At 39.1% G+C, this 60,948-nt stretch overlaps 1 protein-coding gene across 1 annotated transcript; it reads left to right on the forward strand.

Annotated features, from left to right (window-relative positions):
* Positions 1 to 17,355: 17,355 nt before the first annotated feature.
* On the forward strand, positions 17,356 to 58,590 carry fam20ca (FAM20C golgi associated secretory pathway kinase a). The gene is made up of 10 exons (XM_008416823.3): positions 17,356 to 18,737; positions 19,151 to 19,335; positions 23,600 to 23,678; positions 50,153 to 50,245; positions 53,647 to 53,762; positions 54,831 to 55,011; positions 55,112 to 55,221; positions 55,339 to 55,420; positions 55,697 to 55,756; positions 56,251 to 58,590. Exons 1-10 carry the CDS (start codon positions 18,193 to 18,195, stop codon positions 56,507 to 56,509), a joined length of 1,710 nt encoding a protein of 569 aa, XP_008415045.1. The 5' UTR covers positions 17,356 to 18,192; the 3' UTR covers positions 56,510 to 58,590.
* The last annotated feature ends 2,358 nt before the right edge of the window (positions 58,591 to 60,948 follow it).

The raw sequence follows: 60,948 nt of genomic DNA on the forward strand, positions 1-60,948 counted from the left end.
TTTTTTTTTTTTCCACTGTCCAAAGACATGATCCTGGTTAATTGGTGACTTTGAGTTGGCCTCAGGTACAAGACGAGAGTGCACGGTTGTGCCTGTCCTTCAGTGTCAGCTCTGTGCAACATACCCGCCTCTCATCCAGCGTCTGATAAGAAACAGCCCCCCTGGGCAGAAGGGTAATGACAAAGTTTGCTGAACCACTGCCTCTGTGCTGCTGTCATAGATTGCCTTTTCTAACTACACAAAACTAGACTGTAACGCAGACACTGAGAGAAAAACATCCGATCTGTAATTATTTCAGTCCTCTAAAGTTTCAATGTAATCATTAGTGATATGAAACAAAAATAAAGCTTTGTTATTTGGGTAACTCTTGGAAAATCAAAAAGAGAGAAACTAAAAACTTACTTTATATTTTTAATGATGTACGTTTCGATAAATAGGAAAAGGCATGCATTGAATATCAAAGGCATAATAACAAAAGCTATTACATTTAAGACTTAAACATTGATAAATTACTATTGCTATGAAGAGACAAAACACTTCATCTGATATTATAATTGTATTTATTATATTGTTGTCAGTTTTTCTTGCGTGTGTTTAAATTATGATATTGAACGATGGCAGAAAGTCAAGATAGAACAAATTCATGTAATGGAAAAACCAACTCTAAACAGAAAGATGATGGCAGGGCTTTTTTCTCCAAGGCAAAATGAGCAGCCACATGAAAAATATATATATATAAAAAAAACATTTTAAATAAAAGATGTATAATGTACAAAAGCTTACTACTTGTACACATTTTTAATATTTTAAGCTGAAGAAATTGTCCCCTTCAGGGGCAAAATCACTGAATCCAATTTTTGGTCACTTTTAGTGTTTCTGTAAAATTCAACTTTTTTGCTCACTGTCTATTCAAATAATCATATGATGTGAAAATGATCAACCATTTTTCAATGTGCTTTGCATACATTTATAGAATTTTTTTATTTATTTAATATTCATTTTTAATTGAATCCCTTCAACATTATCATTTTTACAGACTTTTACTTTAAAATACAAACACATATTTCAAAAATCAGGTTTTTGAAATTAAAAAAAACCCCTGCTGCAATCCAAATGCAAGTAATACCAGAGAATGATGCTGCCACCACTTTGTCTCACTGAGTGCATCATGACATGTCGTACCCCTCATTTGGTTTGCCTCATATTTTTCAGTCCACACTCAGTTTATCCTATTTAAATCACACTCTTCAAGTATGACTCCCATTTCTGCAGGTGTACCCCAGAGTTCAGTATAGAGACCCCTTTTATTCAATATTCACATGCTCCTTCTTGGCCACATATTCAGAAAATATAATTTTAATGTTCATTGCTGTGCAGATCACACCCCACTCTACATTTCCTCGAAACCCAGTTCCTCCTTTTCGGATTGCCTCGTGAATATTAGAAATTAAACAGAACTTTTAGTTGTTGGTACAATCTCTTCTGTAACCAAACTTCACAGTTCCTCCATTAATGTTGATACTTCCCCCGTTCATCCTTGCCCTCAGGGTAAAAGTCTGGGAGTCATACTTGATAGTATTCTCTCCTTTTAGTCCCATATTAATTATATTACCACTCTGCATGCTTTCTCTTTAATAACATTAACTGAATTTGTCCCATCTTTACTCTCTATTCTGTTGCCAGCCTTGTCAAAAGCCTTATCACCTTCCAGACCAATTATTGCAACTCTCTTCCTTTTGGTCTCCCAAGTCCGTCCATAGGCTCCGTCTCCCTCAGAACTCTGCAGCAGAGGTAATAACTTGTATTCTTTCAAGAGAACACATTAGCCCAGTTATTCAACACCTTCGCTGGTTACCCAAGGAAGCTCGAAAAAAACTTTCACATTTTAATTCTCACATTAAAGCGCATCTATATCTCCTCATATGTGTGACCTGCTTCACATCGCCACTGCTTCCTGCTCTCTCAGATCTCTGTCTGCCAATCATCTTATTGTTCCTTTTGCCCATCTTATCGCCATGGGGGAACAAAGCTTTCAGTCGCTCTCCTCCTCGCCACTGGAACTCACTTCCTCCAGTAATTAGGAATATAGATTATCTTCCCTTATTTCAGTCACAGCTCAAAAAACACCTGTTCAGACTGGATTACGTTCCTTAAGCACAAACTTTAACTGTTGTCAAATCTTGTTTATTGATTTTCTGTTGCTGATTGTTTATTGATTACGTATTTAGTCTTCTCTGTAAGGTGGCATGGGATTTCAGAAAGGCGCCCTCAACTAAAATGTAAATACTACCACCATAACTACTACTATGGCTACTTTCGTGATGTTCAGTGTTGGAATAGTGAACAAAATTTCCAGTTTGGTTTGATATGATTGAATCACAATCTTCCAGAAATCTTAGCATAGCCTGGATGTATTAGTTCATACATAATGACTGCCTTCATTATAAAACATAAGTATTAACCAGAAATCCCTCCATCATCTCTTGTGTCACTCATCTTTTGTACTTCTGGCAACATTCCTGTCCAGATTCTATTTTTTTTTAAACAGTTATGGATAAACGTGTAGTTTTAATAAGTTTCTCCAATTTATTCATTAGGGTTTCCTCAGTGCCATTGCATATTTATGAAGCTGTGAATTTTTTATACTCCTCTCCTGATAGGTACCTTTGTAGAATTTTTTAAATAATTTTGAGTCTTCATAAGCTCTTTACATACTATGGCCTTGCAAAAGGTTGAAAATCTTGTAAGTGTCCGAAAAAATCATCCCACTTTACTTGTTGTTATGTAACCAAGAGGGTTGGTTTCAAAAAGATTTATAGCTTCATATTTAATGCAACAAAAATCAAGCATTGTAAAAGGAGCGCTTAGACATTTTCAGAAATATCTTAAGTTCTCAAAGTGTAAAAACTTTACACTAACCTCACAAAATAGGGCAGAAGTGAGATAAAAGTTGGTAATTACACATACATTAGCTGTTTAAAACAGGAAATCTTAAGACCACTCACGTTTTACCTGTCATTCCTTGACAAGTTTAATACATTTGACAAAAATCTTCTGCTGAAAAATTCATTAAAACGCGTGGTTCATGGTACATAAATGTCTTAACAAATTTGACATATCTGACACGATATGAAATGATTACATTTTATTTGAGGACACAAATTATGCAAATGAGTCATCATAGAGTAATTCCTGGAGTTGGCAGTGTCATGGCTAAGCTGATTAGATTAAAATCCATCTCTGTCTGTTTGTGTTGCATGTTAATTTGATGATGGGGAGCTCGTGTATGACGACATTGCAAATGAAAGGCATAAATGTCCCCTAGCAGCACTTCAATGTAATATCATCGTCTGAAAGTACTTTCACAGCCTGTGATGAGTTGTGCTATGAAAAAAAAGCAATATTGAAGAAGTTTGAACACACAAGTTGAAAAATATACACCATCACTGTTCTCAGCTGAGACATGAAGCAGTCAACACTTTCTAAAAAAGCTCCGGGAGACAGCAGGTCATGGACAAGTTTGTATTTTTTAGACTCCCTGGCACAAACACAAACGCGCGCATAACACACACGCACGGCCCTGCAAACACACGCCCTTCTGTTGGCCGCCCCGCAGCTTTCCCCGGACTAAAACCACTTGTTTATTCTGTGATCCCGTGTTGGCTTCCAGACCGCGGTGACCTGGGAGCGGGGCAACTTTCTGCACCATGGCCTGCCCCGAAGCCGCTGTCCCTGGCTGAAGATCAAAGCTGTCTGGTTTGCTCAAAACACATCCACTGTGAGACGTGGACAGAAATACAGAGCTAGTGAACAAGACAGGCAAACATGATGCTGCTGACAGCACAATTACCATATCTGTTACTGCAGCCCTGTCATCTAAAAAACTGTTTGTGCTATGATTTCTAATGAACTATGAAGGAAAGCTATTTTTGGGGTATTGGTGTTTTTCGCTCTGGTATGAATTTGCATTCTGCTCCTTTTTACTGTGACACCCTTAAATAAAACCCAGTGCAAGCTGTTGATTTTGCCCTTATTTTAGTAAACAGAGTCTCGAGCGTGATTTAATCTCAGTATAAATCCTGTTATTCTGTGAAGTCCTTCTCTGGTTTTTGTAAACAAAGCTTCATGAAGTCCAAGAATCACACAAGAACGTTTTGGATAACTTTAATTAAGGGTTAGGCTGCAAAGCTATTTCTAAGATCCAACTCAGGGAGTGGAATCTATTGGCATGACTAGCAAAAAGAAAGTAATCCATAACAGGTAGTTTTCCACATGTCGCATTGGGAACACGGCAGACATCTGACAGACTTTAATCTGGTCAGATTGTCCAAAAGACAAACTAGGTCTTTTTGGACTTTCAATGGTAAACGCCATTTGTGGAAACACTAAATACCAGGAACCAAGGCGGTGGTAGAGAGGCTTCCCTAAAGCAGAAACAATCAGAGTTGATGGGATCATGATAAATACAGGGCAAAACTCCTGCAAATACTGTGGCCAGGAAGTATTTCCCCTCAGCATTAAACATCAAGTTAGAGCTACAATTGAGTGGTTTGGATGAAACCATATGCAGTTTTTAGAGTGGTCCAGTCAAAGCACAGACCTTAATTATTTTCCGAATCTGTGGTAGGACTTGAAGATTGATGCCCACAGACTTTCTCCAAATAAATAAGCAGCTCATTGAAAACACAATATGTCCAAGAGTGTGGTTCAGTCTAATTTTAGACTACTGTTGGTCTCTTTTCAAAACACCAGAAACCATTTGTAGGCCTTATTTCTACTCTTGTTAGAAGAAGAATAAACAGCTACAAAATCATAATGCAGTACATCCTCGATAATGATTGAGTGGTGCACAAGGTGACCCAGCACTTACCAAGAAATATATTACTCATATTTATGCTCAGGCCTACTTGGCAGGTTTTGAAAAATCAGTTGTAACTTAATTTGATTCATTCAGGGGATTTAAAGAGGAAGCAGTTACACCATTTAACTCCTTTAAATGTGGAACAAAATTTCCTTTTATCTGTAGATTAGGGGGTAGAAAATAGTCCTGATCTTTCGCGTCTTTTTGTAGAATTCCTGGACTGCGAGGCTTTCAGACCTGATGAAATTAACTCACCTAACCACAAGGTGAGGTCAAGTGAGTCTCCCAACTTTCTGGCCACTGTGGCGTAAACAGGTTCCACACCTGACGGGCTACAGCTTTATGATTAGCGACAGGCCTCACCCCGGCCATCAATAAGCAATTATTCTAATGCAATTAAACATGACTCTTCCTCTCTTCTTACAATCAATACCGGTCATTTCCTGTAATCACAGGAAATGTGTCATTGAGGTCCAGCAGGGGTGTCTCTCCTATAATTACGCTTCATTTTAAAAACCACAGAGCAAAACGGGCCACTCACTCCCACTCCTTAACCTCATCCTTCCTTGGCAGAGGCCGGTGCTGTCTAATTATGGGCTTCCTGGATGAAAAGTCGTGGCCAAACACAACAGGGGACATGCCATCGTGCACACACACTGACACCGTAATGGGAAAAGAAATGCCTCTTGCTCTCTATATTTGAGTGTCTGTCACATCATTTTATGTCTGAATCTTAGTGCCAAAGTGAATGGCCTGCAATGACCTGTGTGTCAACAAGCGAGTGGGAGCAGAGCACTAACAGGATGTGGCCCACGACGGATTACTGTAGAGTTATGACAGACTCTTGAGCAACAAACTGCCTGTTAAAGTCGTGGGGAGGCGGCGAGAGTGAATGGCTACCCTGTTGTTCACAAACTGAACTGTAAACACACAAATCAGCGTGGAGAGTGCCACATCAGCACACGAGCTGTTTTCCTGGTCAATGACCATCAAGATGTCATGATAACCCTGCGCTGCAGGTAGAACCTTCAGCGGCGTATTTCATCATGCTTTGAGCCAGAGCAGACTGTCCTTACCTTTGAAACATCATTCCTAAACAGTTTAGAAACTCAGTAGTGTGGGTCGATCAGAATACCTTAACATTTTGTCTGAATGCCTTTAAAACTCACCAGACTGCTTATACAGCCATCTTTTTTAGTAAATAAATTAAGGCTTACTAAAGTTGCTCTTGTTTCATTAGTCACATCCTCAAAATCTGGATTGGTTTAATGGGTTGGTTGTGTACTGACATTATTGATTAAATCTTTAAAAAAAAAAAAAACTTCCAAACCTCAAAAAAAAATAGTTCTTACAATGTCTGATGAAAAGAACCATGTCTAATGATCTGCAGGTCAAGTTTAACACACCATTCATGCATTAGGGGTTTCAAATGCTTTAAAAAGGACCAAGGAACAGAGATGAGAAACATTTTGAAAACAAGAAATAAATTTAGCACGAAAAAAAATTCAACATGAAATAAAAAGAAGTATTTAAATATGTACTTAAAAAGCTGAGACAGGATAAAAACGACCTGATGAAGCAATCTTTGGGTAAGCTGCAGCTCACTGTGATGTTTTCTGTCTAGACTTAAGGAAGCCAACAGTTTATTCACATTTCAACATCTCGTGTATTTGGTTCCAGAGCTTAACTAACTCACTAAACACAGCCTCTAAACAACAACTTTGAAAGCTGTGCTAGATCTTTCAATTAAACTTACGGTTGCAGTTTTTGTTCTTCTTAGCAGGTCAGGCATGGCCTGTTGATTCCCACAGTATGATAGTTTTAAGTAATAACACCATTTAAAACAATAGTGTTCTATTATCAAATTGCTTTTATCCAAGACAAAAAGAAAAATATTTCTTCTGTGGCAAAAATAGTCGGTTATCAGATCAATTATTGCTATAAGAAAACAGTAAGTAGGTTTTCAAATGCTTGTTTAAAAGCAGTATCATACATTTTCTTCTGTTCAATGCAGGTGTAATAAGTCTGGGTTAGCGAGCCTGCACTGCTTTGCACATGCTGCCAACTATTCTTGAGTCAGGCTCGGTCCATATTACACCAAAAAGACATTAATTTTCACAGCTGCACTCAAAGGAACGTTGCGTTTGCATATGGAGTATTCAAGACACGACGACGTCAGAAAAAGAAAACAAAATAAATCCCACATTTTGTTCTTCAACTTGTTTTGAGCTGATTTTTAGAAAGCGAAGGGAGAAATACAGACAACCGACGTCGATCATCTGCCCTTTGAGTGTGTGATGAATTGGGACAGTGAGTAACGATACATTGTCAGCTACACTGTCAGCTGATGGCTGGATGACAGACAGAAAAGGGTTCACGCCCAAGTCCTCTGATGATGGACAGGTCAGCGGCCACAGTAGCTGTCATGTCTCTGGGAACACACACCCGGCCTTAGAAAGCATAAACAACAACACACACTTCAAGGTCAAAGCTTGCTGTCCCCTCATTTCCTTTATCTTCCTCTGCTCTGTGAGGGCTCAAAATACACCGGTCAGCACAATGGGACCACCAGTCTTGTTCTGTTTCCTGTAATGACTTGAAAATTAAGAGCAACCCGTATGAAAATAATTTGCTGCACAAACTCCGGTGTGTTTTATTGAGATTTAATATGACAGCTGCAAGTTTCGCAAAACTGTAAAGTTGAAGAAGGAAAAAAAATATGCATGCATGGCATCCAAATTGTTTTTCCAAGACTTTTGTAACAATTTGCTTACAGACAGATTCAATTTGATGCCTCTAAGTAAGACCCAATGCAAGCCATTGACTCTAAGGGCTTCCCAATTGGCGGTCTGTCTGTAATTGAGTCTCAGAAAATGACCTTTGAAGGCCTCAAAGTCGTGCAACTGAGGCAGAGAATCACCTCAGTAACCTTAAACACAACCAGAGCAACATGACAGGGTTTCAATCAAACCATTTTAAACGTGCGGCATCGTCACAGTTTCAGACCTAAATCCATAAGACTCCATCCTGTCTTTCAGAGTTTGCCATTTTGCAAAGCAGAATGGGTTTCTGTAGATGTAAAAAGCTGTTGGAGCCCCTCCCCCCCCCACCCCACCCCAAAAAAAAAAAACATTTCCGGCTATAATTTCAGAGAGAAGTGTTTGTGCAAAGCATTGACTTGGGCATGGGTTGAATACAAATGTACGCCCTACTTTTCAGATTTATGTTTTTTAAAACGTGGAAAATCATCTGTCGTTATCCACCGACTTCTCAACAAGATGGTACTCTGCGAGATTCTTTTGCATAAAACCTTTTTTGAATAGTTTGTGGTCGTAACGTGGAAATTTCGAGCAATTTAACGCAAATGAAAATTTCTGCCATGCGCTGTAAGACTGATGAATTATTCATTTGTGCTTGATGTCTTTATTTTAAGCCTGAAAGCTTGAGAACAACATTGACTTTACAACAATTAAACTCCCAACTCGTGGAAGTAAAACTTGTTTCATTGATAAAACAGATTTTATGGGAGTTAGAAGATTTTTTTCTTTAGAGTATAGCCTAGAAATTACCATCAACTATGGCCTCCTTTCACACAATGTCCCTCGCATGTCCCCAAAGAAGTCCATTTTCCGGCTTGTTCTCAGTCAAGTGAATAAATGTGTCACTGCTCAACACCCACCCTCACACTCATCCTGCTTCTCTCCATTTCAGTCAACAGCTCAGAGTCCCTCAGTCGGCCTTTCCTTTCTTTCATCAGCCTGTTACACCCAACAACGAGCCGATTCTGAACATTTTCATTGCTTTACTGCCTGAGATTAGTCCCCAATTATAACTTCTGCGCCTAGAAAATTTACACACCCATTTATCTTTCATCTTGAAATGAACTGTTAACAAATCATCACTCTCGTATAACTGCCAGCCCGAGCTTGAACTGATGGAGTTTTTATCCTTTCATGGGAGACAGTCATAAAAATGTTTCATTTTTTTGTTTTTTTTCCCCTCACCATTGCTCCTTTGGGAGATGTGTGTACGTCTGATTCACTGGATCAGACCAGTGATGTGGCTTCATCTCGGCCAGAGTCTGCATTACTTTGTAACTTTGCTCTTGTATCTTGATCCGTGAGGTCTGGGAACTCTAAATGTGTTTTTTGGGCTGAAGTTCATCTTATGTACTTATTTACATTAATTTAACTTAATTCTTTTGCTTTTGCTATGCCAACTTACTTTTTTGTGTTCATTTAACTCGAAACTTACACTTAATAGTTGAACCAACTTAATTGAATTGCTTCCATAGGTTACAAGCAATTCAATTAAGTTTATCCAACGTAATTTATTAAGTTTAACCAATTCAATATATTCTAATCATCCAACTCAATTTTTTAATTTTATTTAACAAATTTATTAAGTATGTTTAAGATAACAGATTTAAGTCACACTTACTCAAATCATTTATTTTCTTCTAATAAACATTTAAAATATCTTTGTCTTAATTCTACAGAAAGTTAACTCAAACTTTTAAGTAGTTCCAAACTAAATATTTTGAAAAACTCTTTTTACAGTGTCCTCTAAATATACTCTAATTTAAAAGTTACAAATATTTTCCTTAAAGGACCTTTTTACTTTGACTTTACTTGAAATAATTAAGTTCAATACCATATTTGACCATGACTCAAGCTTGCCAAGGACAGATTCCCCAGTAAGCAACTGTGGCTCTGTGGGTAGAGTAGTTGTCTTGTGATCGGAAGGTTCTAGGTTCAATTCTAGCTCCCTCCTGGCACATGTCGTTATGGATATTGAGTGAATGTGACTCTAATGTGAAGTGCTTTGAGTAGTCAAAGTGACTGGAAAAGTGCTGTGTAAGTTCAGTCCATTTACAATTTTTTTGAAGTAAATTAAATGATTTGAGTAAGACTGACTTAAATCTGTTATCTTAAACATACTTAATAAATTTGTTTAAAAAATTAACAAATTGAGTTGGATGATTAGAATATATTGAATTGGTTAAAATTAATAAATTAAGTTGGATAAACTTAATTGAATTGCTTGTTACCCATAGAAGCAATTCAATTAAGTTGGTTCAACTTTTTCTTTGTAGAGTGTGAGCCATTTTGCAAAGCAGAATGGGTTTCTGTAGATGTAAAAAGCTGTTGGAGCCACACACCCCCCCCCCCCCCAAAAAAAAAAACATTTCCGGCTATAATTTCAGAGAGAAGTGTTTGTGCAAAGCATTGACTTGGGCATGGGTTGAATACAAATGTACGCCCTACTTTTCAGATTTATGTTTTTTAAAACGTGGAAAATCATCTGTCGTTATCCACCGACTTCTCAACAAGATGGTACTCTGCGAGATTCTTTTGCATAAAACCTTTTTTGAATAGTTTGTGGTCGTAACGTGGAAATTTCGAGCAATTTAACGCAAATGAAAATTTCTGCCATGCGCTGTAAGACTGATGAATTATTCATTTGTGCTTGATGTCTTTATTTTAAGCCTGAAAGCTTGAGAACAACATTGACTTTACAACAATTAAACTCCCAACTCGTGGAAGTAAAACTTGTTTCATTGATAAAACAGATTTTATGGGAGTTAGAAGATTTTTTTCTTTAGAGTATAGCCTAGAAATTACCATCAACTATGGCCTCCTTTCACACAATGTCCCTCGCATGTCCCCAAAGAAGTCCATTTTCCGGCTTGTTCTCAGTCAAGTGAATAAATGTGTCACTGCTCAACACCCACCCTCACACTCATCCTGCTTCTCTCCATTTCAGTCACCAGCTCAGAGTCCCTCAGTCGGCCTTTCCTTTCTTTCATCAGCCTGTTACACCCAACAACGAGCCGATTCTGAACATTTTCATTGCTTTACTGCCTGAGATTAGTCCCCAATTATAACTTCTGCGCCTAGAAAATTTACACACCCATTTATCTTTCATCTTGAAATGAACTGTTAACAAATCATCACTCTCGTATAACTGCCAGCCCGAGCTTGAACTGATGGAGTTTTTATCCTTTCATGGGAGACAGTCATAAAAATGTTTCATTTTTTTGTTTTTTTTCCCCTCACCATTGCTCCTTTGGGAGATGTGTGTACGTCTGATTCACTGGATCAGACCAGTGATGTGGCTTCATCTCGGCCAGAGTCTGCATTACTTTGTAACTTTGCTCTTGTATCTTGATCCGTGAGGTCTGGGAAATCAAGTTGAACTTTGAATAGTCTTGCTGCCTACCTCAGGAACAGACAAGCCCTCGGGTCAATCTTTCAGACACGGAGACAGACACAAACATATTTCTCTGAGAACTCCAATGTGCCAAATAAGACCTGAATCCCGAGTATCTTTTGAAAAAAAAACATTTTTTTTTTTCAATCTTTGATTTCAGGTCACCATTTTTTTTTCTCTCTGCTCTCTTCTTTTCAGATATAAATGAGTTCATTTATTTTCTGTTCAGTTTATTTATGCAGCACCAATTCACAAAACTGACATTTATTTATTGAGTGTAAAGACATAAATATCAAAGCAATCCAGATAAGGACAGGAAAAAAATGACAAAGTTAATGTAATCACTGTAAAGTAATCACTGCGGATGCATCGATGGGAAGTAAAGGGGAAAATAGCAATGTGAGGAAAAAGTGGTAATTTAATTGAAAGTAAACTCCAACAACACTCTACTCAACAAAAAACAATCATTAAAATAAACAATAATTTAATAAAGGGGAAAGCAAGGACACATTCATCACCTAATTTATGAGAGGATTGTTGTCTGACATTGGTTGAAAGAAAACTTTTTCCGCTCCTCACTTTCACGTGTCATTTTTTGATGAATTTCTTGCCCCAATTGACTGAGTTCAGCCATTGAATGTTTGAATGTCCAGGTATGATTTGGGTTGTTCTTATGTTTCAGGATCCACTGCTGCTTCATCTATTTTTTTTCTAGTGTGTATGTTTTTGTTTTTTTCATTTCTCTCAAGCGTCCTGTGATTCACCATATAATTCCTCACGGTAGCCTAGCACCTCCAAACCATGACACTTCCACTTCCATGCTTCAAAGTTGCTTTTGTCATAGTTCTTTGTCTTGAGTGCTGGATTTTGTCTATGCAAAATATTTCCTCTGCTCTGGTTTCTAAACGTGCACCTTGCACACACCTCCTGTAAAGGTTTAACTTGTCTAGTTACTTTCTGATTGCAGAAGCATGAACTTTCATATCAACATTAGCAAGAGTCTGCCTAGTGGTTTTAGAGACCTCTTAAACATCCTGCAGTCTGCTTTCAGAATAAACTTTCTTGGATTGCCTGCTGTTTTTAATGTCCTCGACTTGTGCATCATTTGTTCTGTATTCATATTCTTTTGATGTTTCTTTGAATCCCTTGCTAGACCTGCGGCAATCTTTTTTGTGGCGGTTTCAGACGGCTCTTTCACGATCTCACCGTTGTGTTTGTGCAACACCAAACTAATAGACTGAGGAATAAACAGGGCAAACATTTTCTTTTTCCAAATCCTGAATAGCAACGTTCTAATGATCGTCACTGGATTAACCATTTTCAGTGGAAATTAATTCCCTAATTTATGGAGGAAAATTTAGCAGATCCCACTGAACTGGGATCCAGAATTTACTGGAAAGCATATATTTTCTATTTGGACTGAAAATGCCAGAAAATCCCCAAGAATAATAAGAAAAATGTTACTCTTTTTCACTTTTGTTACCTCTGCAGTCCTATCTGAGATAAGTGGAAGACAACGGACAGACGGACGGATTGCTATCCCAACCTATGCACGTAAGTTCCTGTTTTTCTTTCATCTGTTTGTAATGATTGTTTATTTTCTTTCTTTATGTCTGATCTGACAGTACACTGTGTTAGTTTTTCTCTCATTCTTGTTTTCCATTACTAGCTATTTCATACAGAAAATCATGAAGCTATCAAAAATTCATTAGATTACAAATTATTCTGTTCAAATTTATGTGTTTATTCATTTGCATTTGTTGCTTTTTTTCTCGTCATATATATTATTTATTGGTATAAATATCCGTAATGGTTTGCCTCAGAAAAATTCAAGCAATTTTTCTAAATGTTCGTTGCCATCAAAACAAAATACGACCACAGAGCCGAACCAGCCGGGTAAACGTCTCTCAAGGAGACTCTGAAGATCATGAAGTGCCTTGTTTCTGCGCCATCAATAGAAGAAACGACGTTGACGCTTGCTTCAGCCTCAAATGCAGCTCGTTGCCTCAGGAAATAACCAGTAAGCCAACTTCACATAAATACCACTTGATCACAACAATAATTAGATTAGTCTGCGTTAAAAAATATTTTTTATCCTTCCAGACACAAGTCAAGGATGAGCAGTCTACCTACCCAGTAGCTTAAAACACACACTGCATGAGAAAACATGCGTTTTATTAACAGCAAAATACATGTCTGCTCATAAGATACATTTTCTGCCTTGAGATAAGAAGAAATTCAGTCTGAACCTGCCCTCTTGAAAGAGACAAGAAAAGTGAAAATGACTGAATCTGTTCTCTTCCCAACACCACATGGATACTGTGTGCCAAAAGCAACTGGTTCTCACTTGCACCTCCAAATGATACAAAATCCCTCTTGTGTTTTTTATTATTGTTTTTCAGGGGTCTTGTGTGGCTGAAAATTATAGAATTCCCAGATAATAACTTTGACATTGGCAGTATCCAGTTATGCCTGTGCATAACTTTTTTTTTTTTTTTTGCTATCAATTCATGGGCTTGTTAACTTTCAGATCCTGCTTTATTTGGGTGAACAAATCTAGCCGTGGCTACACACACCAGCTCAACACCTTTGGGAGGAGAGACAGAAGCCAGAAGAAACTCTTCCAGTTTGGCCCAAGCCATGAGTCGTGCAAAGCAAGCACAAACAAGCCAAGAGAATATGCATAATTTGCTTAGATTTCTGTCCTTGGTATGATTTGACTGAGCTAAATACAAAGTGCTTAACTAGACTTTCACTATTGGTTTCTGGCAGACAAAAGTCTACATTTGGCAAACTGAAACTTTAAGGCTTTAAAGTACGGGTCATTTATTCCAAGTTAGAAAGAAATCTAGCCCAGCCCAGACCCAAGTGCCAATTGCAGTAATTGCTTTCAGTCTGCAGCGTTCCCATAGTTAACATGAAAAGGTTTTCCAAATTCATCAGGAAATAGATTAACTCTTCTGCAGCAGGTGGGTGTATTTTGACTGCAAAATGTCTGAAACCAAGGAATAATATGTGAGGAATGTAGTTAACTTTATTTAAACCTTTGACTAAAATTACATTCTTTATGTGCATGTCTGACAAGGGTCTCTGTTTGAAATAGCTGAAATAGTTTATGCTCTTTTGGGGTTTCGTTTTTCTGAAAATAAATATTTTAACTTTCAAAAGTGTTACAAAACTCAAAGTTCAGTCAAAAGAGAAACATTCTCTCACAGAAGAACTAAAAGTTTTCGAATCAGATGTCTGCCTTGTACTCGGTTGGGAGAGAATTAACTGAACCCTTGCATAATGTTTTCCTGTTTCTTAATAAATAAAAATACAGCACAACTTGCTCCTGTTTGCACTGCACTACTGTTTGCACTGCAGCATAGCTAGGTGTCACAGGAAGTTAGAAAAGTGGAGGTTTAAACTCCCAAGAACCTTTGCTTAAAAAGGAATAGTGTTTTTAGTGAACGTGTTTGGTGGTCTTTAGCATTTATGTTCCTAAGCAATAATTAGTAGTGTAACAAAAGATGCAGCTGCAACAAGTCCCATCCTGCCAGAGCAGGAGAAAAAGGATGAGTATAAACTCTGCCCTTTTGATAGAAATACATGTATGTGAAGTCAATAATTGTACTATTTTAGTGTGGAATGATGCGTTCATGGTTATTTGGAATCTCTGGTAATGATGTGTAAAAATCCTTAAGATCAATCTCTTATTGCTGTAGTAAGTTCTTTCACTTTAACATTTTGGACAAAAATCCACCTTTGAGTGAAATTAATCATTGAGGCAAGAAAACACTGAAACCCAAACCCTTATGTTTCCTGTAAAAATAAAAATAATAATTTAAAAAAAGTGTAAACTGAGCATTTTTTAAATGACTACATTTTCATTTAAGAAACAAACATTGAATTAATTTGTAGTACACAAATTTAATGTATGTGATACAAATGTTTCTTTTTGCCAACATACAGACGGGTGGAAGAGGGCCCATATTTATTTTGCTTACAGTGTGAAAAATTAGGTTAAAAAAATATTTTTTAAAAACCTCCTTACTGTTAGAAAAACCGGAAAAAGTGGCATCTACAAGCCTTTATTCCTCTTCTTTGTCAGTCTACGACTTAAATGCAGCCTTAGACTTTCTCTTGGAAGGGCCCAGATTCAGGGTGTTATTCTGACATATGAGTTTTTCCAACAAACATACATTTTGATGTCTAAAAAGGATAACGTTTCTGCACATCACTTTACTAAACCTCCACTGTTTTACTGACATTCCTCCAGCCGTTCATTCCTCAAGATCTTCTGGTCTGGAAAACAAACTGTACAATACAGTCTGTTATCCACTAAACCTAAGAGCCATTTGTGTAAACATTACAAACAGAAAGGTTACTAAGTAATAGTGATTGAAATATTACAACATAAAGACTTATTCAGGCACTTTATTGCCCTTGATTACACAAGTGGCACAAACATCCATCATAGGCTAGCACTAACTCCGTCGTCGGCGTGTTTTGTAGGTTTTACTTTGAGTATAACGATCCTCCTGAGTAATTTCCGATTGCTATGTAATGGTACACTTTTAGTTATGTTATTTAAAATGATAAAATTACCAAATCGTCGCACACTTATGCTTTATAACAAAGAGGCTAAGAAAGAACGAGGAAAAAAACAGTTACGGTAGATGAAAAACAATTTGTTGTCATTTTTGGCTTGACTGTTTTAACTTTAATTGTAATTATAAGAAAACAAAAGGAAAATATAGTTTCTCCATCACCATCATGACCAGCCTTTAAAACACACTCCTCTCCTTTAAGCTTTCAACTGACATCTTACTTGGTCAGTCAATGGTTTTGTTGTTTTTGCTGCTGGAAGCTCCTCTGCAGCCAAAAAAAAAGCTCTTCAATGGTTCTACTTGTGGGATTAACTCCCTTAAATTTCTCCTGCAGAGGAAAGCAGACAGTAAATCAGCTTCTGGGTTAACTTGGGCCCACGCTCACACACAGCAGCCTCACATGCTCCAGTTTGCATGCTCACTCTCCTGGGCTGCCGTATCAGCTGCTGTTATTTGGTCTCTTTAAGTTATGGTCAAATCAGCAAGGAGAAATTGTTCATCAGCCATAAACATAAAGCTTGCCCCATCATGTTGGTTGTTTCAGTCCCCAAACCATAAGCTTTTGAAACTTGTAAGGAGAGTCGAAGAGAAGAAAACATAAGAGAGAATTCAGTATTATGGATGATCTGTAGCAGTGGTTCTCAAACTTTCCAGTTTGAGTTAAAAATAAAAAAGAGCAAGAGACTTCTGACTTTGATTCTTCATAGGAGTATTGTCCTTGAGTTAGTTAAAAAGAAGTTCAATCAACAGAATTTATTTGTTGCCAATTTATTGATTTTGTTTGTTTAAGCTGGGTTTTGTATCATTTACACTATTTACAAAATGACTGTGCTTTCTTATTATTGTTTTTTTGGCATTTAGGTTATATTTTCAAGAATATCTCAAGACCCTAAAGCTATATATCTGTGGCCCCCGAGTGGGATCCCGACCTGAACCTGGGTGTATACATTTTTTTTTAAACTTCACACATAATGTTATTTTGTGATGAGTTACATTTTTTTACTCTATTTGGAAAAGATAAGAATCTGTAATTGTATTGTGTTTAAGCTTATTACATGGTGCCTTTTGATTGGTTATTGACTAATTAGTTTATGAAAGACTAGAGCACTTCCTCATTGTAGAAGTCTGGCAGTCAGAGTAACACAGTGTTTTAACCGTCCCTTTCTATTTGTTTTGAATCTGTTTGTTATTTTCATTTCCTTTTATTAAGTCCAGCAAAGACTTAAAGATGACCGTCGGATTCAAGACCTCTTTTTTTTCTTCTTTTTTTTTTTTAGAAAAAATGTGTTGCGTATACGAAAGAGCTCCCAGGGGCTAGATTAGTGAGAGTTTGGCACACTTACACTATACTACTAAGGGAGACCTGTGCAAAGAAAAACCTATACATGTGGTCATAATTTTGCTAAATATTGCCTTATTTTAATATTATTTCTCAAATGTTCACTCCAATAAAAGATTCATTTATCTCAAAGTACTACAACTTTAAGAGTTGTAACGTAATAATTACTATACTAAAGTAATTAAATATTCAGTGTCCAGAAATCTCACTTTTATAACCAGTAGACTTAACCTGTAGAGGGGCGGGGCAGGGGTGAATAGATAAATAGATAAATAAATAAAATTAAATTAAATTGGACCTCCGGAAGTTTCAGGTTGCGCCAACGCCCTCTGGCGGCACACCAGAGAGTTGCAGCCTGGCGGCTCCCCGAGCGTTTCATCCCTGAAGCTCGCCTTTCATGTCACAGTGGCGCTGCTTGTATGTGCGGGGACGCAGCCAATCTCTTCCTCATGACGCCACCGAGGCTGGGCTCAGATGTCTAAGATTTAACAGACCCACCCTGGACGAACACTTGGAGGGGAGAGACAAGGTGGTGCTGAGAGGACAAAATCACGACCTGGATCGCAACACCTGCCAGGCAGCATCTGATTTCACTTCAGCGACGCTCGCAGTAGGAAAAAAAAAAAGAGAGAAGAAGTGGGGCAGCATCCGAGCATCCAGGCACCGATAACATCCTCTTTTTACGGAATTTTTTCTTCTACTTCTTCTTTTTCTTCAATTTCTGGTCTTAGAGATTAATTGCAGATATCGCTGGAAAGCGGATTAAGTGAAATCTACCTCTGTTGTGACTTTACATTTGAACAGAAAGCAGTTATGGCTCGTTTGATGTCTCACTCCGCGCCGGGAAGCAGGTTAAAGGAAGAGCATCGATGCGTTTAACGGGACCCTGCTCCCCTTTGTTACATCCTCTGAAACATTTATTCCCACCGCCGTCCTCCTGACACCAACATCCAGCTCAAGAAGGCAACACAGGAAGAGCGCTTTACATGCAAGTCCACCTGTCAGGGCATGAAGATTTTGGACTACTACAAATTAAACATGACTCTTAAATACGATGGGATTCCTAGCGCTTATTGTGAGTAAAATGGTAATAGAAGATAGTTATATTGCTGCCTTCTCATCGGACCATAAAAGCCTGCTCTGTTTGTAGGGAGACAAAAAAAAAAAAAAATAGCCCATAAATAACCATGATATTGTTTCGTAAATTCAGAGTGTTGATCCTCATGGTGTTTTTAGTTGCGTGCACTCTGCACATCATGATAGACTTGCTGCCAAAGCTGGAGAAAAGAGCTGCCGGAGCGGACGGCGAGGAGGGCGGCTGCCAGTGCGCGCAGCACCCGGCCAGGGACTCTCAAGGCTGGGGGAAGCAGCGCGCCAGGTCGGCCGCCGAGGCGGGCTGGCCTAACAAGCACACGCTGAGGATCTTGCAGGATTTCAGCAACGAGCCCAGCTCAAACCTCACGTCCCACTCGCTGGAAAAGAGCGCGGCGGGCGTGGACAGAGCCGGGGACTCCCGCGGGCGGACGGGACCGTCGGCGAAGGAGCACAAGCCGCTGATCGGTGACGCGAGCGTGGGTCGCACCGCCTCTGCCCAGGCTCTCTCTCGGTTGTCGGCTTTGTTTGAGCATCCCTTATACAAGGTTGACCTTCCTCCACTCACGGATGATGATACTTTGTTTAACGTCAACAATGACATCAGGTTTTATCCGAGAGCCACAGGAAACCAGGGATGGTAAGTTGAATATTCAATAAAACAGTGATCAGTTATTTGCATGTTTAACTGTTAATGTTAAGAAGATGATGGTATTAGAGAAAATACTTAACTAATGTTAATGTCTGTCTGTCTATCTATCTATCTATCTATCTATCTATCTATCTATCTATCTATCTATCTATCTATCTATCTATCTATCTATCTATCTATCTATCTATCTATCTATCTATCTATCTATCTATCTATCTATCTATCATGACAAACTTTCAGTTTCTGCATAGTCTTATAATGTTCCTCTACACATTTCCTTACATCCTCATGGTGTAATGATGTGAACCATAGATTTAGTGGTTCATATCACTAAACCTATGTGAAACAAACTCCTGTCAAACATTGCCCTCCCCTCTCATTCTTGCTTTATTGTCCCCCAGGCATAACGAGGAGGGGAACGAGGACGAAGACGAGTTTTCTCCAACTGCTGAGGCGACAGCAGAGTCCTACCCCAACTGGCTGCGTTTCCACATCGGGATCAACCGATATGAGCTGTACCCCAGGCACAGCCCCGTGCTGGACGCCCTGCTGAAGGACCTGGTCACTCAGCAGATCAACAGCGTTGGTGAGTCACTCAGACAGAGCCATGTCGTAGGGAATGGTGAGGCGGTGAATGTACATGGATTTCTTTTTCTATATACTTCGACATATTTGCTGGAGAATTGTGGAATTTGTTTCATTTTCCATCTCTGGATTGTAGGGAAAAAAACAAAAAAAAAAGATTGTGGAAAATTTCATTTTCTTGCTGATTCTCCCCTGATTCTATAACTAGTTTCCCTCTGAAGACAACCACTCCCACATCATAATGCTGCCACCATCTTTTTAAGGTTGATGTGCATTCAGTTTTATCCATCCATCCATCCATTCACTCACTCATCCATTCACTCATTCATTCATTCATTCATTCATTCATTCATTCATTCATTCATTCATTCATTATGGGTTGAAGCCTGACTTCTGTAGAAATATCTGAGGTACATATGTTTTAACTTTTGCATTTATTAGTCTAAAATGGCCAAAACAGTTAAGTTACATGCAATGTGTTTTGACATGCAAAGTGCTGGATCTCTGTGTTTGGTAGTTCATACAGTAAGTCGTGGATAACAGATCAAATTAAAGCAATGTGGTGAAAATCTGACATAAAATGAGAGAGGAACATATTGGGAGAAGGTTTAACCCTGAGAAACTCCATCAGGTTCAAGCTGGTTATCTTGCTTCTCAGTCTCCTTCTGTATTAAAAATGCTAATTATAGCTTTTTTTTGTTGTTGTTCCACCTGTGGTTTCTTACAATCTCTGCATAATATAATCATAACAGAATGGCAAGATTGGGGCAATGACTTTCCTCTGTCTTTTGTTATAATTTTGTCATTATTTGCCCATTAACTATTCTTCCTCTCTCTCCAACCCCAAACCTAATATATTCCATTATTTTGAAAGGGCAGTGTAAGTCTTGTTTTTATTTATTCACAACCCAGCAAAATTGATCTTTGATGAGATTACTGCAAAGATTTTTGGAAGTAATTCTAATTTAATTCTAATTTAATACCTTTATGGTGATGAGTCCTTGCCCTCGATTAACCTACAAACAAAAAGTCAAAACCCGTACGTAATTTTTATTTTTTGTTGTATTTGCAATTAAAATGGTTATATAAAGACTACATAGAAGTTATAAATATTTATATCTGTCATTAAGTATATTTTTCCATCTACAAATTTGAGCCAAATTCATACTGAAATGAGCTGCAGCTGTTTTCTTTTCTTTTTTTTCTTTTTCCACTATAATCCAGCACTCTTTTGGATTATTATCTAGCAATTGTATTATTTTCATTTATGCCCAAGCCTTTTTAAGCTATCTGCCTGGTCGTCGTCCCTCCATCTCTTTTGTCTGCAATAAAACCCCGCGTAATCTTCAGTCTCCAGAAGCACGTCCAGCAGTGACCCACATTGTTAAACAAACAACAAGCCTTCATACTCATATCTGCTTGGCTGAAATTACAAAAACACATATGAGCTACATGGCATTAGAAAGCCTCCCTCGTCAGCATTTTCTTCCAAACCGTGCTTGTTTCTCTCTTCTCCTTTGTGTCTGTCTTTGCTGGGAAGCGTTTGTGGCCTTTTGTTCGGGATTCGGCTTAACTCATAAATCACACTCATGGAAGCACAAAGAGGCACAGGTGAAGGCGCGATGGATTTATCATCACGGCGTGGAGAGTGGGGTGCAGTTTTGAATGCTGCTGGGGGGGCGGGGGTGATGGGAGGCCTGTAGAACAAAACTGTGCTGGTAAATGTTATTGTAAATTCATGTCAGCGGAGATAACAACCAAAAAGAAACAATCACTTAAGCTATGCTCGGGCTTTTTGCATGAGGGGGGATTTCATTTAATATTCAAATTATGGCAACATTTGGAAGCTTGGCTTATAAGACTGAGGTCATAGCTTTCAATTTCTCCAACGCTCCAGGATCCAGCATTTCATGATTACATCAGGAGACTATCCACCCGACCTTGATTGAGTAAATTTATTACATGTAGAGATGCATCAGACTTTTGCAGCTGATTTCCAATCTCAATTTTCTGTAAAGCTTTGACCTGCTGATACCAAGGCAATTCTAATTTCTCTCTAAGAGCTATAATACAGGACAATATAAGAACATCTGTGGAAATATTTCATTGCCCTCCTGTCATAAGCGGTCAGGAATTATTTATATTAGACAGAGAAGTGCTCTCACACAGAGAGCACTTGTAAAACAGGGTTTTTACTATATTCTCTTTTTTTTTTCAAACAAAGACTAAATTATTAATATGTTGATACTTAACAGCCGCTTCAGCAGCAGACATTTGAAGTTAACATGGTGAGAGTGGCTAACGCAACAACAGCAGTTTCAGTATTTCGATTTCAGATTTCCCAAATTCTGTCAACATTTCCAAAAACAGCAATGACGCATACAGAGGTCTAGAGCTAAAAAAAAAAACCAAAAAACTTTGTTGCACTACATTTCCTCTTTCTGTCAGCTGCTCAAAGTCTTGCTCTTCTGAGCTCTTTCGCAACCTGAATGAATGACAGACATGTCTCATCATGTAATATAAAATATAAGAAACAACTTAGTTTCAAATACCTTCATCTGGGTGGTTTAGATGAAAATACCTCTGAACAAAGTTTTACTGGTCCTCCAAAGTCCATGTTACATATATATGTATGTATTTGCTGCCAAAGTGAACATTTTTGTCGTGTATTGTATCATTTTCTAGATGTTTACTTCAAGTCCAAACATTATTTTAACTGAGATTGCTAACTACGATAAAAGCAACAAAAGGGGCCTGAACTCAAGAGCTCTCAATATCACACATACATGTGCATACTGCATTACAAATACGGATAAAAACTATTTATGCTATTGCTTAAAGTCTGATCTTTGGCCATAAACATAGGTAGGATATTCATGCTTAAATCAGGACTTTGAACATGGAACAACATGAAAATCTATTCTGTTGCTTCATGGTCTGTCTTAATTCTCAACGCTTCACCGATTCTAAAAATAGCTCAAATTGAGACGAGCTCCTCTGGACTGTGTCTACTTCAAAGAGCACCGCAAGTGTGACCTGCTGGTGAGTTAAATTTGCTCTTGGTGATCAGATTTTTATTTTTTTTATTTAGACCGGGCAGTCACCAGTCAGGGCTGATCAAGCTAGAAAACAGCAGATTTTGGTCATCAGGGTGCATCTTAATTCAATGTGCAGAATTATGCCCTGTGTTATATGACTTTAATCCCAGAATGTTTTCTTCAGAAGTAAAAAGGTGGAGCACCTGAGGTTATGTGCTGCTGTGTCAAACAGTGTAAAAAATATATATATATATATATATATATATATATATATATATATATATATATATATATATATATATATATATATATAATGAGTCAAAGCAAAAGGGAAAAAAAACTAGCCTGCACTGAGTAGGATGGATTGAGACAGACAGAGCATAACAGAGAGGATGTGAATACAAGGATGACATATGCAAACAAAAAAAAAAAGGAGAAGCAAGGAGAAAATAGAGAAACAAAATGTTAGAGCTCTCGAGACGACAGCACTAAGAGAGTCAGTAAACACAGAATACAACTGTACGCTCGTCCAACAATCTGGCGCACTACAGGGAGCTTATACTGATATTGGGGCTGGGCAGCGGCACGGTGTTTTGTAATGTGCTCAAGTTAATATGCTGTAATAAATGAGCAAATCCCCTCAAAACGCGGGTCCGTTGTGACAGGAACACAAGGCTTTTCGGACAAGCTTGGCCTGGCGGTCCTTTTGTTTGAGTCAGAGGGAGGCAGGAAGCTCGCCGTCAGAATCCATCACCCCGTGGGAGACTACGCGGGTATGACTGATAGTCAGAGACATAAGCTTCCAGCGTACAGGAGGTCAGCGTGTCTGAGTGACAAAGGAAGTGGCTAATGTGCACAAGACGTCACGGGCGATGTGAGCAATCAATGGAGGTTTGCAGAGAAATGTCAAGCTATTGATCCTAAAAGGAGGAGGAAACTTCTCTGATGAATTCAGATCACTCTTTATTTGCAAGTTGTCACGTTTGTTTTACGTCGCACACAGCTTCAGAAACCCTAATTGTTTCTCTTTTGTTGCACACTGTCTGCTAAATTGTTTAACAGACACGCAGATCTGTTGTGAATTCACGCAAAAGCTTCAACTATTAGCAAACGCAGAATCATCTGTGCAGATGTGGTGGCGTCCCTCGTTAGAGTGTGTGCTTGCCTTTGTTTACGCTTTCGACGGTGTGACTTTATAGCCTAACGTCTCACTTGTTTTCCTCCCAGCCATGAAATCCGGAGGCACCCAGCTGAAGTTGATCATGACTTTCCAGAACTATGGACAAGCGCTGTTCAAGCCCATGAAGTAAGTAGAACCGGAACGGCTAAAATGATTTTAATAGGTACGCTATGGTCACCTGGATTTTTATAAACATTGGCCTTGCAAAGGTTTTCATACCCCTCACAACCTTTTTTTTTTTCATTTTGTCATACATTTTAAGAGTAAAAAATCTTAAAAGTGTGGTACGCCGTTGCAGCCAGCCATGTTGAGATATCACAGCACAGCTGAGGTTAGATGAAACTAAAATCATGGTCTATCATGTAAAATCCCGTTAAAACACATTGAAATTTGTAACTGTAACATGACAAAATGTGGAAACACTCAAGGGATGAATCCTGCTATCGCAGGTGAGTTGAACAAGGCAAGAAGTACTCAGTGCCGACACTGTCTCTGTTCATATAGACATCTCTCTCCTCTTTGTGAGTTTTTATTCTGATTGGGGAATCGCCTGTCTCCTTTTTAATTAACATCAACAGGCTTATGTGTTAATTAAAACGAGCATTGAGCCATCCCATAGTCGTCTTTGGGGAGGCCCGATATGCCGGCAGAGGCACATTGCTCTTGAAAAAGAAATACCTTTTAACTCTCTGCTGTCTTGAGTTATTCCCCATGAATTCCCATGTCGGCACGGATAAACAGAGTCCAGGCCAACTGTGCGGCGATCAGAAGTAATTGCTCACAAGCCCAGTTTGATTGCTATGAAATGCAAAAAGGTTTTCTGCATGAGAGCCCCTGTGGAGAACATTAGATATGGGGAGTATGAGGGAAAAGGAAGGAGGTAAAGCAATGAAGACATCCACGAGGATACGCGTGTATGTGCATGCTTGTGTATGCATCTCCCTGCTCCAAGAGTTATGAGTGAAGCTCTGAAAGGTTCAAAATAACCTAGCTTGACAACTTGATCTTGGGATTGGCTTTGATGTTCTTTATCAATTCAAGGAGAGAAGAAAAACATCAGTGAAGCAGCCAGAGTTGGCCCCAGGCATAAGCAAACTAAGCTACTGCTTTGTGCCCCAATCCAAAAGGCAGGTGTCCCCATAAGATTCTCAAAAAAGTCCCAGGAGTTGTTTTGTTGTTGGTTGGATTGAGGGCTTCAGTGACCAGGAAAACTTTTTAAATTTGCTAAGTTGTTTGGGAAATCACACAGTCTACAAAAGTCTTAAATAAATTAACCGAAATATGTAAAATCAAGGTTTAAAAGATGCCTATTGCTAATTGGTGTTTGCCCGGTAACTGTAACGGGGTACACCAAGTGTTTAAAACATTTAAAATTTAAAATTTCAAACCCACTCAAGTTTTTTACTTTAAAGTCTTTAAATCCATGCCAAAGTAGTTGTTAGAGTGACCATAGAGTAATGTAGAGTAATGTTCCCTCCTCCACCTATTGCTACACTTTGCCTATCAGGTGGTAAAAAGAAAGCGACTACTTTGCATGTTGTCTTAAATGCACAATGTTCACACACTTAAACAGGGTGGCTCTGTGGTGGCTGGTTGTCTAAAATTGGGATCCCAAATCAAATTCTGCTTGGGGCTCCATTCAACATTGAGCCTGGCTAAAAAAAAAACTAAAAAAAAAGAAAAAAAACAGCCAAAGTGACATTACATCAAAGTGGCCTGCAGGAGTCAGACACAGTTTGTCGGTTTAATACTATTTTGAGAACAAATGCACAAATTCAGAGAAGTTCTGGTTGGAAATGTTTTGCGTTTATTCTGAGCCGTGGTTCCCGAACACGCAAAACTCCTCAGAAATTTGGTGAAACGGTGGCCTCCTCCCCGAATAGGGCTCAGACTGTGACAACTAACAGCGCAACAGTCGATGCTGTACTGTAACATCCGTGAATGCGAATCTTTTTGTCAACAACAACACCCGGCAGGCACCATCAGCATAGTCACATCTGACAAGAACAAAGATCACCCTAGGTTTGTGCATGTCTGTGTGGGTGATTCACAGGCAATCGGACGATAACATGTATGAGTTGAAGAGGAGTATGTAACTTTGGTGGTGGGCAAGAAAACAAAAGCGAACTACAGGGTTTGTTGAAGTCCTGGGGTGGTTCTCAGTGGTTGGTATTAAGCAGCATTACTAACGGTCATGAAAAGTTTTATCATAGATGCATCTGTTCACTTTTGTCAAGCAGTTGAATCTCTTTGGTGCACGATGAAGATGCATTCGCAACACTGAAATATGATCCGTTACAAGAAAAAGTCAACTTCAAACAGACTTGTAATGTAGAGGTAAACTGACTGAGTACAATAAATGCTATCGTAAAGCTCAAATTACTGTAGGGACTGATTGAACGAAAAATCATGCATTTAAATTGGAAATGAAAAGCTCTGGGTTCTTACTTTAGACATGACCGAAGCTGTCTTTCTCAGATTCTGCTGGAAACCGTTTTGACAGTAATTACATGTCAGTTTTTGAACCACGAGCTACAGATTCCTGCAGCTCTTTGTTTGGCCTGTCATATTTTATTCAGGCTTTCTTGCTTTGACTGTCACAGTCATCTGTCTGCAGTGTGTACAGATATTATACAAAACTCCTCGGAGCGAAATTACTGCAATAAAGACCTTTCTGAAAAACAAATCCTTGAGAAGGAAAAAAAAAACTTCCGTTGTTGTTAAAGAATACACTGAGCTTTTGTCGTTTCTGTCTTACTGATCCAACCTTTATTTATTTTAGGAATTGTAGGGCATCCTGATAAGAGTGGTTCAGAGCATCCTTTTAACGCAGTGTTTGTGTTGACCCATCCTGCTGTACGGCATCAAGTGTTGCTTCAGAGAGGGTTTGATGTTTCGGGCCTCCTTTGAGGTGGATGCAAATCTCTACAAAGCCATAAGTCTGGAGTCTACACAAGTTGACAGCTTGCCAGCCAACTCCACAAGATGTCTTCCCTGTGGAGCGCTCAAAAAGTATTTGAAGCTTTGTTTTATCTGGCTAGCTAACTTTTTCACTGAAACTTTGAGCCCACTTTCGAAGAACAATCGTTTAGATTACGAAACACATCCTCACCCACCAAAAACAGCCTCTCCGTGTGAAGCCATTTTTGCTGCAAGGTGATGGTTCACTTGGTTCTGATGGGTGAGACCCGAACACAGTTCATACCATGACAATGACATAATGGGCACAGTCAACTACCAGAACGTGGAGGTGACGGCGTGTGGTGTTTGTGAGCATAAAGTTTATCTATCAAGAAAATTTTATTTTTGCATTTTATATAGATTTTTTGTCAATATGAAAGCTCTCCTTTTGTCTTTTGATCGCTTTAAGTAAATTCATAAATGCATCTTCCTCTGCATAATTCTAATAAGCAGAGAAAGCAGCTCATGTTTGTTAAACTATAATGGTGTGATCTGGACTGATATATGCAGAAAAGTTACATTTTAACCTACTTTAATTCTGTGTCCACAGTGAACTTTTCAAACCCTAAGTGAAATGCTAGTTTGTTAGATCTCCAGCACTGCTTCTCAGACAACATATCACCTAATTTCCTTCTTCTCAGTGCTCAAAAAAAACATCACATTTGTGCTGGATGCTTTACTACAAGACCAAACACAATAGATTAGGTGTCTTAACCAAAGCAGAGAATATAAGATGGCTGTATCTCGAGATAATCAGAGGCTGTCAAAGACTGAGGAAGAAGTGGCATCTGAACAGAGAAGAAACAGATTTAGGAAGACATTTGAGAAGTAGCTAAACCCCAGAGGGCCGTAGCACTGCCAACCTGTCAGGGAACTGGGTCTTCCAGCTGGAGCCAGGTCACAGAGCAAGCAGAGCCCCTCCCTATGCCAGATCTTTGTGTCTGTCTGGCTCATGTTTCCTTTGCCTATCTGTCTCTGCCAAAATCCTGGTTTGAGTGTGCATGCAGGACCTTAATGTTCATGTTCACTCTAAATGGATTTGTCAGATGGCAGGTGGAGAGGTTAAGGGAGGAGGTGTGTAGCCCTCTGGTATGTAAAGTACGGGCTTGTTTTCACTCCTCCTTTGTGTTTTTTAATATTTCTGTTGTTCAAAACAGTTTGTGTATCCCAGGATTCCTTGAAAGGGATTTCTGTACCGACTCTGCCTTTCTGCCATCAGCTGTAAAATGAATGCGTGTAGCATTAATTTTATTGTGTATATGCACATCTGACACACAGCACAGGTACATAGGACACACACGGCAAACCCTTAGTACCACAGGAAATCTAAATACATCATCTACAGAAACCGAATCAGTTTTGACGTGCTTGAGCTCTTTGTATTTGTGTCTTCTCTGAAATCTAATAGCTGCGACAAAGAGGCAATTTTCTTTATCGTCTTCAGACAGTTTGTGAGCAGGCATGTTTATTGTAGCCCATTGTTATACGAGGCTGCCCCCTTGGTTCAGTTATGGCATCTTTCTCAAAGGTATTCGTGGAGTATTAAGTTATTAAATCAGGAGAAACGAACCCTTCTTTGTTTGAAACAATGAAAGGTTAGTGACTTTATTATGAATTTTAATGCTTTGTTGGAAAAGCTTGGGATTTTTTATCCACTGAGAGGACAATAAATATTGCCACAATGTAAAAACATTGGTTACACAGATATGAAGGCCTTATAAAGTGGCTCAAATGACAGGCAAGCCTGGGCCAATTAACTATGAAAAATTGTGTTACAGTTGAAAAAAGATACAACTTACCATTAATTTGCTTAAATAGCTGGCTTCCTTAACATTGACCTTTTGTAGCTTTCTATCCCTATGGAGGAACTGAATGACCTTCAGCTGGATAACTACCTTCCCCATGATTGCCGGCCTTAAAGCTTTTCTGTACATCCAAGTAACTTTATAATGAACTGCGATGCACCTGCATCTTTGATGCATGTGAAGTGAAAAACGCTCCTGACATCTTACATTTCAAATTGTTTTTCCTCTGGTGCTCCCATCTCTCAAATTCTTCTCAAGGGCCATCGCAGCGCCGCCGGCTATCATAAGTTAGACACGGTTTTAGGAGCTGCTGTCTGAACTCATCGCTAAATGTATGCACGATCACAGACGAGTCACATTACTATAGACAGCTGTTGGTGCAGCTGCCGTGCGCGCACACGTGTAGAAATACACACATACACGCTGCAAAGAGACATTCTCCGTGAAGGTTACGGAGTTTGTGCACCCTCCGTCACCCACAACTGGTGCCGGGAAATGCACGAACCGCGAGCCAAGCTGCAGCTGTAGCCGCTCACTCAGTGCGCTCGCCCTGGGCATGAGGTGACGACTGCAAACCCACACTCTGGGTATGACCACAAAGGAATACCAGCTCGCTCGCTCCAAACCCCACACACTCTTTGGTCGTGATTATTTTTCCTGCGACAAGTCAAAAACCCTTGAAGATCTTAAAAATCGTTTTATATTAGCAACCTAATTCAAGACAGTTTTCACCCAGCTTGTTGTGCAAAAAGCTCCAGCCGAACTGTCACATCCATCTCTCTCCTTATTTGCTACTTGCGTACAGCTCTGCTCTTGGATTTCTTGCAGCTCAATCAGCCTCTCAATCTAAAATGTGCTCGTCAGGGAAAGAGTCTTCGGCTTGTCTGCAGCCTCTGCTTTTGCTGCCTTGGCTGCCAGGGGGACGGAGCAGTACCTCAGGATGCCAGGCAATTTCTCTGACCTGGCTGTTCCAATCAATGGCAATCTGCAGAGAGCAGGTGTGGCTCATTCATGAGTGGGAAGAGATGAAGGAGGCAATAAATTTCAAGTGAAGGGTGTTTGTTTGTGTGTGCGCCTGTAGCATGTTAGTTTCACTGCTTTAGATGGGGAAAACATTCACGTTCATATTTCTGTGTCTGCAAATAACTTTCTGACCGGATCACTTTATTTTTGAGAAAAAAAAAAAAGGATGATGTGTTGATTCCGTAAATAATAAGGCTAATGAAGCATAATGTTCAAAATGTCTTCAATTTGTGTGGTTAAAAGCCAGTCTGACTCGCAGTTTGACGGAGCCTTGCAGTGCCGTAAAACATTTCTTAATGAATCTGGTGGACAGTTTGATTGCGCTGCTATTTTACTTGTTTACAGTTCGGCATTTAAGACAAGTCAAGTTTATTTGCATGGCACATTTCAGCAACGAGGGCAGTTCAAAGTGCACGTGATTCAGGAGAAGAAATTGCTTTTGAAATATTAAAACTCATATCTTTAGGTAGTAAACATAACGAGGTAGGTGAACTGTTTATTTAGATGATTCAACCGAGGCTGACTCTGATACCCAGTGAGGCAGAGCTGGGTATGGTTGCACAGTGTTTGGAGCAAAATGTTACAGCACATATCCTGCGGCATATTGCCCATTTATTGCCTTATCTGTCATTTCAATCAGACTCTGTCATCCAATGGCTCTGTGGTTTAAACACATGGAAAACAAGAAATAATTAAAATAGATCATTGTTTCACCACCTTTGTCCTCAGGGCACACAATGTGTGTTCTAGGTGTTTTCCTTCTGCCATAAACCTGCCTTAAATAGATCCTTGATTAACAGGCATCTGCAGCCCTTGACGGCATGCTGAGGTTGTTCAATCATTTGAAGTAGGCATGCTGGAGCAGAGACGCATTTAAAAAAGGGAGGACTGTGGGCCCCGAGGACCACGCAGAAACACCGGTAGAGATTATGGTTTTCATCAGAGGAGCAAATCATACTGTTTTGCTTTTACATTGTAAACATATTTGTTTCTGTTTTTTGACACGACATTGCACCGTTAGGTATGCGCTCTGAGAGTAGAGCAGAAAAAGCCAGCCTAAGGCATGCGCAAACTGAGCAGCTGTGAACCAGAACATGCGTCTTATTTGATGGCTTTCACCCTCTCAAGTCAAATGTAAGTTTATGTTCAAAGTGCTCTCAGCATCAAAACAATCTTTGTAAATTTGTGAGCCAATGACTTTAACTTATTTCAACTGGTTTTCTCATCAAAAATCTATTGGAATAATTAAGAATAACAACAGAGTATTACAGCTGTAACACTTTATTCATATCTCAGACCAGAAATATGTACTTTTAAGGAGATAATTTTTCACAATTATGGCAGTTGGCACCATCGGGACCATCGTTAGTAATGTCTATGTTTCATAGCGCAAGGGCCTAAAACTTCAACACTTGATGCATGCTGAGGAAGCAATTCAACCATTTTCAACATGTATGTAGGACCATTTAAACATATAAACACTGCAGAACCTTAGCCTTTGAGAGCCTTGCTCTAAATGTTGATCCTGGCATCAGTTTTGAGATTTCCATAAGCCCAGAAATCCTAAATGTTTTTGGCACTACTCCCAAGGCTCATAGAGAAACTCAAAGATCTGCTAAATAAAGACTCCAGAAACGCATTTTGGCTTGTGGCCTTCACGATGATCCGTAAGCTGTCAAACCTTTTGAAATCCAGCATGTTTTATGTCACAGAAGCTCAGAAGGACAAAAGAGATCAACTTTGCTTTACTGTGTAAAGCCTTCCTGTTATCTGCTTCCAGTCTTGTTCTCCTCCCCAGCCTCAGTGAAACCACAGACCTGTTTTTAAAAAAAGCCATAATAACAGTAGATGTATAATGCATAAACATTCAAACATAGATGACATTAAGGTGATATTAGTTGAGCTGTAGTGACAGGCAGTAGCTGGCTCCTTAATTTCAATTCTTTCCAGGATTCCTTATTCGCTTGGAACTACTCCACAAGCGAACAAAACCTCGGGAAGCTGGTTTAGCATCTGCTATCAAACAATATATCCATTCTTCTCTCCTCTATCTCGTACTTCTAATGGTCTTTCTCACTCACATACTCGGGCACACAGATATTGTATTCTAGTCTGAGGCATCCTCAACATCTGTTTCTCCTGCAGCTTTGTGCTTGGATTCAGGCTGCCAGCCCCAGCAGCTCTTCTCCAGGCTCAGAGCGCTGCTGACTCCCTCCTTAGGTCTTTAAGATTAATTTGGGTTTTAAGCCGCTCTAATGTGGATGAGGCTTGCTCATCTCGCAGCACCTCCTTCTCCCCCACCCTCTCTCTGCTCTCGTCTTTCATCCCTTCTTCTCCCCACTCAATTCTATTTGTTCCATCAAAGACTTCAGTGTAGCGCCGCCTGAGGCTGATACCGTTGTAAAAGTCGGCGTTCTCAACACAGCCTTCTGCCACGAAGTTGGTTTCCAGTGTTTTTCTTTTTTACCTCCCCTTGCTCTTCGCTGTATACGTTTCCCATTTCAACTGTGGAGACAAAGTCTTTTAATGAAATTCTCACACTTGCGGCTGTTGCTCGTGTGTGTTTTAGCTGCGTGAATGTGTGTTTGCTTAGTGCAATCCAAGTGTGTGGGCGCCCTGACCTCTTGTGGGCTCTTGTGAGATGAGCCAGTTAATTAGTGCTCAGTTAACAGTCATAAAACCAGCCGCACCGAGTGGTCTGTCATATCTGCATGTTCATCATCACACACAAACAAACACACGCACACACGCATTTTGAGTTGATAATTTGCGTGGCAGAACTTCAGCATGAGATGCTTTAATTGAAGTGTCAATCATCTCCCTTCGTTCTGCGCGTTATCTTATGTGTCACCGTGTGTGTGTGTGTGTGTGTGTGTGTGTGTGTGTGTGTGTGTGCGTGTGTGTGGGGGTGTGTGTGTGTGTGTGTGTGCGTGTGTGTGTGTGTGTGTGTGTGTGTGCGTGTGCGTGTGCGTGTGTGTGTGCGTGTGTGTTTGGGGAGTTGCAAAACTTCTGAATCTGCAAAAATTAGTAATTTTGTATCAGTCACATGAGTAATGATTATGAGTGCTGTTTGTGTCATCATCCCGTTCCTATTTTCTTTGTTTTCTTGGCTTCTATTCTTGGTTCCGGTTGACAGAAGAGTTTCTGGCGTTGAATGTATCTTAAATCTCAAATAACTTGTTTTTTGACAGTTGCACTCAGACACAGACTCGCTGAGGGCTGTCTTATTTTAGACTCTCCTCTTATCCTTCTCACACACTTGTCTCATTAATGTTTTACCCGGTCGATTCCCGAGGATGAGTTGTGTTCTTTTTTTTTTATCGTCATCCCCACCTTCTTCTCAACCTTTGCTGTCCGTGCTCCTTCCTGTCTCCACCTCCCATCCATACTTCCTTTCGGGTGCTTTTGTTTGATTCACCGAGGCGGCGCTAATCCCGGCTTGTCACTCTCTGCCTCTCAGCTCTGTATTTTTAGATCCTCGCTGTTTTCGCTCTTGATTTAACAAAGTGTTTATGCACTCACAGTATACTATGACAGAGCTGGGAATAGCCTTAGCGTAAAGTAATTAAATGGCAGCCAAAGACACCACGGGTGCTCGGAATGATTGCTCGTGATACAACAATGTGACCATCATGATTACATCGCTGTCATTATTGCCATCATCAGGAGTCTAATTATAGGCATGCAATTTATCCACCAATTCTCATTACTAAGCCGAAAGTATATGAATCTCTAAAAAAATGAACTTATAATTGTAACTTTTTGTGTTAGGACATTAAAGAAATGATATGGTCTCCAACAGATTTGAAAATTATTCAATTTAATTTAAAAAGTTTACCATTTGCAGGTCTGATGCGGGCAGCTGTTGATACAACAGTGTAATTTCTGAAAAAGGAGCTACTGCAGCTCATCAACCTGGGCGTATTTGTCATAGTTTTCGTTGACAATTAACACTAATTGCTACTAAATGTTGGTCTGCAAGCTGCTGCATCGTAGTCACGCTTTGTTTTTAACACAGAGCATTTCCATTTTGGCATAGTCTTCATTTAATAAATGGTAAAATATCGGATTTTGATCAGGTTCCAATCTGATTCTCTAGAATCTGGAAAATAATTTGTTTTTTTATGTCTATATATGTGAAACCCTAGAACTTACAGAGCACTATGTTGTATACTTTTACTTTTCCCATAATGCATTTGTGCTTGTACACGATCTTACTAAATATCTAGTAAGTGCAGCTAAACGTGAATATTTAAAATGCCAGTAGAACGTAACAAGGGGTATAGCAAGATCGCATGACATTTAAAAAAATTACAATATTTCTTGCTGAGGTGACTGCTAGCGTATGAGTGCTATCAGTCAGCATGGCGTTGCCTGATAACGTCGTATTAGAAGACGCCCCAACACCTTTAAATGATTGTTTGACAGCATTTTGGGTTTCCAGTAGGAACTGTTAATGGCAACAGAGTAACAGACAAGACACGATCAATGTGTAAACATCGCTATATCTACTAATGTTTGGATGTAGGGGTGCATTGAGCTACATCACAATCACAGTGGTCCCTACCATTAGCAACTGGGAAATGGTAAACGTTGTACTAGAAGAAGACACCAGCTTGTTGAATCTTTGGCGTTTCTTTGTAAGCAATATTAAAGTCTTGTATCATTTTCATTAACTCAGTATCATGTCTCATCTTATATTGTGAGTTTTTGATATCATTGCTTCCTTAGTAGAAAAATCTCTAAGATTCAAAGCATTTTAACTGGTTGCTGTGAAATATGAAACCAACCTATGAAATATCTTCATAGGTTGGTTTCATAGATACAACCTATGAAATATCTTCATAGGTTGTATCTCAGCGATTGTTAGCAATTAGCTTTATGTTTTTATGCCTGATTGGAACTTTTCGTATGTGCTTCACCTTGTCAAACTCTGACTCTACTCATTCTTTACCATACTCATTTTTGCATTTCTGTGTGTTTTTTTGGCAGCTAAACTGCGCTTGCTATTGCTTTGTGTGGGTCTGTTGCTTTCTTCCATATCATATGATTATGGTTTTAAATCCTAAATGGGTATTCCTAAACTTCCCACTCCAAGTTCCACATTTGAATGGAATGGAGAAAACTTGCTATATACAGCTTAAATGAGCATTTATCTAAAATACCAGGAAAAAGCAGGCCAAGTTTTGCCTTGGATGAAAATATCTCATTTGAGCAAGCGTAGCTGCTGAAATGATGGAAGATTTCCCTCGGTAGGTATTTTAAATTAGAATTCAGAAGGTTGATATCCATCCTCTAAAATAGTTTGATTATTCCTTATCTATGATTAGAAAACTTGCATTTTTTGCAGTAAGCCTAAGAAAATAGGACTTCTTATTATAGGGGCCCGAAATATTGCTGTTGAGTCTTTCTGAAAGGAAAACGTGTGTGATCAGTTAAACAGGGACAGAAATTGGACTATTATCTTGGTCATCGCAGCTGTTTGAAAATAACTGCAAACACCTGCTTCATTCTTCCTTGTCACCAAGCCTCAACAAAAGGACCGCACACACCGCACAGTCCGTAAAAACTGAGTATAGCGTCATTAGTGAACAACCTTTCCCAGGTAGAGCTGTCCCCAGCCCTGCTGAATGTCTGTCTGAGCTGCATGAATGAAGCAGTTCTTCAGCAGAGAGAATGAGAGAAAGCATTGTAGCTCTGTAACTCTGGCTCTTTATAATAGCTATGCAAAGGTTAATACATCCATTGTGAGCCAGGCCTGTGCCTGTCTAAGCCTGTCCCGTGCAAGGTGGTAATTAGGACGTGTGTGACTCCCGTATCCCCTCTGACAAAGGCCAGCAGAAGAGGAGGAAAATGCGTTCATTGTTTACCAATTAAACCAGAGGAGAGCAGCGGGGTTTGCTTCGGCTTTGCCCATTGTCAGGGCAGGATGTGGGAGGGTCTGTGTTCTCCAGGTCTGGTATCACCAGGATGGGGAAGCAGGAACCTGATCCAGGGGTTTCCCTGAGTTGCCCCTCCTCTTCCTGCCCTTCTTTTGGTAGCTCTACGTAGAAGTGATGCAAACAGAGGATTCTCTGTCCTGGTTCAGAGGCCCTCAATTTTGCCACGGATATAAAGGTCATTCTTCTCTCCATCTACCCTCTGATAGATGGAGAGAAGACATAAAAAAAGAGCTGAAATCATGGATATGTAAAAATGTCATACTGCTATGTGGGGAATGCGTAGCTAACAGGGTGAGGATGTTGTCAAATAGCGGCTTCTGAACCACATCAGGCCCAAAAGCTCAATCCAGCCTTAGTTAGAAAGATTATTTGTTCAGCCCTTTTCAGTCCATCATCCAAACATGATGAGGGTTTGGCGTAGTCCTTCCTCCTTTCACACGTTGATGTGCCACTTAGCAAGGCATTTAACCCCAAGTTGCCGAATGATCTCTGTATGAGTGTATAAATGTGCGTGCATGCGTGCGTGCGTGCGTGCGTGCGTGCGTGCGTGCGTGCGTGCGTGCGTGTTTATGACCTGGTGAAACTTTTGAAAGCCAGAGTACACTGTATTTAACTGTAGTGCAACAGGGATGTAGATATGTTCTTTTCATACCATCCACACAAGGATGAAACAATTGAATTCCACACAGCTTTACAATGCTCTCTCACCCAAAGCTCAGGGGAGCAACCAACCTCTTGGTCCTGACAAGCAATAAGGATTATAAGGCTTTTTTTCAAATGCAATAGATTCCTTGTCAGAGTTTATGGAGTACTGCCTTTTTGAAATTTGATCCAACGTTTAATTAACCTTCTTCTATTAAGATCAATTATGTCGTGCAAGAATCTTCACGTCACGGCCGAACATCTTGAGATTTGTAAGAAATTAATTGTGGTTTTGGTGTGAAGTCTCCTCCTCTGTTGTTGCACATAGTCATTAACCCGATTTATTCACCAATTCACTGGACGCGTCCCATCCCACTTAGCTCTTACACAAGCGTAAAATGCAACCCTGGAAACTGTTTTTTCAGACCTTTCACCACTTTGCCCTTTGCCACCGTCACCCACTCATGACCACAATGACATCTCTCAGCCACCACTTAGCCTCTGATAGATGGTTTCTATTTAGGAATGGCATCCGGCCTCGAACCACAGAGCACAACAAGCTTGTTGACAGATCTAAATAGAAAAGTTCATTTATGGAGGAAACGGAGCTCAATTCGGGGGTCTGGCACAGAAAATAGCTTTTCCAGAGGGGTCTTTCGATTGCTTTCTGGCCGAAAATATCAAAGCTTTTGAGTTTTATTCAGTTGAGTTTCACGTTGCTTCGTTCAATCCATTTTGGGGACAAAAAAGCCGTCCTAAAAATATCTGACAGCCTGGTAAACCTAAGCTTTTCGCTCTGTGAGCTGCTTCCTGCCGGAGTGTGTACATTTTAGAAATGAAAACCACAGGGTTTTGTAACTCAAATAAATGTTTTCAAAAAATAACCAAACACTTCATTTTTGAGCAGTTGGCCAATTGTTTCAACAGCTTCATTGAAACATATTGGGAGAACATAAACACTCCTAGAATAACGTCTTCAGCAATGATGGAGTTGCTTTTGTGGGCCTGTTTATTTTTTGCTTGTGAATGCAATCATGTTTGTGCCTAATGGTCACTGTGGTGAGTTTAGAAAGGAAATCAGAAGGAGGATGAATGGAAACTAAGGCAGAAAAGGAAATGGGTGCAGGCCGACGGGTTGGCACTGCGGATGCAAGACTGTCAAGTATATACTTAAAGGATTTTGAGGGATAATTCTTGTTTCTTTAGCCAAATGTACTAAGTGAAAAATTACCACAAAATTTGGTATTTATATCCTATGTTGGGTCACATCTAAGAAGTTCTTTGAAGAAAAGCACTTCAACATGGAGTTAAGGATACAACATGAATGATATTTAAACTCCACAAATGAGTTTGGCTTCCCCCTGTTAAGACGAAAAGAAACAGCTTTCAGATTTAAACTAAAAATAAATCATTCACTTCCTAAATCACCGCCAGGCACGGAGACGTGCTGGACGTTCTCTCTGTCAGAATGACTGACAGTCTTGGAAAAACAGAACGTTTAATGCTGTTAATATTTTAAGCAGTTAATGTATAGTTACATAACACACAGCCTATCCCCACTGGCATGGAAAATGTAAAATTCTGCAAAGTTTGCATTTCAATAGAAATAATAATTCACCCCTGAAACCATTGAACTAGTGTCGTATATAAAGTCCTACTAATCTAGTATTACTGCTTAAAACTATATTTCCATGTCCTCATCCTAACAGCTTCCAGTGATGCCATTTTTAAATAAATCTCTAGTGTCATGAGTGTTTTATTCTATGGATGTAAAGAACAAAAGGGTGTGTGAGTAATGAATTAACATGACAAAACAATTCATTTTGAATGGAAAGCAATTTTCTATATTCTTGTTATGTGTAAACGTAAATTGAAAATTGTCCTACTTATGGCTAACAAACTTTTAGTAAACATTGCAAAACAGCAGGTTAAACGTAAAGGTAAACATAATGACCAAAACAGATCTCTTATAGTTTTATGACTCCCGCATCATAAAACTCCATAATTGAAACAATACATTTTGCCCTCCAGCGTTGAGAAAACTCAACGGTTTTTGGGTTATGCAGCAGAACACGACTGGGAGATCCTCCGCTAAACAGTTCTGGATTGGTCACCCACTTTAGATGCATTGAAACTATTCTGCAAAGAAGAGCGGGTCGAGATGATCACAAAACACATGATGCCGGTAAATGTTTGAGAGCTGGCAAGGTGTTTTCACTGCTGCCCTTGAAAAAAAGCACTGCACATTGTTCTGCCTAAATGCTTAATTTCTTATAGCAGACCCAAGATGTGAACTCTCTTTTTAACTAAAGACTAAGAGAAAGAAAGAAAATGCACGTGTCTCTGTCTGTGTATTTTGTGTTGAGATAATAGGATTGCTTTCATTGAGACATCTTGAGATGCTCACCACACCGATGGGCAAAGATAAGGGAGGTCCAAAATGTTTTCACAATCCGATTAAGTCTTCTGGGCGCAAGCCACACACACTCCACGAACCGGCTGAGAGGAGTGTTCTTGTACACCATAATGCATGTGTCGTAACAGGATAATATGGAATGTTTCTAATATTAGCACAATTTAATTTAGACGCGACCTATTCTTCAAACTGCTTTGAAGGTTGGACTTCCTTGCTGAGCTTCCTAGAGAGAACTCTGCAAATTGCAGAAGATAGTTTAACTTGGCAGAAGAAAGACAGTAGTGGTATCCTTACTATCTGCCCTTTCTAGAGAATAGAGAAAAGTCTGCTACTAACCCTGCACATTCTCAACCTTACTGACGCGCTCAGGCTGGGATTTTTCTTCTTTTTTTTTCTTTCCCAACGGCTGCAGCTTACAAGTTGAGCTAAATACCATGGCTTCTTACTCAGCCTCTGTGACATGAAGACCGGTGCTAATGCTCAGTTTGGATTGCAGCTATAAACAAAACCTTTTCACACACATGAAAGAGGGAGAGCTCTTTAAATCACCGCAGATCCTTGCAGGCGGAGAGATTTTAAGTTTGTTTTCCATTATCGAGGTAAAGTTGGCCTTCACAAAGAATGCTGATCTCTTGTTTGCCCTGCAAGGTCCCAGATGTGTCAGGGTGGAGCCATCCTGTGCTTTTTTCCCACATAATTAGGTTTATGGCGGAGATTTGGGTACTTTGAAACTTTATTCCTCTTCTTTTTCTCATCCCCCGGCTCCCCGTTATGAATTCCTGAGTTGTGAATGATGGAGGCAACTGTTTGAGTGCAAAGCAGTGTAAGTACTCTGTCTTGTTGCCCCTCCTGTGGTCCTTGTCCTGGGAGGTGATGACGCCTTGGGTTTGAAAACCTTTTTTCTCATCCTGAAACAACCCATCCTTCAACTCCTGTGGCAGCTGATAAGAACCGTGCCTGCTCTCCCCTTTTATCTCATCTCTGGAACAGAGTTGACCTTTATATTTCTCATAAGCAGACCTAATAACAGATATTTTAAATCATTACAGAATTAATCTTCTACTACAGATGCATAGCCATCATTGTGTGTAGCCGCCTAACATTTATTATTTATGGCAAGTCTGATTCTCCAAATAAGAAATCACAGTTTGATTTAGTGATTATATGTCTGGTAGAGAAAAAATGAAACGTTTAGCGAGAAACAAAAGTCTTATCCCAGTTGCTTATCCCAGCTCTGTAAGAAAAAAAGCCTTAATCACTCAGAGGACCAATACTTTCTTGCTAAACTGTGCGGTTTATTGTAGTATCCATAAAAACCAGCATTCACTCACCTGATCTTAAAATATGCTAATGATGATTCTGTGTAAACTTATGACTGGAACTCCACACAGTTCAGCCGATGCCTTCCGAAACAGACTTAATGCAGATTTTGACTATGTATAAAAACCAAGATAACAGGAAAATCTTCACACAGCCTGACCTCGGTGTCACATTTCACGGCTTACTGTTATAAATATTCTCATGCTTGTGCTTTCTGACATCAAATCACTGTTGACCCAAGAATACCCTTGACATTTTGTGCGCTCTGTATAATTCAGAGTTCAGATTGTGTGCTAAGCCTGCTGTGAATCTCGCACTCTAAAGGATTGGCTCAGACTATTGAAAACAGTTAATCCACTGTGTGAATGTGGATATGTAAATATAACAAAGTACGGCTCCGCGTTGCTGGAACACTTCCGATTGTTGGGGATAAAAACGACGTGTATTTGTTGTGGGCGATGGTGTGGGAGAGAAAGACAAAGGAAGTAGCTGCAAACATTAAGACTTGCCTTTCTTTGAGCATATAATCCCTTTCAGTGAATACACTCAACATATATTTACTACATACATTATTCCAGTATATGAACCTGCACTAATCATATAATTCTCTGCAGCATCATCAAATCCTACACTTTTTAACTTATGCCTTATAGGAGCTCTGCGGAAATGAGTCCCCTTCTGTCTGTCTTCAGTGAATGTTAAATAGCTGAGAAAGTCCTTCATAAGTGAGTCAAAACAGCTGCAGACAGGGAAACTACATAACTTTGCAATGTTTAATACCCCAAATATCCAGTTAAGATATAAATATGAGCAACTATTGCATCACTAAACCTCAAACAAAGTCTCTTGAGAATATTCTGAATGGACAAAATGCGTGCAGTTTAGTCATCAGCCTTTATTCCATTCATTCAAGAAGGCTCCCGTTTGAGAGCACATCTAAAAGCAAGTCACTAGTAAATACATTTTTAGTAACAAGCTCAATGGACTTATTTTCACGTGGAAACATAAGGACGCATTCAGCGAAATTGGGATTTGTGGAATTGAATATAGCACAGCAACGCTAATGAGATTTCCTGCTTTCGCATACATATTTAAAAAAATGTGACTCAGTCCTGCACAGTGACTGCAGGTTTTAAGCATTATGCACTATTGAGGCATAAGCAAACTGAATTATTTCTGGGCTGGTTAAAAAGTGCCAACAAAGAGGCATTTAGGAATCTCCTGTGCTGTGTTTTAGAAAATTAGCTAACCCAAGTTTTAATCCAGTTTATGACTTTTTAAAAATGTGCAAATATGTTTTTTTTTTGTTTTTTTTAACCAAATATCAGTTTATATAATTATACAAACATCTGATTAAGTGTGGCCTGCTGTTGTCTCTCTCTCCATCCCACAACCCAACAACCAATCATTACTTTTTAGAAGCACATTTTGCTGCTGAAAGTCTTTGCTACTTTTTAGTTAAGGGTCTGATAGATTGAATCGGGACCAGCTACAGGTTCTCAACTGGACTAACGGACTTATGTAGGATATTTTGACACAAAAATGCAACCCAAATGAGTTCAAACATCTGATCTTATTGTAGCTCAAAGTTGTATGTTGTATGCTGAACCCTCCACCCTAATGTCAGGTGTTTTCAGCATGAACTGTAGCGTAAATCACATCTTTAAGACCTGAAATAGTGAAAAGCCTCGACAACCATGTATCAGTTTCCCTCCATTTCACACTTGTCTGATACTTTATGTTGCTCTAGTCCTTAAAATTCCACGTGAAACGCTATGAAGTCAAAAGTTGACAAACTATAAATGTGTTTTCAGAGTAACGTGCAAAGAGAAGGAACAATAAAGCTGCAACAAATGCAGCAAAGTAAACAATGTGAAGTGGCCCATAAAGTGTTATTTGTCTGTGTATGTAGCAGAAAAGACTGGATCTTTACATTTTATTGCACCAGTGATCTATATAAATCGGAATCACAGTGCCTCTCTCCTCTCTCATTTCAGTTCACATTTGCAATTTGTCATTCCACTCAAGGTTTGATAGCATATATTTTATTATAAAGTAGTGTGCGCAGGTTTTTACACTGCCTCTCAGTTGTTTATTTTTTTCCTATTAACCAAAGTTTTATTTTATTTTTTATTTATCACTCCTTTGCTTTCAAGGTAACAGTGTTGAATAAAAGTTCTTGAGGTTTTCTGAAAGCTTAAAAATATTTGTCATTGGACTCATTTTTTTAGCCACCACAGAACATTCTTCTTTGTTGATAAAATAAACATTCACTGAAGAGAGATGTACATCATATTCATTATGTCTTGTAGTGCTCCAGAGCTTTAGTTCCCTTTGCTGAACGGTCCAAGTCCTCCTCAGGGTAAAGACATTTTCTTTTTAATAACTTCACACATTTTGAATGAAAGAGCTTTTATTTTGATACCTTCTCATATTAAAGTATTTCTCCTGATCCTCGGCCTTTTAGTCGTAATGCAGTCATTTTTTTGGTTTTATTTTTTCCACTGCACTGTTGAACAGTATGCATAGAGGGTAGTTAGAGAGCAGCAGGGATTTGCAGCCCTGTAAGCCACAGCCTGATCCCTGACACATTCAGACAGAGATTTGCAGCCATCTGGCCAGATGAGACGCTTGTATTGGCACATCCTCTTTGACGCTCTGACGGGACTCCACCCCAGGCGAGCATGAACACACTCTCTCTCACACACACACACGCACACGGAGAGAGAAAAGCTATTTCCGATGGTTACGAGGGTTTGTGCCATTTACCTGAAGGGTTGCCAGGGAGTTCTGGTGGTTACAGATAGTGACCTAGCCCACAGCACTGCCGCCGTGCTCAGAGATGTCTGCTTAGATTCCAAACTCGACCTCATAGATTTTGCTCGCAGCCTTTGTTGCGGACAGAAGGTCAAATACGCTAAAATTGTGCCATGTGTGCAGCCAAAAACGTCATAATATGAGCATCAAGATTTCTAATCTGATTGGACATTTATGACTTGGCCGCACTATTCTGGAACTGCATTGAATGTCTACTTTGAGCACAGCTATATGCATGCCCGTATATGGAAATGGGAAATAAATCATTCCAAACAAGAGCATTTAAATTCTATGAATGCTGAACTAAATAAACCCTTGTAAGTCAACAGGAAGTGAGTGGGTAATGACATGAAAATACAACATTGTGATGTTAAATGACTTTAGGCCCTGTCATTCTTAGTCCTTTTCTGGCTCATATATTCACCAAATTAATTGATCTGACTCCCTCTGGAGCTTATAGGCCTAACGCTGACCTAAACACTTATTAAAATCTTCGTATTTCTTTTTTTTATGAATGTTTTTACTGATATAAAACCATCACAGTGCAATACACCCTCTGTAGGTACAAAGGTGTTTGATTTATTGACTGCTACACTTTGTATCCTTGCAACCATAATCCCGTGATCCTCCAGTCAAGCATCATAGGATCACCTTCAGTGATCCGTGTTTCTTAAAAATGCCCCCGGGGCTTCTGGCCTGCCCTTCTTAGTTGGAAAGCTGCCCTGAACTCCTGCTAAACACCGTCAGCGTTTTTTCCCCCCGTTTCCCTTTCTGTTTCTCCTTTATTTTTAGGCCTGGTCTCCATTCATAGTTACCACAGATGAACATTTCAACTTAAGTCTCATTAGGCCACAGGTCTCCTCCACAAATTAAGCTTTTTGTCCTTTAATGCATTTTTAATTATAATCTGACTTTTTATGTTGCTTTTTGATGCATTGCTTCTTTCTCAATGTGTGGCCTTTCAATGTCAATGTAAGACTCTTTCACTCTGGTTAATGATATCCTCTTACCAGCTTTAGCAAGCGACCTCCTTTAGTTAACTCAAGCCATGTCAATTAACCGTCACATCATCACCTATTCTTTTCCCAAATAGTTTAAAGGCAAATGGTAAACCTATTTACAGGAATTTATTTTCAAGACCTAAAAGTTATTAGCATTCTGGTGTTTAGAAAACAAAAGTAATTTGACTTATTCCGACATGAAACAAGAAAAGAATTGTCTTGATTTATTGTCCAGCAGAAAAGAAAAAATATATATATGCGTCAGTTTTTACAGTTTGTATAAAAACACAGTGTCTAGTTTAAAATGTGATCACCAAATTATAAAGTTTCTTTTGCAACAGAAAATTATCTCTATCCTTGTGTCTGAGCTTCCAGCCTGCAGCAGCTGCGTCGTTTGCTTCACTCCGCAGCTCGACTCCAAGAGCACGCATTGCTGCCACGACAGCAGGCGTTCCAATTTCCTCGAAAAGATATTACATTTACTGTCTAATGTGTTGTTTTAATTATGGTGCTAAATGTTTCATATGGAGTGCTGCGGCTTTAATTGATCATATAGTTTTAATTGCAGTTCATTAATGTAGCAAAATAGCTGCCCGGTACTCTCTTCTATTAAAGTTCAATCAAAAGACGTTTCCACCTCCAAACCAGTGCTCGGTGCAGCCGAAGGATAATCACTGATGGTCTTTTTATGCTCTTATTAATTCCAGTCTATCTCCCCTCCATATGAGCATCTAATAACTTTGAAATTGCAGCACTGACTTCAGCCTTCATCCATCTTCTTCGTGTCAAGTCTCTTCCCTTTTTGCATTCCTGTGATGATATCACGCACACTGCGTCCCACACATGCAGATGACTTGCCTTTCCCCTCGCGGCACCGTCTCACCCCATGTGTTGAAAATAGCTGAGGCTAGAACACAACTTGTGCAACGCTGATTTGAAATTCAATCTCGACAGCTACCTTGGGGCCGTGGGCCGACTCTTAGATATTTCTCTGGTGACGGCGTTGGAGGGAGGAATAAAAGGAAAACGAGCTGACAGAGAGTGAGGAATGAGCCACACACACAAAAAATAAAAAATGCACATCACCCACTCAATAAAATGCTCTTTGCAGATGTAAACACACGTATGGAGTCGCAGAGCCTTGACAGTTACATCTCTGATAGGCCCATGCTGGATACTACCTGTAGAGCAGCACACTCTGACACAAATCACCTTCCTGAAGAGCTTTTTTTACTCCTGTCCTCCATCCCTCTTACCTGCCTGCCTCCTAAAGGTGATGCGAGTCCTTAACAAGATGTCATTTACCCAGAGGTGCTCTGTATAAATCACACTAATCACTTCCAGTTCTCCCCAGAAGACCTTTGGGGTTTACACCCCTCAATGACGCCCACTACCAGATATCTTTTTTAAAGAAACTCGATACATTTCAAGTGCAAGAAAATACGCATCTACAGTGCCTCGCAAAAATATTTTTGTTTTAATTGGACAATAATGTATAGTGAATTAAAAATGTACATGGTTTCAACATGACTAGAAGAATGCAACCAGTTGCCTTCAGAAATAAACTAATTAGGAAGTAGAGTCCATATAGGCAGTGGCACAGTGTCAGGAAAACATATGACGTGAAATAGACTTGGTGAGTGATAATGGAATAACTTTCTAAAACATTCTTAAACAACAAGCATCATCCAGTAAATTATTTGAGAGCCTGATTCCACGGTACTTAAATTAGCAGCTAATGTATTAGAAAGCATATTGTAATATTGCGATCAGGATAAATATTTGTGATATGTTGTGCAGCTCTAAATCCACCTATGTGTAATTTAATCTCAGTAAAATAATCCTTCCGTTCAATGAAGACCTCAGAGGTTACAGAAAATGGTGAACAGACCAAAAGGACACGACTGATTAGGACTAGGTTCAGCTGGACAAGTATGGTTCTGGTACCTTCACAAATCTTCATGGAAGAGTGTCAAGAAGAAATCCTGCTTAAGTGTGGCAAATGCCAAGTAGAGGAATCGCAGAAGGTCATAAAATTTTTGTCTCTGAGCATTGAAATATAGTGGCGGCATCATCGTGATGCCTTAACACTTTTCTTCTGGAGATACAGAGAAGGTGGGGGAAGTTGATTAGGTAGATGGACCAAAATGCAGGAGAATAATGATAGAAAAACCGACTGGAGTTAACTGTAAAGTGACAGCCATTAGCGTAAACCACCTACATCTCTGTGACCTGGACGTGCAGAAGAAAATATGACTCATTACTAGTTTGACGCACACATAAGTTTGTATGGAAAGAGAAAACAGAGGCTCATGTCAGACCTGCAGCTCCAACAACACTGTGGGCGAGCAAGTAATAAATAGAGTAGTAGTGACAAGATATGCCATGCTTGTTTCATCCATTGTTTAAATTCGATTACACCACTTTCTGTCTCCACCGGTGCAAAATGGAAAGTCTGTCACGTCCAATAAAGTAAAAGTCACATGAAATGTGACACAAATTTTTATACAACATCTCTTTGAAAATCAATGTACACATATCCGTTTTAGGATTACATTTGAAAGTATCAATCCAGATTGTTCAACTCAGGATGTCATAAAATAATCAGATGTCAGATTAAAATGGCCAAAGCAGTCAGATTTGGATCATTTTTGCCTGTGGTGTGAACATAGCGTTTGAGTGGCTCTGCTTAAAACATAGAGGCTCTCACTACAATCTGGATGAGCTTAATCAATTTTACAAAGAATAATTAACAGAAAAAATAATGTCTAGATGTCCAAAATTGTAAAAAATAACAATTAGTTAATGGGAGAGAAGTACATTCTCATTTCCCCCCAACTTCACAATCATGTTCTGCTAAAATCCTAAGAAAACGAATGAACTTCATTGATGTAATATAAAAAAATTTCCAAAACAGTTTTCTAATATGTCATTCGGTTGTGACGGCTAAAACTAAGAGGAAAATGTTGCAACGATATTGAAAAAAACAAAGCTTTTATTGGGCAGTCGAGATGCAACACTAAGAACAAGTACAGGAAAAAAAAAAAGAACATTTGAATTTTGAAAAGAGGGTGATGGATACTTGATAATTGGTGTTAAAGAGGGTCAGATCACTTGAGAGGGTTGGATTTGGCCACCCTGTAAGAACAACTATTAAACCTGTGCAGGTAAGAGGACACTAAGCAGGCTTCAGTCTTCTTAATAAATCTTCTCTTCTGCTCTCTCTTTCTTCTGAATATGAAAGTGGAAGATTAAAGCCACTTAAGCTACAAGAAGCGAGTTGTTATACCCTTCAGTCGCATTACCTTTTGTAGGAAAATGTTCCATCAGCAGGAGGCTTTCAAGCCTGCTATTCGGTGTTTATCTCAAAAGCTTGCCAACCTGTCTGCATATTTATATCTCTTTGTTCCCCAATTACATTAGCAGCACCCTGCCCACGTCCTCATAGACTTTTAGCCCAAAACCATGTGCGATTCAGGGCCAGACAGCAACACAGCAGCTCGCCAGTGGGGGGTCTCAGATCGTCTGTGGATTACCAGTAGAAACAGGTTTCTCATGTACCCTCCTGCTGTCTCCTTGTTGGATCAGTATTGAATTTTATTTATTTATTTATTTTTTTTTTTTGCAAGATTAAATCAGATTAATTTATGGATTAAAGTCATTAATCATTCATTCCCTTCAACTTCCCCAACTTTCCAGTGAAATGCTGATGAACTTTTATGTTTAGAGTCGACTAGCTGGTGTGCTTTGAATCATTTCCCTGTTGCCTAACCCAGCGCTGGTTAAGTTTACCAACTAATGGCCGAATAATATTCTTCTAGGGTTTCTGCTAGAGAATACATTTCTTAGTTCCCACATTTATAGCAAGGCTTTCAGGTCCTGGAGCAGCAAAGCGGGCCCAGATCATCTCACTTATGCGCCAGATGTAACTGGACACACGCATTAAAGAAGTTCAGCTTTTGTCTTGTTGGTCCACACTGTGTATTCCCAAAAAATCTTGGGGACCATGAATGTCTCATTTCCACTGGGTGGAAACACTCCTGAATACACCGTACCATATAATATCGTACTGAACCTCACTTTTATTTTTGCACAGGACCAGTTAAAAATGTGCTTAATGTGGTGAAGCATTAAGGCACGACATGAAAGCAAAAACAGAATTAACGTAAGGGGGGGATAAACATGTTCACTATTTATACTCCGTAGAACTTCAAGTGATGTAGCATTTGTAAATAAGTTTTCACTTAGACATTTTGAATTTTGCAGGTTTGAGTTTTTTTGAGTAACACCCCAGTCTTAATGGCCTCCTCTATGAGAATTTCTTTCTGATTCCACAAACTGAAACTGTGCAGATTGATGTCTACTACAAAACCAAAATAGATATGTAATGGCTACTTAATTAACTCAAAGTTTGTCAGAAACTAGCTTTTTCTTTTATTTCTTTGCTTAGTTTCTCTCCTCGGTTTTATCCGAAGGACGATATGTAAGTGGCTCTGTTTGTCTCTACTGCCCCCTCTCTGTCGCCAATTCATATCATAAGTCTGGGAATTTATGAGAGAGAAAGCAGAGAGAAAAGTGTGTCAATGTTGAGTCAAGAGCCCCCATTGAATGTCTGCTAACATAGCCCTCCGTTGTGCAGGTTTAAGCTCATGAAAGGACATTAAAACCACAGAATCAGCACAAACATGGTCCATGTAGGCAAGTAGTTCATCTTCATCCCTTCACACACACACACGCACACACACACACACACACACACGCACACGCACACACACACACACACACACTCCTGAGCTACATGCCGAAGCTCTGTGGCAGCCTCAGCTCACTCTGCTTCAAATAAAGGCCCCTTTTTATTATCAAGGACACTTCATCATGGAGGGTGGGTGGGTGCATTACTGCAGGGAAAAAACAAGATTGTGACTCTGCATATTGTTTTTAGATCTGTTGTCTTGTTAAAGGTTTTCACATCATATCCGTTCGTTTCCATTGGGACCACAGGAACCAGATCTGCGGTGACCATCACTTGGCTTTTTCCGGCAGTTCATTGAAAGAATACTTGCTAAGAAGCTCAGAATGAATTGTGTTATTGGAAAAAAGGTTTCAGAGACATTGAGGTATTTTTTCATGGCAATACCACGGTTATCCTAAAGCATGCATTTAACCCTTTCATGCATAGTGGTCACTACAGTGGACACCTATCTGAAAGCCATTTTCTTGTGCTTCTTGTGGATTTTTATGTTATAAATACACCATAAACTACTGGCCATCAGCTGCAAATGCAAGAAATAATTTTTGTTAAATCCAATATGGCCAACAGACAAAAAAGCACGCCAACCGACCCGGTCCCTCCTTCTACTGTGGACGACTCTTGCAGGTGAAAAAAATAAATATTGTGACATCAGATAACCCCTAAAGAACAATACTACTGATGTATCTTTCAAATAACAATTTGGAGAAAATTACAGTCACCTCGGGGTTGCTGTGTTTGGAGTTATAAGAAGTATTAAGTTCCCACCACGCAATACTTGTAGGCCTGTTGCACTTAAACAGATCTTAAAAGTTGTTGTGCTGCTTAATATGCCATGTGTAGGTTTATTTTAATAATTTCAGTCTCAAAAGGAACTTAGAAACATCTCTTCAACTGAAAGGTGCTATGTAAATAAAGCTCTGCCGATGATCTCCTAAAACTTGCTGCTGATTATTTCCTTCTACGCAGTATCTACCATGAAAATAAACACATCATTAATCCCCTGGTTGCTTTGGGTGGCAAAGAAGGGATCTCAAAGGCAGGAGTTGATTTATGGGTAAATGGCTGCTTCCATGACAGGTAAAGTAATGGGAGGAAAGATTTTCTTTTTTCTTTTTTTTCTTTTTTTGCTAGCGGTGTTTTGCCTTTGCGGTGCGACATGAATATAAGACGTGAAAGAGGAGGTAACGGCAGCACTTGACTTAACCATGTAGTTTTCACTTTATTACAGTGGAGAATCGGTGCAGACATAAGAGATGGGTGCTTGCACACTTCATCTGGTTTGTGCTGGTGTAAGCTTTTACGGAGAAGGTTATATTGGCAGGTGGGTCTACATATGTACTGCCGAGATAAAGAAAAAAATCAAGCGAAAGAGACAAGTCCGCTGTCAGACAGCCGGGGCGAGCGGAAAGGCAAAAGGGAAAGACAAGAGAGTCAGACACAAAGAGGGTTCTAACATTTTCTGACTCAGATCCATGACTTGGTTGGCAGAGCTCCATATCTCCTGAATGAGAGTGCGCCTGGGTTCGTGTGTAGGGGTGTGTGCGTACGTGTGTGTGTGTGTGTGCTAGCTGAGAGGAGGCTGCCGGACGTGAACAAGAATCCCAGCCAGCTTCCCTTCAGCAGACTTGTTCACACAGGCTTTTTGGTCTCACACGTCAGCTTCTGTCCTAGAAATGGGTGCAGCCGTTGAGATGTGTTTCACCTCACAGAGGAGCGAGAAAAAAAGTCATTTAAAAACCAAACTGATGGAGGTGAAACAGTTTGCAAATAGAGGGGTGAAAATGTTCCAAATTAAAAAAAGATTCAAGTAATATCGAAAGGATAAAATCGTTCATAGTGTGTTTTTGTTCTAAAATGTTTTCAAACTAAACTCTAATTAAATTGTCTCAATAAAACAAAAACATTCCAATTGTTTTCCAGGCAGACCAGAGAGCAGGAAACGCCTCCGGATTTCTTCTACTTCTCCGACTTTGAGAGGCACAACGCTGAGATTGCCGCTTTCCACCTGGACAGGTGAGCTTTTCCGTGTGGTTCGCAGCGCTCGACCCACACACACAATCTAGAAACGGCGGATTTGTCCTGCGACAATTTCCATAGGATTAAGTGCGAGGGATTAGATCATGTGCTCGGAGAAGGGATCATCCCTTCTTTTTGCAATTGAGCATATTGATTTCGGCGTGATCCTTCGACTCCGACGACTTCAGGAGACACAAACTCAGCACTAAGAAGAGCGATAAATGAGAGAGGAGGAGGAGGAGGATGATGCTGGGAGCATGATAATTATTTTAAACGTGCTTACAAAGTCAAACTCTCACTCTCTCTTAAATTTGCTCTTCCTCGCACCTGTTTCACTGGGCAGGAAGAGCCAGACAGGAATATCACAGGTGTATCATTACCTACAGAACATGAGTTTAACTCTGCAGGGAGGCGTTCTGAGTTACCATCAAAGAGCAATTTGCCTGCACCATGCGGGGTTTGCCTCCAAATTAAACTTTGTGCACAACCATTGAAGCTCAGGATACCTGTCTGAGCCAATGCCGTCTTGTTAATTCAAACTGGGTCACGGTGGGATGGATGGGAGGATGTGAGAACACCTAACTCCTACAAACAATGAGTGTAAGCTCCATTTTTGCATTCCTGTCACACTTAAATGTTTAAAAATCATATCAGTTCTAATATCAGAACAAAATACCCTGCGTAAATTCAAAATAGAAGTTGTTAAATGATTACTTCGTTAATTTAAGGGAAAAAAGTTATCCAAACCCACTTGACTCGATGAGGTTAAAAAGTCGCCCTTATTGTTAAATCATGATTTAACTCTTCTGTAAGTCCACTGGAGCACAGAGAGACCTATTATCTAAAATTAAAGCAAATATGGAACAGCTGTCTGATATTTCCAAAAATAATATAAACATATTGATGATCCTGTAAATATTCTTTTGGCTAAAGACACAATGTTTTAGAAAAATAGTCATATGAAAACCGGTACCTGTAAAAGGCAAAAAAAACAAACAAACATAATGTTTAGTGAATGTTTAGTCTTAAATGCTGACATAAATGACTCTGACCTTAAAAGGGTCATTCATGCTCAAAAACTCTTGATCGTTGCTGGATTAAAATAATAATAATTCTGCAAAGAAATGTGGACAAAATTCCTTCACAATGGCGTAAACAAAGACTTTATGGTAGTTTTTGCCGCAGAGGATGACAAAATCCGTTATTAGAGGGAACATTTACTTTAATAAATAGGGCCAGATAGCTTTATTTTATTAATGAATAAAATCATTGTTTGAAAATTACATTTTTGTCTTTACTTAGGTTTTTTGACTGATACTAAGATAAGATGTGTTTGAGGATTTGATCCATTTAAGTGAAATAGAGAACATTTTCACAGCAATGTACTGTGTGTGTTTCCTACCCCTGAAAGCACCATTAAGAGTTAAGAGTTACAATCCACAAATCTGCTCATTAAGACATTAAAATAAATATTTTTACATCAAGGCAGCACAGCTCGCATAGAAAATTTAAAAAAAATAGTTCACTTTGGCTAAATCTATTCAAGAAGAAAAAAACGTTTTAAATGTTAAGAAATAATTCTCCAAAAAACACCTATGTGAGAACTAATTTAGAATAAAGATAAAAGGAGCTTTTTATTTATTTATTTATTGCTTTACTTTTTTCACATGATTCAAGGTTTCCATGAATCTCTAATTAGAACAGCATGACTCTACAGGATAAACATGATGTGATAAAGAGGCTCATTACTTTTAGCCACAGGCCACATGAATACCAAGCAAGATTGTTTGTAGAGTTATATTAAACAAAAAACAAAAAAAGTCTCCACATCTCACACCCAGAGCAGAAGGTGACATTTTGAAGTTGTCAAGTCTCTATAACAAAAGTTCGAAGAGATCCACATAACAAAACTGTTGTTTGGTAGGAATGCTAGGGGACCAAAGCACAACAGTTTTCTTTCCAACCGTCACAAATAAACATTGAGTTTACTCAACACGACTGAGAATGTAACTAGAACCCTGTGCTTTGGCACCAAGGTTGAGATTTTTAAAATAAACATTGCAGATGCATTTTGTATATAACAAAGAGGGAAAGTACCTCGTGTGATGTATGTGTGATGCTGTGGGCCAGTTTCTCTTCAAAAAGACCTGGGAACCTCGTTAGAGCTCATGGCATCTGGACCTTAAACCCAAAATCTAACGGACTAGAAGACTGACAGGAGTCAGTTATAATTATTCTGATGAATCGTTCATCAGAATAATTATACATTTTCACAAATATTCACCAGACACAAAAAGCAACCTTCATATATCAAAGTCCCCCATTCCCAAACCTCCGTCCTACAGAAAAGCCACTGCTTATTTAGTGGAAGAAAAAGCAATTAATTCCTAACAGGATTTTTTTTCACCACTAAATAAATGCACTTAAATTAAAAGTTGTCCTTTCCTATATTTGTTTTTCAATGTGAGTTTCAGCTCATGCAATAAAATATTAATTATTCCAAGGCTCTTTTCCCATTTTCTCTAAGGGTACCCAATGTATGTTGCCAATAGACACTCATGCATGCATGCTTACACACAGGTGCTCCTTTGTCACTTGGACCCAACATGACGGTGCAGTTTGCAGGCGCTGAATGATATCTTCTGTAGGGTAAAGTTTCACACACTCAGCCAGGCTGTTTGTGTGTCCGCCTGCTCCCAGGAGGCTCACTTTTGGTCTCAAATGGTTTCAGGGTCATTGGGGGCGGCAAACATACAGTGACGCAGGCTAAACAGGAGCTGAATAGGTATAGTGTTCAGCTATGGAAGCGTTAAGGAATAAAACGAAAAGGAACAAGAACAAAGGACTGGACCTGTGGAGTTTATGTAAAACCTGATGAAGCTAAAGAGGAAGAAATGAAAATGTCTGGGTTTTTTTTTTGGAGATCTTGCTGATTGTGCTGACTCTTTGAGAAACGGTAAAACTAGACAATAAAATGCTCAGTGGCCTTCTGGGTTGAGATTAACTTGAGCAAAAGCACAGAAACATTATAGAATGACAAATTATAAATGATTTTGGCTAATTAACATCAAATAGATCAAACAAGTAGTGATAAATTTTCCAGATAGATTTACAGTTGGGTATCTTTATTTAGATGAACATGAAGATGTCTGCACATGTCCACACAGGCAAATCAACATTGTTTTGAATAATTTTTTTAAAATCTCATTTAGAAATTAACTGCCTAAAACGTTTAGTTTTAATTTTAGCTTTAAATTCTAACTATTAATTAAAAGAACTCCCAGCTATATCTGAAGACTAGGGTGCAAAAATCTGAAATATGGATTTTGCTGCAATCAAACATAGACATAAAGCCGAATGATTTCTAAATCTTTGTTTGTCCATCTTTATCATTTTAGGGTCCTTGACTTTCGCAGAGTGCCCCCTGTGGCGGGGCGACTGGTCAACATGACGAGTGAGATCAGAGACGTGACGCGCGACAAGAAGCTGTGGAGGACCTTCTTCATTTCACCAGGTAGAAACTCCGGCTGTAGCTTGATGGGTAGGAAGATGTGGTAAGAAGAAACAAACACGGAGGAGCCATGTTTAACTGTTTTCCTTCTGCTGCAAGTAAACTGCAAGCACCAGCAGTTCGACCAGTCAGGCTGACAATCTGCTGAGCTCTTCGAAGCAGTGATGCAGGGCTGAGTGTACTGAAAATAAGATAGCAGAGCATGACAGGAACTGTCCACATGGTGGCGCTGTAAGTCCACAGATGCTCGGTGAAATTCTTTGAGAAGGAAATATAATCATGTCATTAGGCGACACAAATAAAGTTTTTGCAAATAAAAGAAAATGCAGGTAAACCATTTAGAAGATCACCATTGAATAAAACTTTCTGTAGATGTTTTCTAATTATTATAGGTGAGTTTAGTCAAAAGGGAAAGAACAATCCAATCAGAAATCGATTGAAGCGGTCTCTAACTAAACATATGATGAATTTATTTAATATTTAAAACATTTTCCAAATAAAATGTCAAACATAAAACAGTTGATTCTGTTTGGTTGTCTTTATTTATTTTAAGCAGATTTTGTCTTTATTATTAAAAGTCAAAGGAAATGTGAAACAATTCAAAATCTGTCCAGCCCTTTACTGCCTGAACTTATTTACAACTGTATGAAAAAATAATTTGTGTTTTTGCTATGAAGCAGATTCTGAATGATGTAGAGATGATCAATTTAAACATAGCAGATACTTTGTATTCAATTCAGTTCATGTTATTTATTATGTTTACTCACAACAAATGTCATCTTACGGCACTTTATGCAACAAACATATTCATTTTCAAACATAAATATGTTGTTTTCAAATGCATTTAATTACACAGAACAATTATGAATGATTGGCAGGTTTTCCTTAAATGAGCCAAGGTTTGTTTTGGCTTTTCGTCACCCTGCCTCTTTGCCATTTTCTCATTATTCGCTTCAACATTTTTGTCCCCTCATTCATATTACATACAAACAGATCTAACATAAATGTGACTAAAACGCTCCTTTTGCCTTTCTCTGAGATCTGAATCTGTCTCCACTTTTCCTTCTTCAGCCAACAATGTCTGCTTCTACGGCGAATGCTCCTACTACTGCTCCACGGAGCACGCTCTGTGCGGTAAACCAGACCAGATCGAAGGCTCGTTAGCAGCTTTCCTACCTGATCTGAGTCTGGCCAAACGCAAGACGTGGAGGAACCCCTGGAGACGCTCCTATCACAAGCGCAAGAAAGCAGAGTGAGCAAGTTTGATCGTGATTAGATGGGCTTTATTCTGTAAAAAATAAAGAAAGAAAGAAATTATCAACACCTTTCCCCCTTTTTTTACACGTTTTTAGATGGGAAGTGGATCCAGATTATTGTGACGAAGTGAAGCAGACACCTCCATATGATCGTGGCACCAGACTGCTGGACATCATGGACATGACCATCTTTGATTTCTTAATGGGTAAGAAATTAAATTATTATTGATAATTATTTTTGTTAAACTCATAGATGAATTCCACTCATGATTTATTATTATAAGAGACGAGAAATGTTTTGTAACGCTCTTCTTTTACTACAGGCAACATGGATCGTCATCATTACGAAACTTTTGAGAAGTTTGGAAATGAAACTTTCATCATTCACCTCGATAATGGAAGGGGGTAAATACATTCAGCAATTTTTTTTTTTTTGTTGCACCCGTATCCATGTCAATGCAAGGTTGGTGGCAGCATAGGATACTTTAGGCAACCAGCAAAAGCATTGATGCCTCTTGAACTCTTTCACCGAATCTGTTGTGACAAAATGTAAAACCACTTCAGTGGGCCAAGAAACTGTAATTTATTTATTCTAAATTATCTCCGATTCAAATAATATTGAGCTTATTGAAAATGTCTCGTGATTGATCACACGTTTATATGTTTTTCCTTTGCTTGTAGATTTGGAAAACACTCGCATGATGAGCTGTCCATCCTCGTGCCGCTCAGCCAGTGCTGCAGGTCAGATTGTTGGTTAAATCTGTGATAGATTTCCATAATTTGTCAATTTGATGCTTAGACACAAAGTCATTCTGAATAATACAGTTCAGATCAAGACTTTGTAAGGTATGTTGTAAATGTATCCTATATTTCACTTTCTGTAATTAGCCTTAAAAGTGTGTTTTAGTGTTTGAGTGCTGTCATCACTATTGCTGGAAATTTTTCAAAATAATCGTCTTTCCGTTTACTTTGTGCAATCTAGTGTTTTGGTTCCCATTTATCCAAACCCTGTTTTTTTTTTGTTTGTTTGTTTTTCCCCTGTGGTAAACGGCTAGTTATTCCGTCAAAAGTTGTCAAAAAAAAAAAACCTCTCTGTGTGCACCAAGAAACTCCAGTCAGTGATGATCATCTAAGTGTCACTTTTAAATTTAATTAACTAAATTCAAATAGATTCAATAGGGTCACAGTAAAAAACATCTGTATTTTTTATTTATTTATTTATTTATTTGCTTCAGGGTCAGAAAGTCCACTTACCTGCGTCTGCAGCTGCTGGCCAAAGAGGAGTACCAGCTGAGCTCCCTGATGGAGGAGTCTCTGCTGCGAGACCGCCTGACCCCCGTTCTGATCCGGCCTCACCTGCTCGCCATGGATCGGAGGCTCCGGCTGGTTCTGCAGGTTCTGGCGGGCTGTATAGATAAAGAAGGCTCTGTTAACGTTGTGGAGGAGGACCTTTCTGGGGACACAGTCACTCACAGGGGCCCAGCCCACAGGTAGTGGGGGAGAGAAACCACCAGGGTGGCAACATGGACCCCCATGCAGCGTTTGGCTGTTTACCTGTTGGGATTGGACCAAAAATCCCACCTCCGAAATCAAAGCTGAATTCAGTGAATTCCAAGACTGCCGTCATTGCCTCTATAGAAAGTGCTTTTAGGTGTGTTTATATAGATAATAATAATAATTAAAAAAAAACATGCTCATGTGGAGGCTTTATATTTGTCATATACAGGAATATTTTCTTTTTTTTCTGTTTGAGACATAGAGGATCTCCTGCTGTGTTTTGATTTTTTTTTTATCCTGGTATGTTTTATGTGTTTTTATAAATACATAACCAAATGCAACACACTGACTGACTGAAGGGCATAAAGTCAGACAATATAAGCTTTATCATTTATCACGACATAGCAGAAGACTTTGTTAGAAGCTAAGCAAGACTTATTGTTTTTAGTGAATGTTCCAAAAACTATGACATGCCTGGAAACTAACATCTTGTAGCCAGGAGAACATGGGTGTGTAAAAACATGCGTTTGTAAGCTTTACTTCCCTCGGCACAGACTTACAGAAGAACAAGCTGGATGTTACTACCTACTTCTGAAAAGTATAAATCACAGATTACGTTTGTATTTTACACTGTAGTACAGTAGGGATTTTGACTTTGTTTTTCTTGTTATTTTGTTGTTCAGATTTTTCATTATTTTATCTTGCACTACATGCAGGAAGCAAACGACATAAACATGAAAAAATGAATTCAGCAAAACAAACAAGTGAAAAGACATTTCTGGAATACAACCTTTCATTCATAAAAACAGACCCAACGTTTGTGTAATCAGCTTAGATATAATCTCAACCTCACTGTCATTTTTCCTCTGTATTTTTTGGCTTAGTAAGCTTTGGTGATTTTTTTTTTATTACTATTATTTATTTGGTGCACCAAAAAGGGAATACTTTGCTGTCATTACTTTTACATTGTTCTTTTGCTTCAGATACTGGAAAATAAAGATGTCATCATAAATACTTTAGCTAAAACAACATAACAGAACTTAAAAGTTACTTTTCAGAACTTACCTGGAACATTCTGAATCTTTCAGGGAACCTTCCCATTATGTATCAGGTACTCTCATTGATCTTCCATTGATAATTTCTAGATACTTGAAGGAACTCTCATGATTTTTTTTTTTTTTTTTTTGACCTTGTACTTTCAGGAACATGCAAGGTACTTTCTGGAGCTTTCATGAGACTTACTGGTTTCTTTTGTGCATTTTACTGCAGACTTGTAGGGACTATTGTGGTTTTATTGTGGGGTGACTTCTAATAAAACCATGACTGGGTATTCCTTTGACTGTCCCAGGACTTTCATCAAAACTTTCAAATACAATTACCAAGTTTCATGAAAGTTTTGGAACCTGGAAAGTGCCAAATTACTAGTCAGCTTCTAATACAGCACGTTTCCTGAAAGAACCAAGTAATTTCTAATAAAGCAAATAGTATCTATTAGGACAGAGTTTGGCAAGTTCGGAGAGGTTCCTGAATGTACTCTCTAAGATTAGGAAAGTATGAGCAGCATCCTGCATTCCCACCATCCTTTGTAATTGTTTAGCTTTGAGACTGACATTATATTTGATCACACATTTCTGTTCAGATTATACAAAACTACAAAGATGTTTAATTTTAGAGATTAAGTTGTGCAAGTGTTGCCGGTGCAATTGTATTTTTTTTTCTTCTTCTTCTTCTAAGAGTCCTGTGTATTGGCTAACCCAGTACTTGTGCAATGCCAGAACTACAGTACTTGAATGTGTTTGGGTTGGCAGTATTAACGGGATTCCCAGAGCTACAAACGGTGTGAAGTCGACTTAAAAGAAGTGCTTCTGGGCGAAAACAAGAAACTAAACGCCTCATCCAGACACGGGCATAACCATGGGGCACTGTTTCATGTTTTTTTTTATATTTTCTGTGTAAATACCTATAAATATTTTGAAGAGCTATTGAGCTGCACTGCACAGTGGTTTGCTTCTGTTTCCTGCTCTTGCATTGTTACTGTGAAGTTTACGACATGATTAAAGTGTGCAATAAAACTAAAAGGGACCACCGTTTTTTTTAATTTTTTTTTTTATGTGGATGTTGCTGGGGATGCGTGAAGTTTGATGCCCGGGGCGTAGCAAATTGCTGTTAGTTGCGGGGGGGCGGAACGTATGATGCTGTCCATGGTGCTGAAGAAACACAGCGACCACTCTGTGGTTTACAGATGCTCTGTCCATGGTGCTGCTGGTCCATCATGTCCCCATCAAAGGTTGAGTAAAACTGCAGTGACAGAGACCAGCACCAGGTCCTTTTGATTCAAAACAGAACAGAACCAGGCAGAGCATCTTAGATTGACTTTAGTAATTATGTGCCCCATCTGCAGTGCCATAATAAGATGTAAATTACATAAAGTTGGGGTATATTTTGAAATGTCAATTTATCAGATGTTTATTTGTTGATCCTGTTTTTGCGTTAGGACACATGACTTATCAGGGCAGCAACATAAAAAAATATATATATATATATATGTTAAGAACTTCCGCTTTTTCCAATTCAGAGTAAAAAAAAAAAAAACAATTATACTGTTTCTTTGCCAGTAGAGGGAGCCAGTGGGCAGCTTTTCTGATTAAAAAAGAAGTACAGTCATGGCTCACTTGGTGGCGGTAGAGTTTGGTTAAGATGGCTACCTTGTTTACATCTGACGTGTTTTTGTTGTCTTGAATTGACATCATAGCCGGAGATTTACTTTTGCGTTTCGCCGTAAGTATTCTTTGTGACTTTAATCTAAGCTGAATGTCAGACTTTAACTGGACTTCAGTTTAATAAGGTAGCACGACAACACTGCTAGCAAAGCTTCCTCAGTTTTGTGAACAGAAAGACACCTGTTGGCTCAAATTAAATCTGAATATTAAAAATAGGCAGAAAAGCCCTTAATAGCCTACCCACGAGGTTGTGTGCTAACACAAAAGTGAAGTTGTGAAATTATATGAACAGAAATAAGCCATTTGCTTCTTTTTGTCATTGATGTCTTACAGTATATATTCTTAACAGCTTTTTTGTAGACTAAATAATTTTGTGCAAGTTTTCTTCTTCTAGCAGTCAGAAGTATCAACACAATTATGGATCACTCAAACTGAGCCTTGATGTTGTTTACCCTCCACAGCACACGGGCCACGTCGTCTCACTTCATTCAGAAGCAGCTTATCCTGCCTAGTAACAGCATCAAACGCCACTGTCCTGCCTCTATGGCAACAGAGAGCCACCCCTTCCTGCCCTGCAACCAAACCCCACTTTCACCTTCATCCTGATCCTGATCCATCACCAGGTAACTTGAATAGATGTTTCTTGGAAACTTGTAAACAACATGCTAACAAAATTATCTAACAGACGTTCAGCAGAAATACTTCAACATTTTGGGAGTAAATATTCAGTTAATCGTGAGGCAGGAATTTGAGTCAAATCTTGCTGCAAGAATAATGCACTTTAAGATGCATGCCAACATATTTTGATTAGCTGTAGCATTAACAGATCCACTGAAATCCAGCCCCCCCCTTACTGCTTTTTAAGTAGAAGCTGATGTTAGCGATGCAGCACAGCTAGCTGCTACAGGCAGTAAAAAAAGCAGCTGTTCAAAACTCCCATTACTTTGAAAGATTGCTTATGTACAAAATGATATTGCTTGGCCACAAAATTAGCATGTATTGTATTTAGTGGAGTAAAGATACATTCAACTGCAAATCCAAGTCAAATAAACACAAGTTTAATAAAATTTCTACTCAGACTGGAATTATTTAGTCTAGATTTCAATGTTTTCCTTAATAATTAGATATAATCAATAAAACAGTCCTTTAGTTTAGTGCCGACCAACAGCTAAGAATAAGATGCCAACTTATTGGAGGCCATATCAGTAAAACTGATTTGAGTCAACGAGCCTTGCAGAAAGTTCTTCTTAGACTCTGACTGCATCCACATAACAGGAAATCTATTTTCTATCTTACTTCTCAAACAAATATAATAAAGGAGTCTGGCTTGAAGCACAACGCATTCATATCCAGAGGTCTTAATAATAGCATGGATTTATTACAAATGATAGTGTAGTATTTTGCAAGAAGATCTCAGGATTACCGCAGTACGTTCAGTGGATTTTAAACATCTGTGCCACTGCTTTAATACTGCAAAATAGTTCTATAAAAAGTTTCGAAACTGAGAGAGCCTGCGTGCGAATGAGAGGGAGGTTGATGGGAGAGTTACAGGACGGAAGAGAGTAAGTACCTGAGTTCAACCATCAAAGCACCAGGCAGAAAGGTAAAGCAGAGTGCAGGCAGGTGAAGTGACAGAAGGACAGCCGAGATTATTGAGAGAAACTAATCTTGTGGGCTTTCTAAATGTATTTGATATTTTAAATGAGGTTGGCTCAA

This window comes from Poecilia reticulata, chromosome 8 (assembly GCF_904066995.2).
Source record: "Poecilia reticulata chromosome 8, P_reticulata-male-v2, whole genome shotgun sequence".
NCBI classification, from domain to species: domain Eukaryota; kingdom Metazoa; phylum Chordata; class Actinopteri; order Cyprinodontiformes; family Poeciliidae; genus Poecilia; species Poecilia reticulata.

Excerpts from the sequence above, each read along its gene's own strand:
- fam20ca (XM_008416823.3), top strand. The coding sequence starts at position 18,193 with ATGATATTGTTTCGTAAATTCAGAGTGTTGATCCTCATGGTGTTTTTA. Across the intron at positions 55,012-55,111 it reads CACAAGCGCAAGAAAGCAGA|ATGGGAAGTGGATCCAGATT; the intron begins GTGAGCAAGTTT and ends ACACGTTTTTAG. Across the intron at positions 55,757-56,250 it reads CCGCTCAGCCAGTGCTGCAG|GGTCAGAAAGTCCACTTACC; the intron begins GTCAGATTGTTG and ends TATTTGCTTCAG.